The sequence below is a fragment of the Hyperoodon ampullatus genome, assembly GCF_949752795.1.
Source record: "Hyperoodon ampullatus genome assembly, chromosome: 12".
Classification (NCBI taxonomy): Eukaryota; Metazoa; Chordata; class Mammalia; order Artiodactyla; family Ziphiidae; genus Hyperoodon; species Hyperoodon ampullatus.
Genome location: NC_136925.1, coordinates 40,651,822 through 40,723,910, shown reverse-complemented (window position 1 = coordinate 40,723,910; position 72,089 = coordinate 40,651,822). Strand labels below are relative to the sequence as shown.

The following is a 72,089-nucleotide window of genomic DNA, read 5'->3' as shown; positions in this document are numbered from 1 at the left end:
CCATTCATCATATTTCTGCAATTCTCCTTTGCTTTTCTTATATCACTGGCCTTGTACTACCTTTGGTTATACAGGTCCAAAATTCCTTATCTGTAGTTCTAAAGTTCAAAAGACTCTGAAAACTAGAAGTTTCTTTAAAAAAAAAAAAAAAGACTAGATTGGTGGCTGTGGTAGGCAAAATAATGGCCCCCCAAAGATGTCCATGTCCTAATCCCTGGAACCTATGGACATATTACCTTATTTGGCAAAAGGGACTTTGCAGAGATGATTAAATTAAAGAACTTGCAATGGAACTTGTATAAAGGGCCAGAGAGTAAATGTTTTAGATTTGCCATATGATCTCTGTTGTATCTACTCAGCTCAGTCATTGTAGCCAAAAAGCAGCCACAGTAAAATATAAATAAAGGAGTATAACTGTTTCAGTAAAACATTATTTATAGACAAGGGAAAAAAAAAGGATCTTGCAATGGGGAGATTAGCCTGGATTACCTAGATGCACTCACTGTAATCACAGGAGTCCTTATGAGAGGAAGAGAGAAGCAAGGGAGTCAGAAGGAAATGTCATGGCAGAAGTAGAGGTTAGAGTAATGGGATTGCTGACTGTGAAGATGAAAGAAGGCCAGGAGCCAAGGAATGCAAACAGCGTCTAGAAGTCAGGCAAGGCAAAGAACAGATTCTCCCATTTATCCTCTAAAAAGAACCCAGCCCTGTAGAAACCTTGTCTTTAGCCCAGTGAGAGTTCTGACTTTTAGAAGTATAAGATAATAAATTTGTATTGTGTAAGCCACTACGTTTTGTGGTAATTTGCTACAGCATCAGTTGGAAGCTAATACAGTGATAAAACCTGACCTGAACTGATGGGAGGCTATTTATAGTCAATATTTGTACCAGTTAGTAAATATTTATACATTTCATTATAGAAATAACAATGTTGGATCATAGGGTGCTGACCTAGACCTTGCTGAGTGGTTTCTTAATATATAGTATATATACTGTATTACCTTTCTAAAATCTGGGAAATTCTAAATTCTGAAACACATTTTCCCCCAAAGGGTTTCAAAAAAAAGAGTTTGTGGACCTAAAGTCATTTACACTAAATAATGTCTCTTTCCCTCTAAAAGATTACTATAAGCTAAGTGAGGGCAGAAATTGAGATTTATCTTCGTGTCTCCATTTCAATGACTTACAGGTAATATGTGTGAAAAAAATATTATTGAATTGACCTTAAATATTTGTATACACTATGAGGAGTATAAAGTTGTAGGAGAACTGCCAAAATCATCTCAGATCCTAGTGAGGGAGATAAGACATGTATTGGCTCATGTTGAGGCATTCCAATGTAAGTGACATACAAATAGCATCAGAGAAGGACTGAAGTAATCTGTGAAAGTTCCACTAAAGAGGGGACTTTTTAGCCATAACAATGACTACCATTTGTATAGCACCTTCTGTACTAGGTTCTTAATGTGCATTACTAAATCCCCACAAAAATCTTATGATAAAACAGATGCTCAGAGATCTTAAATAACTCAATGTTAAAGGTGAGTAGATTGAGATTGGGTTCATTCTTTGAGGAGAGAATGGCATGAGCAGAAGTCTGGAAGTAGTTGGATAGAAGTCACAGAATAAGTTCAGAGAATTAGCTTCTTTCAAGAGTTTATCTACATAATACTGTAATTGATCTAAAATATAGTTATCTGTTAAATAAAATGTTAACTGTTAGTCTCTCTGGTTGCTGGGATTTGGGATAATTTTATTTTCATGTATGTGAATATTTTCTAAATTTTCTTCAAGAAACGTGTACTGATTATATAAGTGGCAGCAATAAACATTATTGCACATGATTAAAAGACAAGTATGTTGTTTCTGAATATAGTTGGGAAAACACTTCATTTGAAGCTAACTACGATTTGATATATTTTTTTTAAATTAGTGAGCTATCTAAACTTATTTAGTTTGTTATACTGTACTAATTTACATGCCACATAGATATGTTATTCCACTTTAAAGTAACTGACCTTAGAAATTCCCTCTTTCACCTGCCTGCAGAGAATCATTATTTAAAAATCTGTTTCAACATTAGTTATTGCTTTTATGCTGGAAACAGTGTAATTCTGTGTTTGGAAATACACTGTACTGTGTTTGAAATTAGTGTATAAATTCCATTTCTGTATATTTCAGCAACCTAGTATTTAACCTGAGAAGTGTTCCTATAGAGAAATAGAAGAGATGAGAAAAGCCTATTGTGAAAAGTCACACTAGCAGTAATATGATTATCCCTGTAGATACTCTAGGTGCATAGGAATTAGGTTTTATTTGTTGGACAATTAATAATCTAAGCTGATGGTAACAGGTACTTATTTTAGGCAATAAATTTTATTTTCATGTTGGGTGTTGACCCTGGAAATCTTTTCATTTTCATTCCCTGTGGTAAATTTAGTTTTGTCCATCCTTCTTTTATTATCTGCAGTTATTGGAGAATAAACCAATATGGTACCATACAAAAAATTAAATATTGATTATTTTTTAAAATATTTATTGAACACTTACTATGTAGCAAGCAGTATGCTAAGTATTTGTACAGTAATGAATGAAACATAGTTTGTACTCTCAGGGAACTTACAGCCAGGTAGGAAAGATATAACAAGTAGATAAACAAGTAAGTATGTATTTATAAATTGAAAACATGCTATGAAGGAAACAAATAGGGCACTATAATAGGACAAGAAGGGGACGTATGTGAGAGGAGTTAGGAAAGGCCTTTTTGAGCCTTGAGAAATGAAAAGAGGCCAGTGACGTCAAGAGGGAACAGTGCATACAAAGGCCCCACAGTGAAAAAAGCGTAGAAAGAAAAAGGGTGGTGTGACTGGAGCAACAAAGAGAAGGGTTAAAGGTGAGGATGGAAAGGTAAGCAGGGTCTTGTAGGCTACACTGAAGGGATTACATTTAGAATAGGGAAGCTCTTGTGAAAGGTTTTAAGCAGGAGAAATAATGTGATCAGACTTATATTTTAAGAATATGTTTAGCTCCTCTAAGAAGGCAAGAATGGACACAGGGAGACCAAATTGGTGTCAGTTATGGTTTGAGCAAAAGACAGTAGTAGCTTGATTCAAGGTAGTGTTAGTGGAAATGGAGAGTAGTAGATGGACTTGATATACATTTTGAAGGTAGAATCAACCAAGATGAGGGAGATGAATAGAGATAGGAGTCAGAATGATTAATAGGCTTCTAACTTGGGTAATTAAATGCATATTTGTGAATATCTGTTTATACATACAGGTGACACAATTTATTGAATTTGGTATTCCTATTAGCTATTGCAGGGTTTGACTGTAAAAAGGAATATATTTCCATTAAAATAGTATATCCCAGAAATTTCTCCGAAAATACATACTTCCCTTATTAATACTTCTTTCTTATTCATGATTCAAGGAAGGCATCATAATGTGGGAGAAACTTTTAATAAAGTTTATAAGAGCAGATTATCTTGCTGTACCTTCAGTATTTAGTACAGTGACTGACATAGGCAACAGGCATTCAGTAGAGATTCATTGAATGAATTCTGTTTGAAAGAAAAATAATGTGCCCAGAACCAAACCGAAACAAGATGATTCCTGTGCCATGTAAACAGGTTTTCATTAAAGTTGCCCACAGGTGTTTTGTTAGGTTAGGTAGACTGTGACAAAGAAATCAAGCAAATATGACTTAAACTAACATCTCAAATTGTAAAATATTTTGTTATGTGACATTATTTCGAGGCTCTTTTATAGAGGTGTTATAGGACCACTAGGATCTTGCAATCAATTTCTAGACAAATAGGATGATATAAGGGAAAAAACATTGAACTAGGTAGAACCTAGGAAACCTGATTTCCAATTTTGACTCTGCCATGTATAAGTAATAATATTTGGGGCTAGTTACTAGCTCCCTACACTTCAGTTGCTCCACATGGAAAAATAGGAGTAGTCTATATCTCTCTTGAGGACTTTTTGTAATGATTTAATGTAATGATTAAATACATAAAACATTCACAGCTACATATATATAGCATTTAAAAGACCTTAACAATACCCGATATATAGGTCTCTGGGTAAATTGCAAAAATGACCACAATAAGCAGCTCATTGACTTTGTTTCTCCATCCTTTTAAGTCTTGGCTTGCCTTGTGATATGCTTTGGCCAGTAAACTCAGTGGAAGTGATGTTTTGTGAGTTCTGAGCCTGGGCATTAAGAGGTCTTGAATGTTTCCACATGTAATCAAATCTAGGCTAGCCAGATAGATGACAAGAGATCATTTAGAACAGAGACAACCATACCAGCTGAGCCTTCTTAGACCAGCCAGTCTACCTGGCATCTGTCCACAGCACATGAGTGAGTCTGGCCAAGATCAACAGAACTGCCCAGCTGAGCATAGCCTAAATTGCTGGCTCAGAATTGGTTGTTATTTTAAGCTACAAGTTTTTGAGACTTTTTTTTATGTAACAGAAGCCAATTGATAAGATCAATGTCCTTAATAAATCTTACTAAATTATAGAAAAATAGAATGTGTTGAGGTGCTGTTATTTGCCAGATACTTTAAAATTTTTACATGAACTTTTCTTGTTTCTAATCCTTAAAACTGCTCGTAGTGATTTCTCGATTAGTATGATCGAACTTAGGTCTCCCTGACCCAAAGTCTGTGCTCTGTCCAATAAGCCATGTTGCCTTTCAAATGAGATTATTTAAAAATGTTTTATAAACTTAATAAAAAACACTATAAAATGTTACCATAGATGAAATTAATATAGTGTATTAGGTCCTTTCAGATTGTAAAGAAAAATGCTCAGATTTCCTTAGCCAATGGAGGCTCACTCCAGAGTAGGGTCACAAAGAGGCTGAGTAGACATACAGCCCCTTGGGTCCTAGTGCTTACAGTATAAGGATTTACATTATGTTTTTCAGGATGCAATAACAGCTTTAGTGATCAGTTTTTCAGTGTTTATATTGCATTCCTGTTACCTAATAAACTATGTGAATTTGTTTGTCACTACCTTCCACGGAATTGCCCACTAGGGCAGAGTTTTGTGCCATGTCATTTTATAGATGACTAGATTTTCCTATGTCTTGTAATATGTGGCTGCTTTTAGATCAAATACCAATCCAGTGGTTGTGATCATATTTTCAGGTTTGGTTTAATTGAAGGCAAAGTAGTACAACTCAGTTTTACTCTATGCAAAGGTAATTTCATTTATTTAGAAGGGAGTTGTGGGCTTGTATCTGTTATCTCTCACAGGATAATAAACTACTGCAAACCTTAATGGCTTAAAACAGCTATTTTATTTGTTCATGATTCTGTAGGCCAGTAATTTGGGCTGGGATCAGCTGAGCAATTCATCTGCTGATCTTGTCAAGGTTACTTACATGACTGCAGTTATCTGGTGGCCCAGTTTGGGTTGGAGAGTCTAAGAAGACCTCATTCACATGGCTGGCAGTTGGTTCTGGATATTGGCTGGGCCATATATCTCCAGGGGGCTCTCTGAGCTTATCTGTGAAAGAGTTCAAAGAGAGCATTTATAGGAGCTGTGAGGTCTCTTGAGGCCTAGACTTGGAAATCACACAGTGTCACTTCTACCACATGATATTGTCAAAACAAGTCACAAAACCAGCCCATATTCAAGGAGTATGGAAATAATGTAATAAAGAGTTGCAAAGAATTTGCAGTCATTTCTAATTTACCATAGGTCCTGAGGCACTTAAGGTTGCATGAACTGGACAATACCTATGGGTAATAATACACAATTATTAAAAAATTACCACACAAACTTGACCTGTGTTATTTGGTAGAATAAGCTAGGGAGTCAGGCCTGAGGGAATGTGGGAGGTGATAAGAAGACGGAGTCACAGGTAATTTCCTTAAGTGGCATGGAATAGCAAAGAGAAATGTTATTTGCAAGGAATGGATCCTCACAAAAAAAATAATTTCACAGTTTTTATCTTTTTTATAAGACAATTACATGTAGCTAGACTTTTAGAAATCTGAAAACTGGATCTCTTTTTTTCTATCCTTCATCCTTTGATATAAAAAGGAGGTGAAAATGTATTACTGCCTTCTGACTTAATAGCCTCTAAAGCAATTTAATTGAATGTACTTTTGGACTATTAGGAGTATAGACACAAGGATAAATGACTAAGATATACCTTCATTTTGATTTTAATTTATTTTTTATCTTTAAAATTTTTCTTTTAATCTTCATTTTTAACTGCAGAATTACTTCTTGTGATATTGTGATGTAATAAGAAGCATATAGTTGGTCTTTGTCCCTGGTTCCTCGCACAAGCTGCTAAAACCTTTGAGTGTCTTTTTGTATCCAGATGAGATGACTAGTGACAAGGGGCCCCCTAAATAGCCCCTAGATGGGGACCAGAAAGACCAAGGCTTGATTAAGAAGCTTGGGGGGCTTCCCTGGTGGCGCAGTGGTTGAGAGTCCACCTGCCGATGCAGGGGACACGGACGGGTTCGTGCCCCGGTCTGGGAAGATCCCACATGCCGTGGAGCGGCTGGGCCTGTGAGCCATGGCCGCTGAGCCTGCACGTCCAGAGCCTGTGCTCCGCTATGGGAGAGGCCCCAACAGTGAGAGGCCCGCGTAGCGCAAAAAAAAAAGAAGCTTGGAACTTTCAGGCTTACTCCCCAACCTCCAAAGAGGGAAGAGGGGCTAGAGATTAAGTTAATCACCAATGAACAATGATTTCATCAACCATGCCTATGTAATGAAACCTCTGTAAAAACTCTTAAATTACAGGGTTTGGAGAGCTTCCAGACTGGTGAACACATTGAGCTGCTGGGAGGGTGATGTGCGCAGACAGGGCATGGAAGCTCTGCATTGATTTCTCCCCACCCCCAATACCTTGCCCAGATGTATTTGTACATGGCTGTTCTTGAGTTGTATAACAAACCAGTAATAGTAAGTAAAGTGCCTTCCCGAGTTCCATGAGCTGTACTAGCAAATCATCAAATCTGAGGAGGGGGTCATGGGAACCCCTGATTTATAGCCTGTTGGTGAGAAGGATGGAAGGCCTACGACTTTTGACTGGCTTCTAAAGTTGCGGCAGTCTTACGGGAGTGAGCAACCTGTGGGGTTTCGCTGTCTCTGGGTAGTTAATGTCAGAATTGAATTGACGTGTAGGACACTCAGTTGATGTCCACAGAGAATTGGAGAACTCCTTGGTATGGAAAAATCTACACATCTGTTGTCAGAAGTGAGGTGTGCGTAAAAACAGATCACAGTACTCCTGTTCTTCTGAGTCTGTTAAAACTAACATTCAGATTTGATTATTGATTATGTTAAAGACCAGACCAGTCTGTCTGAAGATTCAACAAAGCACTTTTCTACAAGCATATACATAGTGGATTCTGTGGACATGCAAAATAATAGTTCATAAAAGGGAAGGTGGCAGAAATCCAGACTACTGCTGTTCTTTTCATTCAAATATTGTTCTTTAAAATGAAAGAAAGTCATTCCAATTATAATAAGATAGGGTAGCCCTTTATCCTTGGAAGATTTTTCTTTAAGAAATACTTATAGAATTTTTTCACAGAAATAATAATTAACATTTTTGAGTTCTTATTTGCTATGTACCAGGCCTTCTGCTAGTCATTTTAGCTTATTTAATCCTCACAAACAACCAAGTGAAGTAGGTAGTATTAATCCCAGAGGCACAGAGAGGTTAAAGTCTTTAGCACAATTTGTAAGTGGCAGAGCCATATTCAAACCCCATCTCCTCTGTTGTCAAACTCTGTATTCCTAAACATTATAGGAAACTGCCTTTAAATTTTACAATTAAGTTCAACTAGCAATATTTTTGCTAGAGGACAAAGTAAATAAAAATGTTTCATCTATTGCTGGAGTATAAAATGCCAATATTTGTTTATTGCTTTAATAATGTATGTAATACTAAAACTGAAATAGGTTTCATCTCATGTCGGCTTTCCTGGTGTCTCTGGTCATTCTTTGAGCCTTGCTTTCCATAAAATGAGGACGCTATTGTAATCTGAATATTCTCTATAAAGACTCTACTTTTGGTGTGTAAATGCAATCTGAGAATGACATTGGTATTTTAAAAACATTATAGTCTTAAATATGTTCAGGATAAAAGGGTTCAGAAATATTTTGGTCAAAATGAGAATTCAGAATAGGAGAATTGTTGTTGGGTATCATTTTTTTTTCTCATTATTATACCCTCTTCCTAGTCTTTCGCCCTAATTTCCTGGTCCATCGAACTGTTTCTTTTCACATGCATTCATCTGTTTCCCATTACCCTTAGTCCCTGATACTGACATTCCATTTTGGCTTGGTATACCACTGATTTTTCTCATAAATGTTTCTCTTTTCCCAGCTACACCCCTGGTACCCTTTTAAATTCAAGTTGACACTACTGCATCCCTACCCTTTCTCCTTTTATAAAAACTTTTAATTTTTGTTGTTCCTTGCTTCCTTTATTGCTAGAATTCATGCCTCTTACCACTAGTCTAAAGGAAGAGGTAAAAGGGGGTGTACACAAGAGCTAAGTCTTCTAGAACACTGTACTCAAACTTTAGTGTACATCCTAATTACCTGGGGATCTTGTTAAAAAAGTAGATTCTGATCAGAAGTTACAGGGTGGTATTAAAATTTTGCAGTTCTTACTTGTTCCCAGGTGATGCTGGTTTAAGGACCACACTTTGAATTAGTGCTGCTATGGAAAGTCTAAGCCAGGAGGAAGTAGTTAGGAAAAATATCTCCTTAAAGGAGACTCATTCTTAAATGATGATGTTATTATAAAAGTTCCCTTGCCCCTTTGGCCATGTGAGGGCACAGCAAGAAGACAGCCATCTGTGAACTAGGAAGCCGGCCCTCACCAGATATCTTGATCTTGGACTTCCCATCCTCTAGAACTGTAAGAAATGAATTTCTTTGTTTACAAGCCACCCAGTGTGTGTTATTCTGTTACAATAGTCTGAACAGTAAGGCAGTGGTTTGAGTAAGAAGAGATGGAGAAGACACAGACATCTGAATAGAACACCTTCTAAGTTCCTAATATTGCTAGAACTCTCTTAGGACTTTTTGAAAATTGTGGTAAAATATACATAACATCTTACCATTTTAAGCATTTTGAAAGTGTTCAGTTCTGTGGCATTCAGTACATTCACATGTTGTATGACTTTTTAAAATAGATTTTATTTTTATAGCAGTTTTAAGTTCACAGCAAAATTGAGTAGAAAGTACAGAGTTCCCACATACACACTCACTCTGCAAAGGTATGCCTACCCCAGTATCAACATTCTGCATCAGTGGTACATTTGTTACAATCAGTGAACCTGCACTGACACATCATTACTACTCAAAGTCCATAGTTTACATTGGTGTTCACATTTGGTGTTATATATTTTGTAGATTTTGATGAATGTCTGAAGGCATGTATCTACTGTTTTAGTATCATCCAAGAATGCCCTAAAAATCCTCTGAGCTCTGCCTATGCACCTCTTCCCTACTCTCAAACTGTGGCAAACACTGATTTCTTACTGTCTCTATAGTTTTGCCTTCTCCAGAATGTCATATAGTTGGAATCACACAATATATAGACTTTTCAGATTGGCTTTCTCTTAGTAATATGCAATTAAGGTTCCTCCATGTCTTTTCATGACTTGATAACTCATTTCTTTTTAGCACTGAAAAGCTTTCCATTGTTTGAATGTATGTACCATACTTTATCCTTTTACCTGCCAAAGGACATCTTGGTTGCTTGCAAGTTTTGGCAGTTATGAATAAAGCTGCTATAAACATCCATGTGCAGGTGTTTGTGTGGACATAGGGTTTCAACTATAGGGTTCCTTGAATAAATACCAAGGAACTTGATTGCTAGATCATATGGTAAGGTTTTATTTAGTTTTATAAGAAACTGCCAAACTGTCTTCCAAAGTGGCTATACAAATATTGCATCCTGATCAGCAATAGCAGTGAATGAGATTCCTGTTGCTCTACATCCTTGTCAGCGTTTGGTATTGTTGTCAGTATGGTCTAATAGGTATATAGCAGTATCTCGTTGTTTTTTATTTTATTTATTTATTTATTTATTTATGGCTGTGCAGCGCGGCTCGTGGGATCTTAGTTCTCCAACTAGGGATTGAACCTGCACCCTCGGCACTGAAAGCGCGGAGTTCTAACTACTGGAGTACCAGGGAATTCTCATTGTTTTGATTTGCAGTTCTCTAATGACAGATGATGTTGAACATCTTTTCATATGCTTATTTGCCATCTATATCTCTTTTTTGGTGAAGTCTCTGCTTAGATCTTTTGCCCAGTTTTTAATCAGATTGTTCCTTTTTTTTTTAAACTGTTTTTGAGAATTCTTTGTATATTTTGGATAACAGCCCTTTTTCAGTCTTTTGCAAATATTTTTTCACAGTCTGTGATGTGTCTTCTCATTCTCTTGATGATGTCTTTTGTAGAGCAGAAATTTTTAATTTTAATAAAGTCCAGCTTATCAATTCTTTTCGTGGATCTAAAAAGTCAGTGCCAAAACCAAGGTCATCTAGATTTTCTCCTATGTTATCTTCTAGAAGTTTTATAGTTTTTCATTTCACATTTAGGTCTTTGATTCATTTTGAGTTAGTTTTTGTGAAGGGTGTAAGGTCTGTGTCTATATTCACTTTTTTGCATGTAGATATCCAGTTGTTCCAACACCATTTGTTAAGAAGACTGTCTTTGCTCCATTGTACAGGCATACCTTGGACATGTTGTGGGTTTGGTTCCAGACCACTTCAATAAAGTGTATATCACAATCAAGCTAGTCACATGAATTTTGTTGTTTCTCAGTGCATATAAAAGTTATGTTTATACTATACTGTAGTCTATTACATGTGCAGTAGCACTATGTCTATAAAAAAGTATATATCTTAATTAAAAAATACTTTATTGCTAAAAAATGCTAACTGCCATTTGACAACACAGTGTTGCCACAAACCTTCAATTTGTAAGAAATGCTGTATCTGTGAAGCATAATACAACTGAGGTATGTCTATTATTACCTTTGCTTTTTTGTCAAAGATCAGTTGACTCTTTATATGGGTCTGTTTCTGGGCTCTCTGTTCTGTTCCATTGATCTGTTTGCCTGTGCTTTTTTTTTTTTTTTTTTTTTTTTTGCAGTACGCGGGCCTCTCACTGTTGTGGCCTCTCCCATTGCAGAGCACAGGCTCCGGATGCACAGGCTCAGCGGCCATGGCTCACGGGCCCAGCCGCTCCACGGCATGTGGGATCTTCCCAGACCGGGGCACGAACCCATGTCCCCTGCATCGGCAGGCGGGCTCTCAACCACTGCGCCACCAGGGAAGCCCTGTCTGTACTTTTGCCAATACTGCACTGTCTTGCTTACTGTAGCTTTGTACTAAGTCTTGAAGTCAGGTAGTGTCAGTTTCCAACTTTTTTTTTTTTTTCCTTCAGTACTGCATTGGCTGTTCTGGGTCTTTTGGCGTCCATATAAACTTGAGAATTAGTTTGTCAATAGCTACAAAATAAATTGATTGGGATTGCATTGAATTTTGATTGGGATTGCATTGAATCTATTGATCAAGTTGGGAAGAACTTACATCGTGACAATACTGAGTCTTCCTACCTGTGAACATGAAATATTGCTCCATTTATTTAGTTCTTCTTTGATTTTTTTAAATCAGAGTTTTATAGTATTCCTCATATAGCTCTCATACAAATTTTGTTAAATTTATACCTAAGTATTTTGGGTTTTTGGGGTGCTAATGTAAATTATGTGTTATTAATTTAAATTTCCAATTTTAATTGCTGGTATATAGAAGAACAGTTGAGTTTTATATATTAACCTTGTATCCTGCAGCCTTGCTATAATAACTTACTACTTCCTGGAGTTTTTTGTTGTTGTTGATTATTTTGGATTTTCTACATAGACAACCATGTTATCTGTGAATAATGACAGTTTTATTTCTTCCTTCTCAATCTGTATACTTTTTCCTTTTCTTGTCTTGTTGCATTAGCTAAGACTTTGAGTAGGATGTGGTGATATGGAACATCCTTGCCTTTTTTCTGATCTTGGCAGGAAAGCTTCTATTTTCTCACCATGAAGTATGATGTTAGCTGTAGGTAACAGCTTTAACTATTAGGTGTTCTTTATCAAGTTGAGGAAGTTACCCTCTATTCCTAGTTTGCTGGCCATTCTGAATTTATCATGAGTGGGTGTTGGTTTTTTGTCAAATGTTTTTTTCTATTCTATTAATATGATTGTGTGACTTTTCTTCTATAGCCTGTTGATATGCTGGATTAGTTTGATTGATTTTCGACTGTTGAACCAGTCTTCCATAACTAGAATGAATTCCACGTGGTCATGGTGTATAATTTTTTTATACCTTATTGGATTGATTTTGCTAATTTTTGTGGGGGATTTTTGCATCTGTATTCATGAGAGATGTTGATTTGTAGTTTTCTTTTCCTGATACTTCTTTGTCTGGCTTTTGTATTAGTGTAATGCCAACTTCATTGAGTAAGGAAGTATTCCTTCTACTTCTGTCTTTGTTTTATGACTTTTGAAGCAAGCAAGTGCTATCTGCCTGATATATCTTAGTTTATATTTTACCTGTTTTGAGAATACTATACAATGAAAAAGTGAAAATGTGATTAGGTCAGAGTAGACTCACAGGAGAGGAATCATGAAAAAAAAGGGGAGTTGGAGCAGATTTCATCTCTCTGTGTTCTAGGACCTGTCCCCCAAAAAGAAAATATTTTTCATAAGTAATCATTCTCAATAAATTCAAATTACTTTTACTCTTTAAAAACACTTGAATATATTTCCTAAAATATATTCACTGAAATGCCCAATAATCACTCAGATATGTCCATGAGAGCTAGAATGAATTTCACCGCTTACTTGTGCTCTTTCAAAATTGCTTATTAATCAACTTCAGATTTATTAATGTTAGTTGGTGGTAACAAGTCCACCATTATGTGTTTTGTTTTAGACCTCTTTTCTTTATTTGCTTATGTGTGTAATACTTCTTAATTGAAGACTACTCATAGAGGCTGAGTTCTTGCTGAACTGTTGTCCTTCCATAGAGGTCAGGTTAAGGCATGGTTCTTGTTGTCACATAGCCTGTTCATAGAGGACAAAGTAACATTGTTCATCATAGTAAATGAGGAATCTGGAAAGCAGGCATCTTTGTAGTAATGCACTGAAAATGCATTGTACATAATCTGTATGATATTGTATTTTATTAGGCATATAGACAACAAAATAAAACCATGGAAAGAAAGATACGTTGAAAAAAAAGTAGAATTTAGAAGAGACTTAGGTCTTTGCCTGTTAGCCCATTGTCCTTGTTATCATTCAAACTGTTTGTAGAATCCTAGTTCCTCCAAGGTTTTTTCCAGGTACAGAAGAGGAGACTTCACAGCTTCTCCTGAAATCTACTTTTGGAACTCAAAAGAGTCCCTCTCGTTTTTTGCAGCAAAGGTAACTCTTTGCCTGCCACTTATCCTCTCCCTGCCCCACCCCAGGCTCTCTAAACAAACTTATGTATGTTATTTATCAAGAAAAACAAAAACATATGTTCACACGCAGACTTGCACAAAATGTTCATAGTCATTTTATTTGTAATAGCCCCAAACTGAAAATAACCCAAATGTCCATCAACAGATGAATGGATAAATTAGGGTACATCCATACCATGAACAGGAAAATTCAATAATAATAATGAATGAATTGTTGATACATGCAACAACAGGGATGAATCTAAAAAAAATCATTAGGCTAATGGAAAGAAGACAGGCAAAATGTATAAATATGATTACATATATATAGAATTCTATAATAAGCAAACAAATCTATAGTGACAGAAAGCAAGTCAGTGGTTGATTGCAGGCATGAGTGGAGGAAAGGATTGCAAAGGGGCACAAAGAAAATGTAAGGAGTGACTGTAGTGATTTCACAGTGTTAAATTGTTAAAACTGCTTTAAAACTAATTAAATTGTACAGTTATAAATATGTACACTTAATTTTCTGTTGCTGCTTAACAAATTACCACAAATTTACCAGATTAAAACAGCATCTATTGATTATCTCACAGTTTTGTAGGTCAGAAGTTTGAGTGGGCTCAGCTGGTTTTCTGTTTAGAGTCTGATAAGGCTGAAATCAAGGTGTTAACTGGGCTACATTCATTTCCAGAGGCTTTGGGGGAAAAAATCAGCTTCCACACTTATTCAAATTGGCAGAATCGGTTCCTTACAGTTGTAGAACTGAAATTCTTGTTTTATTCCTGGCTGTCAGCCAAATGTTGCTCTTAGGTCTTAAAGACAACTCTCAGGTCCTTTCCAAGTGGCCTCTGTCTTCAAGCCAGCAATGATATGGTGAATCTCCCTCATGATTTGAATCTCTGACTTCCTCTTCTGCTATCAGCTGGAGAAGACACTCTGCTTTTAAAGGGCTCTTGTGATTAGGTTAAACCCATGCATATAATCTTTGTATATTAAGGTTGGCTGATTAGCAAACATAATTACATCTTCATAATCTCTTGTAACATGTAATATAATCACGGGAGTAGTAAGTAGTAGGAGGTGCTGGAGATCTGGGGGCTATCTTAGAATTCTGCCTATCACATAGGGCAGTATACTGTACTTCAATTATACCTCAATAAAGTTTGTATATGTATTTTTTTTCTAAAAATAAGACAAAAGACCTAATAATAATAATAATGGTTATAATAATAAATGCTTGCAGAGGGATGATTGTGAGACTTAGAAAAGATGTAGATTGATTATTCTCACTGATTCAGCACAGCATTTGCATAGCATTTCCATATCCAAGCCAGGGAATAGAACTAAAATGTTAATAATATGCCTAGCACCTTTTCAGTATTTGTATTTTTTTTTCACCTGTAATGAGAGGAAACTAGAATGTTGAGGATCTAACTATGAATCAAACATAATAGAAAAGAGGTGATTTTGAAAGTTTTACAAGTTCTTGACTCAAAATTGTGATTAATGAATATTATAATTTAATTGTATGTCTACCAATATAAATTTAATAAAGTCCTTATTCATTATTTAAACTTGTACGATAGATGAATTAATGTAGCTATGAATTTTGTTGATCTTGTTATTATTTAGACCAATCTTGGAATTCTTGAGTTTACAGAATTCTTATATTACAGAATGTAGGGAATACTGTTTCTATATCATGGAAGAGATTTTATGTATTCATCATTTACTTTCTAGCAAGGATTAAATCAAGAATAATATATTTAATATTTTATTATTATTTAATGGCCAAAGATTTTAGAAATTTAAAAAATATTGTAGACTAGAAGCTTTACAATAAAATGTGATTAGTCTTGGTTGGGTCATCAGATTATTAGTGTACAATACCAAGTGTTAGCAAGGATATCAAACAGCTGGAATGCTCATAAAGAGCTGGTGGGGTATAAATTGGTTCAAGCACTTCGGAAAACTATGTAGCAATATTTACTAAAGCTCTGCATATGTATGTGTATATACCCTATGGCCCAGCATTTTACTGCCTCCAGTCATTTCACATATACTCCATAATAAACAATAAGATCTCTTTAAAAGCAAATGTTTGTGGTCTTTTGCTCCTTAAGAAGACTCGTATGTTCTTATTGAATATCAAAGTTCAAATTTTTCAATTTGATTGCATTTTATCTTCTAGTTCTATTGATACCTTTGTGTTCCTTTCAGGCATGTTTCCTTATTTTTCCTCTCTTATTCTTGACTTAAAATATCCTATCTCCTTACTATTTTATCCATCACAGACATCAGTGTTGTCCAGTACAACTTTCTGCAGTTATGGTATAATGTTCTATAACTATGTTGTCCGGTATTGCAGCCACAAGCCACATGGGGCTACTGAGCATTTGAAATGTGGCTAGTGTGACTGAAAAACTGAACTTGAAATTATTTATTTATTTTTAATTTAGTTACATGGGGCTAACAGTTAATATATTGGATAGCACAGGTCTATATCAATATTGTCTTCCTTATCTCTTTACCTTGCTTTGATTTCATTCTCTCCATACTTAATAATTTGTCTTATCCTACTTTTAGACCATAGCCATATGTTAATTTTTATTGTTTTAAATTTTTTGGCATGCATCTTTGTTTCCTTATTATCTTATAAGCTTCTGGGTAGTGAAGGTATTTTATTTCATTTATATCTCTTTTACCACCTATGTTTTGATCATAATATATAATCTGAAAATATTTGTTGGAAGAGGTAGTCACCTGGGAATTGGGGAGCTTCAAAACACCATCAAAAATCTTCTAGGGCCTCCCTGGTGGCGCAGTGGTTGAGAGTCCGCCTGCCGATGCAGGGGATACGGGTTCGTGCCCCGGTCTGGGAGGATCCCATGTGCCGCGGAGCGGCTGGGCCCGTGAGCCATGGCTGCTGGGCCTGCGCATCCGGAGCCTGTGCTCCGCAACGGGAGAGGCCACAACGGTGAGAGGCCCGCGTACCACAAAAAAAAAAAAAAAAAAAAATCTTCTAGAGTATTGTGAAATTTGAAGGCTGATTTGTCAAGAACATAAAATGGAATTAAAAAATACTAACAGATTAAGAGTAGAGCAGGGGCTTCCCTGATGGCACAGTGGTTGAGAGTCCGCCTGCCGATGCGGGGGGCGCGGGTTCGTGCCCTGGTCCGGGAGGATCCCACGTGCCGCGGAGCGGCTGGGCCCGTGAGCCGTGGCTGCTGGGCCTGCGCGTCCGGAGCCTGTACTCCGCGGCAGGAGAGGCCACAGCAGTGAGAGGTCCGCGTACCGGGAAAAAAAAAAAAAAAAAAAAGAGTAGAGCAGTAGATTAAAAATCTGGAAACCTAAAATCTAGTATTAACTTTGATGTTAATTTTGTGAACTTGCATAAGTTTTAATATTTTCTCAGGTAAGTTTGTTCATCTAAAAAAGAGATTAAATGGTTTTTAATATCTCTTCCAGCTTAAGATTCTTTAAAGAGGTCTATTTTGAATTGAAAACTGTTAACAGTAGGGATTAATGTTGATACTGGTTTTATATGTTTAAAATGTTCAAGAGGAGAAAGCACACGTTGAAATGCCAGTACATCCCTTTGTGTAGTGAAAAATTATGTGAAGATCTAATGAGATAATGAGTGCACAAGAAAATAACAAATGAGCTTCTTTGTAGCAAACTGAATACAACTAAGGAAAAATAAAACTATGTTTAAATGATTATGTATTCCAAGTAATTAGCTACAAATCCAGGAATAAGATTTAGGAGAAAGTGTCAACTTGTTCTGATGAAGGAAACACTGAATTGGAAGCCAGAACTGAAATTATTATCCCTGCAATGCCGATAGTTAGCTGTATGACAACATGTGGTAAAGTTGAAAGGGTATTTACTTTTGCATGCCATAGCATCCTCTTTTGACATCTTCAGGACCATAGCATAAACCAGAGAGTGTGCCCATACTCTTTCAAAAGACCTAGGAATAATTTGACTATGCCTCATATCACTGTTTACCTGTGTCAACTGGCAGAAATACAGGCCTTGTTTTCTGTTATCTTCTGAACTCACATCTTCATACTGCTTTGAATAGCTCCTCGTTTGACCCATTTCTCCATCTTTCTCAAATCTTCCCATTGTGCTCCAGAGAGCTTCTGTCTGTGTGACCTGCAAACTTTTCTATGTATAGTCATTTTCATTCTCTTCTCCCAACTTTAACCTTCCACCTCTATCAATTCTATCTTCTAACCATTAATGTTGGTGAGAAATTCAAATAAATTAGTATCCATTGTGCACTTACTGTGTGCCAGGGCCTTTTTCCCACCAGCTTCACTGAGATATAATTGACATAGAACATTGTATAAATTTAAGGTGTACAATGTGATAATATGATACAAGTATGTATTGTGAAATGATTACCACAATAAGATTAGTTAACTGCATCCATCACTTCACATAGTTACCTTTTTTGTTATTGTGAGAACACTTAAGATCCACTCTTAGCAGCTTCCAAGTGTATAATACAGTATTGTTAAATATAGTCACTATGCTATTCATTGGATCCCCCAAATTTATTCATCTTATACCTGGAGATTTTGTACCCACTTCCCTCAATCCCCATTCCCTGGCAACCACAATTCTACTTTCTGTTTCTGAGTTTAGCTTTTTTAGATTCCATGTATAAGTGAGATTATACATTGTTCATCTCTATCTGGCTTATTTCACTTAGCATAATACCGTCAAGGTTGTCTCAAATGGCAGGATTTCCTTTATTTTTATGACTGAATATTATTTCATTATAAATACTGTAAATAGTACATTTTCTTTATCTCTTCATCCATCAGTGGACATTTAGGTTGTTTCCATGTCTTGCCTATTGTGAATAATGCTGCAATGAACATGGGATTGCAGATACCCTTCAAAATAATGATTTCATTTCCTTCAGATATATACCCAGAAGGGGGATTGCTGGATCACGTGGTAATTCTATTTTTAATTTTTTTGAGGAGCCTCCATACCATTTCCATAGTAGCTGTGCCAATTTACATTCCAACCAACAGTATACAGTGGTTCCCTTTTCTCCACTTTATTTATTTTTGGCTATGTTGGGTCTTCATTGCTGCGTGCGGGCCTTTTCTAGTTGCGGCATGTGGGGACTTCTCTTTGTTGCGGTGCACGGACTTCTCATTGCGGTGGCTTCTCTTGTTGCGGAGCACAGGCTCTAGGCACACAGGCTTCAGTAGTTGCAGCACATGGGCTCAGTAGTTGCAGCACGCGGGCCCTAGAGCACATGGGCTTCAGTAGTTGCGGCACGCAGGCTTCTGTGGTTGTGGCGTGCTGGCTCAGTAGTTGTGGTTCGCAGGCTCTAGAGCACAGGCTCAGTAGTTGTGGTTCACGGGCTTAGTTGCTCTGTGGCATGTGGGATCTTCTCAGACCATGGATCGAACCCATGTCCCCTGCATTGGCAGGTGGATTCTTAACCACTGAGCCACCAGGGAAGTCCCTGTTATCTCTTGTCTTTTTGAGAATAGCCATTATAACAGTTGTGAGGTGATATCTCATTGTGGTTTTAAACTGCATGGTATCACTTATATTTGGAGTCTAAAAAATACAACAAACTAGTGAGTGCAACAAAAAAGAAGCAGACTCACCAATATAGAGAACAAACTAGTGATTACCAGTGGGGAAGGGGAGGGGCAATAAAAGGATGGGGAAGTGGGAGGTACAAACTATTGGGTGTAAGATAGGCTCAAGGATGTATTGTATAACATGGGAAATATAGCCAGTATTTTGTAATAACTGTAAATGGAAAATAACCTTTAAAATTGTATAAAAATTTTTTTAAAAAAGAAAAAAATTGCATTTCCCTGATAATTAAAGATGTTGATCATCTTTTTATTTACTTGTTGACCATTTGTATGTCATCTTGGAAAAATATCTGTTCACTCCTCTGCCCAATTTTTAATTGGATTATTTGGGGTTTTTTTGCTGTTGGGTTGTGTGGGTTCCTTATATATTTTGGATATTAACCCCTTATTAAATAAATGGTTTGCAAATATTTTTCCCCATTCTGGAGGTTGTATCTTCATTTGTTGATTGTTTCTTTTGCTGTGCAGAAGCTTTTTAGTTTGATGCCATCCCTCTTTTTTTTTTTTTGCTTTTGTTACTTGTGCTTTTGGTCTTGTATCCAAAAAAATCATTGCTAAGACCAATGTCAAGGAGCTTTTCCCCTTTGTTTTCTTCTAGGAGTTTTACCTTTCAAGTCTTACATATAAATCTTTAATTCATTTCAAGTTAATTTTTGTGAGTGAAGTCAGATAGGGGTCCAATTTCATTCTTTTGCATGCGAATATGTACTTTTCCCAATACCATTTATTGAAAAGACTATCTTTTCCACATTGAGTATTCTTCTCTCCCTTGTCAAATATTAGTTCACCATTTATACATGCATGTATCTCTGGACTATTGATTCTGTTCCATTGGTCTGTATATCTTATTTTTCTGTCAGTACCATAATGTTTTAATTTCTATTGCCTTTTAGTATAAAATCAGGAAGTATGTTGCTTCCAGCTTTGTTCTTCTTTCTCAAGATCGATTTGGCAATTTGGGTTTTTTTTGTGTTTCCATATGAATTTTTAGAGTTGCTTTTTCTATTTCCATGAAAAATGAAATTGGAATTTTGATAGGAATTCAGTGCATTCAAAATGCATTGAATCTGTAAATGGGTGGGTAATATGGACATTTTAACAATATTAATTCTTCTAGTCCATGAACATGAGACATCTTTCCATTATTTGTGTCTTCAATTTCTTTCATCAGTGTCTTATAGTTTTCAGTGTACATATCTTTTACCTCCTGGGTTAACTTTATTCTTAAGTATTTTGTTGTTTTTGATGCTATTGTAAATGGGATTATTTTCTTTATTTCTTTTCTGGATAGTTCATTGTTAGTGTATAGAAATATAGTTGATTTTTTTATGTTGATTTTGTATTCTGAAACTTTACTGAATTTTTTTTCTTTCTTTTTTTTTTTTTTGTGGTATGCGGGCCTCTCACCATTGTGGCCTCTCCTGTTGCGGAGCACAGGCTCTGTACGCACAGGCTCAGCGGCCATGGCTTACGGGCCCAGCTGCTCCGCAGCATATGGGATCTTCCCGGACCGGGGCACGAACCCGTGTCCCCTGCATCGGCAGGCGGACTCTCAACCACTGCGCCACCAGGGAAGCCCCAACTTTACTGAATTTATCAGTTCTAACAAATTTTTTTGGTAGTCTTTAGGGTTTTCTAGATATACTATGTCATCTGCAAACAGACATAATTTTACTTCCTTTTTACCAATTTGGATGCCTTTATTTCTTTTCTTTTCTTTTTTTTTTTCTTTTGCCTAATTGGACTTCCAGTACTGTTGAATAAAAGTTGTAAGAGTGGACATCCTTGTCTTGTTCCTGACCTTAGAAAAAAGCTTTAGCTTTTCACTGTTGAGTATGATGTTAGATGTCAGCTTTTTATATATGACCTTTACTATGTGAGATATGTTCATTCTATACCAAATTTGTTGAAAGCTTTTATCATGAAAGAGTGTTGAATTTTGTCAAATGCTTTTTCTGCATCTATTGAGATGATCATATGATTTTTATCTTTCATTTTATTAATGTGATGTATCACACTTATTGACTTGCATATATTGAACCATCCTTGCTTCCCAGGGATAAATCCCACTTTATCATGATACATGATTCTTCTAGTGTGCTGTTGAATTGGTTTGCTAGTATTTGGTTAAGAATTTTTGCATCTGTATTCATCAGGGATATTGGTGTACACTACTAAGTGTAGTGTAATGTCCTTATCTGGCTTTGGTGTCAGGGTAAAGCTAGCCTCATAAAATGAGTTTGGGAGTGTTCCCTTCTCTTCAGTTTTTTGGAAGAGTTTGAGAAGGATTGGCTTTAATTTTTCTGTAAATGTTTGATAGAAATCACCAATGAAACCATCTGGTCCTGGGCTCTTCTTGGTTGCGAAGTTTTCGATTATTGATTTAATTTCCTTACTTGTTACTGATTTGTTCAGATTTTCTGTTTCTTCATAAATTAGTCTCGGTAGTTTGTATATTTCTAGGAATTCATTCATTTTTTCTAGGTTATCTAATTTGTTCATGTATAATTGTTCATAATAGCTATAGATGAACGTTTGTATTTCTCTGGTATCATTTGTAATGTTTTTTTTTAACTTCTGATTTTGTTTGAGTCCTCTCTCTTTTTTTCTTGGTTAGTCTAGCTAAAAGGTTGTCAATTTTATCTTTTCAAAAACCAATTCTCAGTTTTATTGACTTTTTCCTGTTGTCTTTCTAGTCTTTATTTCATTTATATCTTCTCTAAGCTTTATTATTTTCTTCCTTCTGCAAACTTTGGGCTTAGTTTGTTCTTTTTCTCATTTCTTGAGGTGTAAAATTAGTTTTTTTATTTCAGATCTTTCTTTTTTCTTAATGTAAACATCATTTTAAGCCTCGCTCTTAGAACTGCTTTTGCTGCATTCCTTAAGTTTGGGTATGTTTTGTTTTTCTTTTTGTTTGCTCAAGATATTTTCTCATTTCTTCTTTGACCCATTGGTGGTTCAGGAGTGCCAAGGACTTTTCTAAAAGCTCAATGTGTAATAACCAACTTCATAAACAACCCTTGAGGTAGGTGTTGTTATTATCTCCATTTTAAAGATGAGAAAATTGAAATACAAGTGGTCTCAGACAGTAAATAATGGGGCTGAGAAAGTAGTAAAATACCCTCGTGTGATGAAAATGGAAATGGCATAATTTTATTAGAGGAAATTTGGAAATAAATACTTCAAAGGCATTGAATTTTTCATATTCTAAGAAAATAACCTGAAACTTGCATTAAGATTTATATAATGAAAATTTTTCCAGTAGTATGTATTATAGTACTTTTAAAGTCACCAAAATGTCCAGCATTAGGGGAATCCAAATAAATTATGATAAATCTTATAGACTATAATGTGGACATTAGAAAGCATTTTTCCCTGGTGTTTGCGAGGATATGGAAATATAATTCGTAGAAAATTTTTAGAAGGTTATTGGTCAATATTCCAAAAAATTAAGGAATATACCAACAGTTTGATGTCAACAGGTCTTCTGCTAGGAATTTAATGGATATTCTTGTACAGGTTGGATATGGTGAGACTGGAAGGAGTCAAAGAAAAATCTGTTTCTAACTTTCTACTCTTCAATGGAACTGTTAATTAAAATAAGAAAGAGATAGGGTTTTTTGCTGGGGAAAAATAACAGCTTTGGTTTGGGACTTGTTGATTTTGAGGTTTATCCATAGGGAGTAAACAGTATCTGAAAATACATATCTGAAGATAAGAGAAACACTGGCCTGAGAATGAGAGAAAGACAGTGGGAAGGGGGAATAAAATTTTCCATATCTTGGCATAAATCACATGCAGGAGGCTGGGTGGGCTTATTCTCATCCAAGGTACATACTGATGTATGTTTATACTTTTTTAAAAAAATGTGTTAATCTGTTTCGGTTGGTGAAAGAATCATTTTGTTTCTCCTCTTAAGTGAAATTTTGCTCAGTTGCTGAATAGTGAACTGTTAGAATGGTTTTATAAAGTGTATGTTATATAAATTCATCTTAATATAATAGAAGCAATAGAGTATGATAAGACACACACGCATACAGATAGGTTCTGTTCCTGGCCCTGACTCTTGAGCCACTCATTCCACCTCTTTGAGTCATGTCTTTGGCTTGGCCTATGGTTCTCAGCCTGAATATTTTTGGATGTTTGTGAGTTTTCTATGAGAATTCAATTTTTTATTTTTATTTTAAAAAGGACTTAGTGAGTCCTGTCAAGTAATTTTAGTATCTCTGCTTATGATTATGTTTAGCATAATTTTGGTGCCAAATAGTACAGCTTTAATTATTTCAATCTAATAATGATATTACAGGGGCACACTTGCTACATAAATGTTGTGTTTGTAAATAGTAAAGCCTAAATAGTGTCAATCAGGTCATGAATGAATAAAATTTCACAGCAGTTTAAATAGAGAAAAGACTCTTGTACATAGTAGGATAGGCATAAACAAAATAAAGGAGGTTTTTGGAGCAGTCAGTTCAAGATTCATATAGCAAGCAGGATGGAATTAAAGCAAAATGGTTTCATTGTATTTAATACTGTTATTTTGAATTTTATTGGTTTTTGTTGAATTTATTTTAAATCTATTTTGGTTTCATAGATTTATATATATATTTGGCATAAGAGTTATAAGCATAAGGATTTTACATCTGATTGTACATCCATATACTGCTAAGTAACATTACATTAAAAATAATTTAAGCTAATATCAAGGGTCTGAAAGATTTTTTTCTCTTCCAAAAAAGTGCTAATGTGGTACTTCCCTGGTGGTCTAGTGGTAAAGACTCTGCACTCCCAGTGCGGGGGGCATGGGTTCGATCCCTGGTCAGGGAACTAAGATCCCGTATGCTGCACATCACGGCCAAAAAAAAAAAAAAGGCTAATACATTATTCAGTTTTTGATGTGTAAACGTTAAAATTTTCCCTATACTATATATCACTTCACTGTTAACTTTAAGATATTTAAGGAGGTCTTTTAAACTCTTGTTTGGTAAATTTCAACAAAACAGAGAAATGAAATTTTTCCCATTATGGATATACAGTTCCACAGAATAGTATGGCTGTTGTTATTGTCAGTGGTCATCATCCATTCTGTTTCATAGTACACATGAAGAGAAAGGTACAATTCAACATTGGAGAAATTAAATTGTTAACAATGCAGAGACCCATGTTTTGCTGTGCTGTTCCCTACAGAAAGAAGATGGCTGGAAATTTCATATGAGTGGGGAAACTGGAAGGTGAAATGCTAGGAATATTGTTTTACCCAGGCTCTCTACTCTAGAAGTCAAGTGAACTCAAGTTACAGGGTACGGAGATGGGAACAGTGTAGGGAAAAAAAGGAGTTAAGTGTATCTAAGATTTCTCCTTTGGGGCTGAAAGAGATAAAAGTAGATATATGGAGAATAATGAAATATAAAGAAATAAAAAGGGAAAAAGAAAGTCACTAAATGCTCCTTTACCCTCTCACTTAGTTTTGGTTTTAAAAGCCATCATTCCCCCATAACCCTATGCCGCAAATACCATGAAATTACTCTCTCTGTGATCCCATTTACCTGGTTATATTTATTACTAGTATTGGTCATAAATCTCTTCCTAATCTCGTATACTTTGTAGGTAGGGAATAATATATCATATAATTGATGTGATTTAGAAATAATTTTCAGTTTTGGCTGACATAGGAATTTTCTTAAGCCAAGAATTTGGGTCTCACCCCTACATCTAATCCATCATCAGTCCTGTTGATTCTACTTTCAGGATATATCTTGAATTGACATGCTTCTATGTCACCATCATCTAGTCCAAATGACTACTATCTCTGTTATCTGGACAACTTCTGTCATCTTGTACCTGGGTTTTCTAACTGGGTTTTCTAGCATTTATTCTGCTATCACTCACCCCCCTCCCCCAAGTCTCCATGCAGCAATTAGAATGAACAGCAATTCCTGATCTTGGCACTTCTTTGCTTAAAATTCTTAAGTGACTTCCCATTAGGATACATTGAAAATCTTTGACATTACCTTCAAGGTCCTACTTGATCTGACCCCCTACTGACTCTCAGTCTATGCTCACTGTACTCTTATCCACCGTCCTGCTCTCATAGCTGCCAGTACATTAAACCCCTTCGCAGTTAAGGGCCTTTGCATGTGATGCACCTTCTAAGTTAGAATGAAAACATACACACACATGCTCCAACTCCCCCAACCTAGCTAGCTAATTCCTAATAATCCTCTGGTGCCAACTTAAATGTCATTTTCTTGAGGAAATAGATCTCTTTATAATACCTAGTACTTTTTACTTCATTGCACTTATCATAAGTATAATTAGATACTAAATTCTAGCTAATCCCTGGGAGATTGTTTTTGCTTACTGTTTTATCTTCAGCAGTTAGCATAGTGCTTGAGCCATTGGTGTTCAGTAATTGAATGTCTAGATGAATGGATGGATGGCAGTGTGTCAATATTGCCATTTTCATATAAAGTACAACATATTTATAGGTAATTATTGCTTTTAGAGGTATTACTTTCCAATAGAATAAAGAACACCTGATCTCGTTTTTCAGATAATTTAATCTGCATTTGTGGTTTACATACCTCAAATTTCAAATTAACATCTCTTAAAACACTAAAAATAACCTTGGAGCGATTTTATGCCTGTATGATTTATCCAAGTGAGTTTCAGTAGTGGTTGTATTAATTTAAAAGAAATACATATTTTCTTTGAGAGTAACATGGAATCAAATTTGACCACACTGAATCTCATTTCCACTCTAGAGGTGTTTAACAATATTAATTATTTCATTAGCATCCATTTTTCTTTTTGAATCTAACAGTAACATCAGTAATGAATTGCAGTGTGTAGCTTATTTCTTCATTTCTTTTTTGCTTTAGTTCATATAGCAGTGTATTCTTTTCAACCAAAATTTAATACTTTGCTATTGTGACTTGAGGTGAAAAATATAATTTCTTTTTCGTACAGATAGCACTCTTCTTAGGGCAGATTCTTTAAGCAAGGGCCAGAGCACCTCAAAACAGTCAAATAACTGTAGATGTTCTGCATGATCAATAGTTCTTTAATCCTGTGAGTGCCTAGTTTGGCTTTGTCATCTCTTCGTGTGTAGAATTTTAGAGATTCATGAGTAGTGAGTAGTTTTAAAGCTTACTGCTCATAACAAAGGGGAAATTTGTTATTTTTATATATTCCCAAGGAATATGTAAATTTATTTAATTCTTGTGTTATGCATAATTAAGTGGCTTCTACTCTTAAGGAGGTAGGAAATTTCTTAAAAAGTATTTGCACCCTCAGAAATTCTTAAAGTATTTAAAATACTGAAATTTGTTTTTATTAGAATAATCATTTTATTCTAACCTGTTCCCTTAGGTTACATAATACAATATAATCCTTTAGTTTGAATCCTTATAAAATTTGAAAATTATATTTCCATGATTTAACATAAAGTTTTTCTTATTTAATATTAATGTCATTTAAAAAAATCAGAAATACCCTTAAACAATCATAGATTAGTTGTTTCATTAGCATATTAGTGAATATAAGGAATTAATACCTGTCATTGATGACATAATAAAATACTTTTAATTCTTAATTCTTATGCTTTTTCTATAACCTGCAAAGCAATTATTAACTGTAATTACTTTATGGCAGTCTTTTAAAAAGCAGGTATTTTATTTTCCTTGGAATTGCTAACTAAAGGAGTCCTTTAAATATTTAAAATAAATTTTATGGGCTATTTTTGAGTTCTGAAAATGATAATTTATTTTTCGAATACTTAAAGCCATAAAATTGCTATGATACCTGATCTTGGGTTATTTTGAACACTTTACATATTACTTTATACTTTTTTGTATATGTATGTGTGTATGTGCATGTCTGTGTGTGTATATTATATATATATATATATATAAAATATATAACTGGTCTATGTGGTCCATGCTTTCTCTTGGGAGGGTGAAACAAGTAAGCCTGTGATTCCACAATACAAATAGAATAGAAAGATATTATTTTTCTCAAATGTATTTTCCATGCACATAGAAAAGAGCAACTCCTTAGAATCATAATTAGTTGCTTTAGAAAGGGGTGTGTGTGTGTGTGTGTGTGTCCTCTCCACTCAGTAACCTAAAGAATTTTTTTTGCCTCCTTACAGTTAACAGTTTTCTTCTTTTTCCCTTTATTTATCATCAACTATTGAACATCTTCCATTTCTTAGATCTTGGAAACACAAGCTGAGTAAGGCAAGATTTTTTTGTCCTCTAGGAGTTCTTATTCAAGCATAGACATGTAAACATATAAGTGTAATACAGAAGAGTGTAATTGATAGTATTTGGATAGACGCATATGTGGGTCAGAGTTGAGGGCGCCAAAGAGTAGATAGCTACATCTGCCTGGGGCTTAAATCATGCTTCAGAAAAGAGGTAATGCTTGAGTCTAGTCTTGAACAGCTATTTTCTGTGAGGATAAAAGAAGGAAAAGCATTCTAGACAGAGAACAGCATGAGAAAAGGCAGGACTGTAAAGCAGCAAGGTGTGTTAGAGCATAAGGTAGAAGGAGTGTAGCATGAATGAAGCTAGGAGACATTGGGAGGGACTAAATCCTGAAGAACTTCGTATATTATGTTTGGACTTTATCCTGGCAGCAATGAACCATTGAAGAGTTTGTTTTTGTAGGACAGTGACGTTACCAGATTCAAAATTTTGACAATATTCTTAACGCTGAGATAGGAGTGCTGATATAGATGGCATGGCAGGAAAAAGCTGTAAGCCTCAAGACAGAAAGTCTAGTTCAACCAAGTGAGAGATGACCAGGGCTTGAATTAAAGCAGCAGAAGTTAGAATAGAAAAGGAACAATAGAATATGAGAGATGTTTATGAGATAGAATTAGTAAGGCTTTATTTCCTATTGGATATAGTTGGGAACTGTGGTGGTGGGACAGAATTAAAGGTGATGTCTAGATTTGAAGAGGAAATATAATGAGTTAACTTTTGGACATATTGAATTTGAGGGATGTTACAGTACTTCCAAGTACAGATGTCCGGGAGATAGTTGCATAAAGGCATTTACAGGTTAGGAGAGAGATTTGAGTTGGAGTTAAGAATTGTTGAGCTTTTCGATAAATATATATTGAATTATTTTTATGTGCCAGTGATGTACCCAGTATTCAGCATGCTATGAGGAACAAACTACACGATATCTGCTTTAAAACTAATAAAGGAGGGCTTCCCTGGTGGCGCAGTGGTTGAGAGTCCGCCTGCCGATGCAGGGGACACGGGTTCATGCCCCGGTTCGGGAAGATCCCACATGTCGCGGAGCTGCTGGGCCCGTGAGCCATGGCCGCTGAGCCTGGGCGTCCGGAGCCTGTGCTCCGCAACGGGAGAGGCCACAACGGTGAGAGGCCCACGTACCGCAAAAAAAAAAAAAAAACCTAATAAAGGAGAGAAACAGAAATCAGTCATGAAGATATGTCATTACAAACTGAGACAAATACTATAAGGAAACATTATAAGGTCCTATGAGAAAATTTTAACAGAAGGACCTGATCTAGTCTGGGGCTGGGGCATCAGGGAATGCCCTTATTTGAGTTGAAATCTGAAGAACTAGTAGGAATAGGGAAGAGAGGGAATGTGGGCAAGAAGAGTATCCCAGGCAGAGGGAACATCAGCATCATACTAATAAGGTTGTCAAACTGAGTTAAAAAAATAATGAATGAAAAAGAAACACCTAACTGTATGCTATGAAATGACATGTATAAACCATAGAGATAAGGATACAAGAAAGTTGAAAGGAAAAGGATGGGAAAAGCTATATCATGCAAGAAAAAGCCATATTACTAGAGATAAAGAGAACTTTATAGTGATAAATGTACTTGATAACATAGTCTCAAAATGTGTAAATCATATGGAGAATTTGATAAATCTGTAATAATAGTGGAAGATCTTAACACATCTCTCTGATAGAACCAGAAGACAAAAAAATAACTAAGACTATAGAAGATTTGAGCACAATTAGCAAATCTAACTAATGGACATATGTAGAACACTGTAACCACCAACAACAAAATATACATTCTTTATGTATAATTGACTATATGCTGGGCAATAAAGTAAACACAAATACATTTTAAAGGATTGAAATAATACAAATATGCTGTCTGACTATAATGCCATTAAGCTAGAAATTAGTAACAAAAAGATAATTGGAAAATCTCCATATGTTTGTTAATCAAAATAATATACTTCTAGATAACCCATGGAGCAAAAATAAATCACAGTGCAAATTAGAAAATATTTTGCAGTAAACCCTAACAAAATTATTACATATCAAAATTTGAGGGATAGGGGCTTTCCTGGTGGCGCAGTAGTTAAGAATCCGCCTGCCAATGCAGGGGACATGGGTTCGAGCCCTGGTCCAAGAAGATCCCACAGGCCGCAGAGCAACTAAGCCCGTGCACCACAACTACTGAACCTGCGCTCTAGAGCCCATGAACCACAACTACTGAAGCCCACATGCCTAGAGCCCATGCTCTGCAACAAGAGAAGCCACCACAATGAGAAGCCCGTGCACTGCAACAAAGCATAGCCCCCGCTCGCTGCAACTAGAGAAAGCCAGCGTGCAGCAACAAAGACCCAACGGAGCCAAAAATAAATAAATAAATTTAATTTTAAAAAATTTGAGGGATACAGTTAAATATATGCTTAGAGGATAATTTATAGCTTTAAAACCATATGTCTGAAATGAAGCTGAATATCAATAAGCACCTATATCAAGAAATTTTTTTAAAGAGCATCATATTAAACCCACTGAAAGCAGGAGAGAAATAATAAATCAGCAATAATGAAATTCAGTAAAGCCAAAAATTGGTTCTCTAGAAAAATTAATAAAATCGATAAACCCTTTGTGATTTAAAAAAAAGAGCATGCAAAATTAATATAGTAAACGAAAGCGAGGATATTTTACAATCTTATAATCATAGGAAAGTCATAAGAATAATCTGATGTCAATAAATTTGAAAATTTAAATGAAGTAGATAAGTTTCTAGAAAATGCAGCTTACCAAAAATTAACAAAAGAAATAGAGAATGTCAAAAATTCTATGACAATTAAAGAAAGAATTCATAATATTTTAGAATAATTTTTATTGGGATATAGTTGATTTACAATGTTGTGTTAATTTCAGGTGTACAGCAAAGTGAATCTGTTATACATACATATCCACTCTTTTTTAGATTCTTTTCCCATATAGGCCATTACAGAATATTGAGTTCCTTGTGCTATAGTAGGTTCTTATTAGGTATTTATTTTATATGTAGTAGTGTATATGTATCAATCCCTATCTTCCAATTTATCCCTCCACTCCTTTACCTGCCAGTAACCATAAGATTATTTTCTACATCTGTAACTCTTTTTCTGTTTTGTAGCCTTTTAAAATTTTTTATTATTTATTTACTTTGGCTGCGTTGGGTCTTCATTGCTGCACATGGGCTTCCTCTAGTTGCAGTGAGTGGGGGCTACTCTTCATTGCAGTGCACTGGCTTCTCATTGAGGTGGCTTCTCTTGTTGAGGAGCACAGGCTCTAGGTGCACGGGCTTCCATAGTTGTAGCACCCAGGCTCAGTAGTTGTGGCTCACGGGCTCTAGAGCGCAGGCTCAGTAGTTGTGGCACATGGGCTTAGTTGCTCTGCAGCATGTGGGATCTTCCTGGACCAGGGCTCGAACCCATGTCCATGCATTGGCAGGCAGATTCTTAACCACTGTGCCACCAGGGAAGTCCCATAGCCTTTTTTAAGATTCCACATATAAGTGATATCATATATTTGTCTTTCTCTCTCTGACTTACTTTACTCAGTATGACAATCTCTAGGTCTATCCAAGTTGCTGCAAATGGCATTATTTCGTTCTTTTTAATGTCTGAGTAATATTTCATTCTATATATGTGCCACATCTTCTTTATCCGTTCCTCTGTTGATGGACATTTAGGTTGCTTCCATGTCCTGGCTATTGTAAATAGTGCTGCAGTGAACATTGGAGCACATGTGTCTTTTCAAAGTGTGGTTTTCTCCAGATATATGCTCAGGAGTGGGATTGCTGGATCATATGGTAGCTCTATTTTCAGTTTTTTAAGGAACCTCCATACTGTTCTCCATAGTGGCTGTACCAGTTTACATTCCCACCAACAGTGTAGGAGAGTTCCCTTAAGAATTCATAATATTAAACCTTCCCACAAAGGAAACTTGAGGCTAAATGGCTTCATAATTGAACTATACCAAACTTTTAAGAAAAAAATTATGCATATCTTATACAAATTCTTCCAAAGAATAGTTGAAAGAGGGAACATATCCCAACTTGTTTTATTAGACCAGCATGACCTTAATACAAAAGACTTCTCAAGGACAATACATGAAAGGAAGATAATAGACCAATTTCTTTCATGGACATAAATGCAAAAATTAATAAACTTAGTAACAAACCAGAACCAAATCCAGCAATACAATAAAAATGATATAATCTTCCTATTTTGAGGTCAGCTGATTAGCAACCTTCATTCCAACTGCTATTTTAATTTCCCTTTGCCATGTACTACAGTCACAAATTCTGGGGAATTGAACATAGATTGCTTTGGAGGGCCATAATTTTGCCCTGCCGCATACATCTCAACCAGGCTGTGTTTATTCCAAGGATGCAAAGCTGTTTAACATTAAAAAAATCAATCAATGTAGTTCACCACATTAACAATAAAAGAAGAAAGTCACATAATTATAATAGATGTAGGAAAAAATTATAGAATCAACATTATTTTTTAAAAATCTTAGCAAATTAGTAATATATAGGAACATCCTTAATCTATTAAAAGGTGTCTACAATGGAGAACAGATTTGTGGTTGCCAAAGGGGAGGGAGATGGGGGAGAAAGGGACTGGGTGTTTGGGGTTAGCACATGTTAACTATTATATATAGAATAGATAAACAGCAGAGTCCTACTGTATAGCACAGGGAACTGTCTTCAATATTCTGTGATAAACCATAATGGAAAAGAATTTTTAAAAGAATGTATATATAATATAATAATATAAATAACTGAATCACTGTGCTGTCTAGCAGAAATTAACACAACATTTTAAATTAACTATACTTCAAGGAAAAAAAAAGTGTCTACAAGGCAAAGCAACAATAACAACAAAAACCCTATATCAGGCATCTTGTGAAATATTGAAGGCTCTCCCTTTTGGTTTAGGAAAAAGACAATAATACTCTATTTCACATTGTATTAAAGGTTCTATAGGCTTCCCTGGTGGCGCAGTGGTTGAGAGTCCACCTGCCGATGCGGGGGACACGGGTTCGTGCCCTGGTCTGGGAGGATCCCACATGCCGCGGAGCGGCTGGGCCCGTGGGCCATGGCCGCTGGGCCTGCGTGTCCAGAGCCTGTGCTCCAAAATGGGAGAGGCCACAGCAGTGAGAGGCCCACGTACCGCAAAAAAAAAAAAAAAAAAAAAAAGGTTCTAGCTAATGCAATATGGGAAAAAAAGGAAGAAAAAAATAAAATTAAAAATAATGAACATTAGAAAGGAGGAAATAATCATTAATCATATAGATTGTATACATTTTAAAAATTCAAAATAATTTTAGGTAGGTTAGTGGAGATTAGGAAAGTCTCTGGATATGCAGTCAATATTCAAAAATTAACTTTTTTTCTATATATACAATAAAGAGAAAACAAAATATGCCATTTCTAGTATTGTAAAAAAAATCGTATACATACAAATGAATCTAACAAAGGATGTATGACTTCTATTCTGAAAATTATAAAACATTATTAAGAAACATTCTAAAAACCTGAAATAATTGGAGGGATACACTATATTCATGGATAGGAATATGCAGTGTTGTACAGATATCCCTACTTCCCAATACGATCTATAAATTTAGTATAGTTCTGGTCACATTCCCAATAGGTGTGTTTGTGTTTGTGTGTATAACCTGATAATCTGATTCTAAAATTCACATGGAAGTACAAAGGGCCAAGAATAAACAGCATTTTTGAAGAACAAGGTAGGAGGACTTACCCTATTCGATATCAAGACTTACTGTAAAGCTCCACTAAGATTAGCTCTAGACTCAAAATGGATTTAAAAATACATAGAAACTTGGTTTATGACAAAAGCGCCACTGTAGAGCAATAGGGAAAGAACAGTCTTTTCAGTGAATGGTGTTGAAATAATATGTAAGAAACTTGACTGCTACCTAACACCATTCACAAAAATTAATTCCATGTCAATTATAGATTAAAAGTGCAAGGCAAAACAGCAAAGCTAAGAGATAATATCATACTTATGATCTTAGTGTATAAAATTATTTAAAAACCTATGCTTTCATACTAAACCTAAAACAAAAAGATTGATAAATTCCATCACTTTTTCATAAAAGACATCAAGAGAATGAAATAGCAAGTGACACAAGAGAAGATGTTTTCATCATATATAACCTTTAAATGACTCATATCCAGTGTTCCTACAAATCAACCCTAACACAACAAATGGTAAATAGAAGGTGGGCAAGAGCATTGACTAGGCACTTCTCAGATGAGAAAAATCCAAAAGATAAACACATGAAAAGGTGCATAAACTCTCAGTAACTGGGGAAAACATAAAACTGCAGTAAGTTATCACAATTTACCTACAAGAATTGCTAGATTTTGAAAAACTGACAGTACTGAGTGTTGTGAGGATGTGGAGCAGCAGCAGCCTCTTACACTACTGAAAGGAGTATACATTGGTACAGTCGCTCTTGAAACAGTTTGACATCATCTTCTAAAGTTCAAGCTGTGCATATCCTTAACCAAGCTATTCTCTTAAGTATATTTCCAACAGAAATGTGTAGAGTAAGACACATTTGTAAGACTTGTACATGAATGTTCATGGTACTGTTATTCATAATAGCCTCAAACTGGAAACACTCATGTATATAATAGCAACATTAAATGTGTAAATAAATTGTGGTGTAGTTATACAGTGGAATATCTTACAGCATTGAAAATGAACATCCTACGGTTACACAAAGCAACATGGATGAATGTTACTAATATGTTGACTGTAAAGGGTAAGACACAAAATAATAATACATATCATATGGTTCTATTCACATAAACTTCAAAAAGCAATAAAAACAAAACTACAGTGTTTAGAGTTATCTGCTTAAGGTGTAAAAGTATAAAGAAAAACAAGGAAATGTGTATTGTAAGAGTCAGAGTAATGGTTGCCTTTGGGGAGAAAGGAAGCGAGGGTGACTGGGGAGGAGACCAAAGTGGGACGGTTCTGGGGTTTTTATTTCTTATGTTAGCTTGCTAGGTGCTTAAATCATTGAGCTGTACAATTTTGTATACTTTTTTTCATCTTTCATGTTGTACAATTGTAAAAAGGTTTAAAATTATAGAGAGAATGCTGAGCAAACAGATCGGAGAGGACAGATTTCATGTAAAAGTTTGTTTTTAAAGAATGGTGATGAGTAACACTTAAATGCAATGAGATTTATCCAAAACTTTCCATTTGGTAGTGATTAAAGCTCAGTAAATACTAAATGCCTTCCTTCAGTAAACATTGTTTACCAGTAGGTAAGTACAGGCAGTCCTCACTTTGTATGGTAGTGTGGGACCAAAAAGAAAAAAAGATGACCATACAAGATAAAACTGTACAAAATGATCTTAATAATCAGTGGGAAAAAATAACAGTTGTTCCATAATCTTTAAAAATTTTTGTCAAAACATTAAAAATTCTTCTATGTTGGTTATAAATATATAGGGAAATGAAAAAATAGTAAAGCTAATATTAATTTAGTACAATGTAATATGAAACATTAGGAACAATTAGAATTATAGTACTTTATTTCTTTGTAAAAAACTTAACCAAGAGTAGTTTGAACAGTGCTTTGCCTTCTCCTTGTATAACTTAGAAAAACAGAGCTAGTAGAGTAAGCATCTTTTCTGTGCCATGGCAAATTTTCTTACTCTGTTCTGCTAAATTTGGATCAGCTTCCAGCACTTTATCCTTTGCACTTTCAGTGTCATGAAATATCTCCAAGAATTCCTTTATTGTGAAGTTTTTTGCTGTTGTCACTTCTTCTGGGACATCTTCCTTTTTGTCACAACTACTTTCCTCATTTACATCAATAATTTCACCTTCACTAAATTCCTCTGACTGCATATCTGTGTCTCTCAAACAGTGGCAGTGACAACATTCCTGCAATCAGCTGTTTTTTCTGTTACTCCACTTATATTCAATTTGAATTTCACTCCAGTGTCATCATTTTTCCTTTCTGTGCCACACTTTTATCTTTGTTGGCCAGTTCCCTCTTTCAGTTACCATTTTGTAAAATTTCGTATGAGTTCATCACTGGGAGGCAAGAAGGTAAACCAGCTACATGCTTTGCTATCTGTAGGCGAACTGAGTAACAGATGAGAAGTGACCTATCACCAACAAACTTTGAAAAGAAGTGATGCAATTGGTCACTGAAATGACGTGCATCTCTTATTAACATAGTGACCTGTGAACTGAAGTGCCAGCAAAGAAGTTCATATTTATGTAGTTACTCACACTTAGTATACTGTGGTAAGTGAAGTTGGAACCATGTTGTTGGGGGACTGGTATTTAACTAAATTGTGGAAGCTGAAATTTGTGCATATGGGAAGCCTGGGAAGTGAGGACTGACTGTAATTCAAAGAAGGTTGAACCATTTGATCAATTAAATAAATATTTGGTTAGTTTTGATTAGATTGAGGATGTAAGGCTACTTGGACTATCTGATTTCTGAGCTATTGAATGCCTGATACATTTTATGTGGAAGTGTAATTTTGATACTACTCTTGCAGTTTCTTTAATCCTTTTAGGTACTTCCTTACAGAGGACCTTTCATACTAACTCTCTAGAACAAAACCCCTAGTTGTAGTAAGTAAAATCAGTGGTTTTAAGAGAATAATAGTGATGATGATTATGAATTCACCATGAAGCAATTGACATTGAAAGTAAGTTTTTAAAAAAAATATTTTACATAATGCTGACATTCTAATAATTGAAGATAAAAATGGTTAACAAATCAACTTTGATTCATGTAGTCCGGTGACTCCATTTTCACCATCTTCATACTAGCAAATATTTTATTATTAAATGAAAAAGATAAGGTCTCATTCTGTGTTGGTCGAAACTGATAAGTGTTAATTTATTGTTTGATTTCCTACAGGTGAACTGGCTTAGAGGTTGATCTCAAGATGCCATTAGTGAAAAGAAACATCGATCCTAGGCACTTGTGCCACACAGCACTGCCTAGAGGAATTAAGAATGAACTGGAATGTGTAACCAATATTTCCTTGGCAAATATAATTAGACAACTAAGTAGCCTAAGTAAGTATTTTTACATCAATTAAAAATATTACTCGCGGGCTTCCCTGGTGGTGCAGTGGTTGAGAGTCCGCCTGCCGATGCAGGGGACATGGGTTCATGCCCCGGTCCAGGAGGATCCCACATGCCGCGGAGCGGCTGGGCCCGTGAGCCATGGCCGCTGAGCCTGCGCGTCTGGAGCCTGTGCTCCGCAACAGGAGAGGCCACAGCACTGAGAGGCCTGCGTACCACAAAAAAATATTACTCGCAAACCAGAATGTTATGCTTTAGGGTATTAAGACGATATTCTTGTGATTAATTGGGGGGGGGGATAGTTGATGAGAAGAGTACAGAGTTATCTTGAAAAATGTAGTCATTTTAAGTAAAATTAATGCGTTTTAGAATCATTTCTTCTTCCCCTGCATGTTTCCTCTGGGAAAGGGAAATAAGGATAGAATCTTTAGGAACAGAATCACATGATGGTTAAGAAAGAATGAGATTGTTTTTAAAATATAATTCAGTCTGTAAAAGGTGGTGCTCAAGTTGTACTTTTGCTTGCTTGTTATCGCTATTTACTTTTTTAGAGGCTTAAACTATTTGTGTTTTGGGATGCTAGTATCTCTCTCTTTATATACATACATACATACATATATATATATATATATCTTATTAGCATAGGAAAATATTTTTATGTTACAAATATCTAAAAGTGAAAGATGTGGAATAGTAACTAACTAGTCAGAGGATTAGGTTAGTCAGGTGACTAACCTTTCTTTTTATAATTGACTACTTAGCACAAGGTAAAAAGATGTTGTTAATCTGATTTGTTTCAAGTGAGAGCATTTGGACATACACATGTAGTCAGAGCAACATAGAAAGTTATATTTGAATATTCTTGGTTAGAGCACTAAATTTCTACATTGCCTATGAAATAGTTGTAAGAGTAAATTAAAAGACTGTTTCTTTGAATTTAAGTGTATTCGTTGTCCCATTTGGTGGGTTTTTTTTTTCAGGTTAGTTATCAGCAGTGAATCACTAACATATTGTTTACTTGTTTCTTCCTTGAGAAATTCAATATAAAGTGTACTTTTGAAACAAGTCAAAAGAAAAGGCCTAGAAAGTACATTAATATATGATTATCCATATTGTTTAAAGTCATTTGCTAGCACTAATCGGTTTTATGATCTGTCAGATTCTATTAACATAACATAACTTCATATAAAATGTATATATTCTATATGTATATGGGTACATCAGCTTGTTAATATTAAAATAACATGTTAAGAGCATAGAAATGACATTAATAAATTTGGTTAAAATATTTCTTTAAATTAAAATGAATATTAGATCTAATATAAACAACTTGTTTTAGGTATATTTTCAATATAGAATTTAGAACTAATGTGTGTCAGTTTTGCAGTACTAACCTGTTTCTAACATAACCTGAAGGTGAAAATTTAAGGAATTTTCAAGTTTGATACAGAAAGTCCATATAAGCAACATCTGTCAGCAAGCACATGGTCTTGTTGTAGCCAGACTGAAAATAGAAATACATTGTAAAGATATAACTAAATTAGGTTTTGGGTACTTCAAACTTGGAATCAGAGACTATAGAGGCATTTTCTAAGCAGTTTGTAGAGATTCAAAAAAAGAAAAAAGAGAAAAAGCATAAAATATTGTAGCAAGGTGTAACAATAGTTTACCACTCCAGAATTAAGCTCTCTGGCAGCTTTCCCATGTGACATAGTTGAGAACCTGGAATTAAATTTAAAAGGCCTCTAGATAGCCAGAATAAACAAGCCCAAGCACTAAAGACCATGCACATAAAATAACCAGTTGATCCCTCTCCCAACTTGTTTACTGTTACTTTGATAATTCAGACAGGGTTTATGATGTGGTTTCCAAACATTAATGTTTCAGAGCATTAAAAGAGGAGATACGGGGGGCGGGGGGAGATAATAGAAGCAGGCAGTACTGAAGCCAACCAAAAGATGTAGTTTATAGCAAAGGAAGCAGTGACATAAGGGAAAAAGCAACAAAAACTGGAAAGAGGCCATTTAATGTAAAAGCAAATATTCTTATACATTTCAAAGCTGTTGTTTCTCATAATCAATTCATGACTATAAGTCCTCAATAAAAGGATAAATTATGTTTAATTTTTATTTAAGAAGATAGGGAAGCTTAGAGTAGATTTTACATTAGTTTCCATCCAAAATAGTTAAAATAATAATTAATGCATTAAATAATTTCTGAATTACTTAGAAAACTAGGCTATTCAGAATGGTTCTAGGTAATTCCAATTTTCACTTTGGTACAATTCCTAGCACCAAAAATGCTATTGCACACAGCAGTGAAGGTCAACTCCAGAGCTCAGCATTGCTTGGGGTTGCACATCGTCCTGACCTCTTCCTTGCAAAAATATGCATCTGGTTCAGTTGTTTTTCCTAGCGGAACACAATTCTGTTTTATAATAGATAATTACTGAACACATAGAATTCACTTTATTTAAATTTCTTCTGCTATACCAAAAGTTTCCCCATTTTATTGCCATCTTATTTAACAACCATTGGGACTCTAATTACCTGAGAGATCTTTTACATTTTCTCTTCCCAAGGCCTTTCTCTTATTGAATATGGTCATTTCATACTACCAAGATGAGCAGATAGAGCCTACTTCTTGTTCTCAATCATAGAAAATTTGACAGATAGATAAGAAAGTAGATGGGTAAGAGGGTGGATAAATAGATTGGCTCTATAAGACTAATTAGATAATAGATAGACAATGGACAGATAACATTGAATATTTTGCTGTGTGATAAAGGTACATGTTTCTTGTCCGTAAAGAACATACCCCATTTAGTTGAAGAGTCTAATATTATGAATTCTGTGAGTTTCAAACAGTGGGAGAATGTATATAATTAAAATCAGGAGTTTTAGATTATAGGAACTGAGAAAAGAGATAGGCATAGGAGAAGTCATTAGAGGAGGCTTGCTGAATGAAATATGAATTGAATTGGGCCTTTAAGGAACAAAAGAATTTGGAAACTGGAGATGAATGAAGAAGGAAGGCATTTCAACTTGTATGTAGAAGTAGGCAGATGAATGGAGGCAAAAATAAATATATGAGGGGGATTAAAGGGACAAATGATATTAGACATGTAAGGTGGAACTTGATTATGGAGGACAGTGTTAGCTGAGAGGATTTAGATTTTAACATGAGAGGTAATGAGACCTCATAGATTCTTGAGTAGAGACATAGTATAATAAATGTAAGGTTAGTTGAAATTCAGATCATACACAATTAGTTTTACGTTGTGAACTTTATTCCTTTCACCTGTCTCTGGGAGGGAAGGAGGAGGTAGATGTGGAAAGTAAGAAGGAATATGAAAAGAGAACAGATGGGGGTGTTTATCTTATCCACTGCAGTGCTTTGGCACTTAAACCTGAGGTGGGGAAAATGTAAACGCTTTTTTAAAAATCTGTTTAAAAAAAAAATCTGTGGGCCCTCTTTCCAGAAAAATGCAAATGCATTAAAAATCTGCATATAATTTCAGGTGGTATACAGACTATAACTTAAAGATCCGTGTATTAAACTAAGTTCTTTTAGGTTTAAAATTGTCTCTTCCATCTCTGTATCCCTAACATTTGATGAATAAATGTATGGGATGCTTCCCTTATCTGCCAGAGAAACTCTGTGTCTCTGGAAGTGTCTCTAATACCATCCCACACCCAAACGTTTAGATGCTTCTTTCTCTGTGCTCTGTGACTTTTACGTCGTTTTATAGTAAGAGCTGCCTGTTGTTGAGCCCCTATCCTGTATCAGTTACTCTACAATTGCGCCCCATCCTCTCCTTCTTTTTCCTCCTTTTCTTATAACTTCTTTGAAGGAGATATTTTTATTCCTATTTTATGGGTGAGGAAATTGATCCCAAGGCCTCAAAGTGAACGGAACAAAGATTTGGACTTATTTATTAAATTGGTTTTCATGTTTATTTAAATGTCTGTTTCTCCCTCTGTTCAAAACCCGTCAGTGGCAGAGAACTTCTTCCAGTCATTTTTATATCTCCAGGATCTGGTACACTGTCTGGCACATAAGACATTCCCAGTCATTTTGGTTTAAAGAATATATGTGAGTGAATGAATATATATAAAATTATCCTTTTTCTCTTAATTTATTATAGAGAGATTAAAGTTATGATTTTTTTCCTAAAGATTATAATATCTTCTAGGACAGGTATTTTATGTTTTATTTCTTGGTGTCTTCAGTAAGAAATACACCTACCAGGCACAGGGTGAGCCCTCAGTAAACCTTTGTTGATTTAACTGATAATATATTGAAGTGCTTTGGAAAAAAGACAGCCATTGTTCAAATGTAAACTGGTGAGATTAATGAATTCATTCTATAAGTATTTAGTACCCTGTTACAGGACTCTATAGAGTTTACTGTTGAGCTACATTTAACCTAGACAGTACGCTTGGGTCTAAAATATCTTGATTTAGGAAGACCATCAATTTTTTTTATTCAAAGGTACAGATAGTGATTGACTTATCTTTATATTGTGAGCATTTATTTATATGTTCTAAATACACTTGAACATTTTAAAATTATAGGTCATCTAAAACTTCTCCCTGGCTTATTTACTAGATAGAAATTTTTATTTCTCCTTTTAGAATGGGATTATTTTGGCTTATTCTTTACAGTAATGGAAATTTACATGACTAGAGGAATTCAGTGATTTTAGATTTATGATTTTTTAAGAAACTAGAATGAGAGAAAATGTAAAATATCTCTCATAAATTTTCAGAATCTGTATTTTGGGTGTACCTGAGATTAGGTCATCTACTAGGTTTATGAAATATCTTGGATTCTGCCACTTGGCCTGAAATTCAGTTCTAGTGTAGAGTCTCTTTATGACTGCTGAATTGGGATTAAGAGATGTATTATTTATGTGTACTTTACATTATAACCTCTCTAACCCTCAACGGGTGTGTAGATAGAGATAAAGCAGGAGAGTATTTCCTTAGCCACAAGTCACCTACCAGGAAGTGGTAGAGCTAGTATCTAAAACTGTATTTCCCAGGGTTTGTGTTTTCTTCTCACTCTGTCACAGTTGGATTACTTTAGGCTAGGGTTTAAAATTTAAACTACTTTCAAGTAAATACCAAATTCATTGGGGCAGCGTTTTTGTTTTGTTTTTTTTTTTTGCGGTACGCGGGCCTCTCACTGTTGTGGCCTCTCCCATTGCGGAGCACAGACTCCTGACGCACAGGCCCAGCGGCCATGGCTCACGGGCCCAGCCACTCCGCAGCATGTGGGATCTTCCCGGACCGGGGCATGAACCCGCATCCCCTGCATCGGCAGGTGGACTCTCAACCACTGTGCCACCAGTGAAGCCCGGGGCAGCGTTTTTAAATGTTAAATTGTTTGATATTTATCTCGGATAACATTAAATTTTATGGTATATGCTTCATTTTTGCTTAGGTAAATATGCTGAAGATATATTTGGAGAATTATTCAATGAGGCACATAGTTTTTCCTTCAGAGTTAACTCATTACAAGAACGTGTGGACCGTTTATCTGTTAGTGTTACACAGCTTGATCCTAAAGAAGAAGAATGTAAGTTTATTCATATTATATTTTCTTTCACATGTATGTTTTTGGTTAGGTGGGATGAGTGATATATTTAAGAACACTATTATACATGAATTTATTTTAAAAAAACTGGGAGAAATGTGCTTCAATTAATCAAAGAAACATACACACACATACACACAAACACACAAAACATGAATTTACTACACCTTGGGGGGAGGGGGGAGACCCTCAAGATGGCAGAGGAGTAAGACGTGGAGATCACCTTCTTCTCCACAAATACATCGGAAATACATCTACATGTGGAACAATTCCTACAGAACACCTACTGAACGCTGGCAGAAGACCTCAGACCTCCCAAAAGGCAAGAAACTCCCCACGTACCTGGGTAGGGCAAAAGAAAAAAGAAAAAACAGACAAAAGAATAGGGATGGGATCTGCCCCTCTGGGAGGGAGCTGTGAAGGAGGCAAAGTTTCCACACACTAGGAAGCCCCTTCTCTGAAGGAGATGGGGGGGACGGGGCGGGTGAAGCTTCGGAGCCACGGAGGAGAGCGCAGCAACAGGGGTGCAGAGGGCAAAGCGGAGAGATTCCTGTACAGAGGATCGGTGCCAACCAGCACTCACCAGCCTGAGAGGCTTGTCTGCTCATCCGCCGGGACAGGCGGGGGCTGGGAGCTGAGGTTCAGGCTTTGGAAGTCAGATCCGAGTGAGAGGACTGGGGTCGGCTGTGTGAACACAGCCTGAAGGGGCTAGTGCGCCACGTCCAGCCAGGAGGGAGTCCGGGAAAAAGTCTGGAGCTGCCAAAGAGGCAAGAGACCATTGTTTCGGGTTGTGCGAGGAGAGGGGATTCAGAGCACCGCCTAAACGAGCTCCAGAGAGGGGCGCGAGCTGAGGCTATCAGTATGGACACCAGAGATGGGCATGAGACACTAAGGCTGCTGCTGCAGCCACCAAGAAGCCTGCGTACAAGCACAGGTCACTATCCACACCTCCCCTCCCAGGAGCCTCTGCAGCCTGCCACTGCCAGGGTCCCGTGATCCAGGGACAACTTCCCTGGGAGAACACACAGCATGCTCAAGCTGTTGCAATGTCATGCTACCCTCTGCTGCCGCAGGCTCGCCCTGCATTCCGTAGCCCTCCCTCCCAACGGCCTGAGTGAGCCACAGTCCCTTAATCAGCTGCTCTTTTAACCCCATGCTGTCTGTGTGGGGAACAGATGCCCTCAGGTGACCTACACGCAGAGGCAGGTCCAAATCCAAAGCTAAACCCCAGGAGCTGTGCAAACAAAGAAGAGAAAGGGAAATCTCTCCCAGCAGCCTCAGGAGCAGCAGATTAAATCTCCACACTCAACTTGACATACCCTGAATCTGTGGAATACTGGAACAGACAACGAATCATCCCAAAATTGAGGCAGTGGACTTTGGGAGGAACTATAGACTTGGGGTTTGCTTTCTGCATCTAATTTGTTTCTGGTTTTATGTTTATCTCAGTTTAGTATTTAGAGCTTATTAACATTGGTAGATTTGTTTATTGATTTGGTTGCTCTCTTCCTCTTTTTTTCTAATATATATATATTTTTTTCCTTTTTTTCTGAGTGTGTATGTCTATGCTTCTTTGTGTGATTTTGTCTGTATAGCTTTGCTTTTACCATTTGTCCTAGGGTTCTGTCCATTTTTTGTTTGTTTTTGTCATATAGTTTTTAGCACTTATCATTGGTAGATTTGTTTTTTGGTTTGGTTGCTCTGTTTTTCTTTCTATTTTGTTTTTTCTTTTTTTATTACTTTTTTTGTTTTGTTTTGTTTTTGCGGTACACGGGCCTCTCACTGCTGTGGCCTCTCCCGTTGCAGAGCACAGGCTCCAGACGTGCAGGCTCAGCGGCCATGGCTCACGGGCCCAGCCGCTTCGCAGCATGTAGGATCTTCCCAGACCAGGGCACAAACCCGCATCCCCTGCATTGGCAGGCGGACTCTCAACCACTGCGCCACCAGGGAAACCCTACATTTTTATTTTTAATAATAATTTTTTAATTTTAATAACTTTATTTTATTTTTATTTTTTCTTTATTTCTTTTTTTTTTCTCCCTTTTATTCTGAGCCGTGTGGCTGACAGGATCTTGATGCTCCAGCTGGGTGTCAGGCTTGAGCCTCTGAGGTGGGAGAGTCGAGTACAGGACATTGGTCCACCAGAGACCTCCCAGCCCCATGTAATATCAGTGAAAGTTCTCCCAGAGATCTCCATCTCAATGCTAAGACCCAGCTCCACTCAACAATCAGCAGGCTACAGTGCTGGGCACCCTACGCCAAACAACTAGCAAGACAGGAACGCAACCCCACCCATTAGCAGAGAGGCTGCCTAAAATCATAATAAGGCCACAGACACCCCAAAACACACCAACGGACTCAGTCCTGCCCACCAGAAAGGCAAGATCCAGCCTCATCCACCAGAACACAGGCACCAGTCCTCCCCCACCAAGAAGCCTACACAGCCCACTAAACCCACCTTACCCACTGGGGGCAGACACCAAAAATAACAGGAACTACGAACCTGCAGTCTGTGAAAAGGAGACCCCAAACACAGTAAGTTAAGCAAAATGGGAAGGCAGACAAATACACAGCAGATGAAGGAGCAAAGTAAAAAGTCACCAGACCAAACAAATGAAGAGGAAATAGGCAGTCTACCTGAAAAAGAATGCACAGTAATGAGAGTAAAGATGATCAAAAATCTTGGAAATAGAATGGAGAAAATGCAAGAAACGTTTAACAAGGACCTGGAAGAACTAAAGAGCAAACAAACAATGATGAGCAACACAATAAATGAATTAAAAATTCTCTAGAAGGAATCAATAGCAGAATAACTGAGGCAGAAGAACGGATAAGTGACCTGGAAGACAAAATAGTGGAAATAACTACCACAGAGCAGAATAAAGAAAAAGAATGAAAAGAATTGAGGACAGTCTCAGAGACCTCTGGGACAACATTAAACGCACCAAGATTCGAATTATAAGGGTCCCAGAAGAAGAAGAGAAAAAGAGACTGAGAAAATATTTGAAGAGATTATAGTTGCAAACTTCCCTGACATGGGAAAGGTAATAGTCAAGTCCAGGAAGTGCAGAGAGTCCCATACAGGATAAATCCAAGGAGAAACATGCCAAGACACATATTAATCAAACTATTAAAAATTAAATACAAAGAAAAAATATTAAAAGCAGCAAAGGAGAAGCAACAAGTAACATATAAGGGAATCCCCATAAGGTTAACAGCTGATCTTTCAGCAGGAACTCTACAAGCCAGAAGGGAGTGACAGGACATATTTAAAGTGATGAAAGGGAAAAACCTACAATGAAGATTACCCATCAAGGATCTCATTCAGATTCGACAGAGAAATTAAAACCATTACAGACAAGCAAAATCTAAGAGAATTCAGCACGACCAAACCACCTTTACAACAAATGCTAAAGGAGCTTCTTTAGGCAATAAACACAAGAGAAGGAAAAGACCAACAATACAAACCCAAAACAATTAACAAAATGGTAATAGGAACATAGATATAGATAACTATATTAAATGTAAATGGATTTAATGCTCCAACCAAAAGACATAGACTGGCTGAGTGGATATAAAAACAAGACCCATATTTATGCTGTCTACAAGAAGCCTACTTCAGACCTAGGGACACATACAGACTGAAAGTGAGGGGATGGAAAAAGATATTCTATGCAAATGGAAATCAAAAGAAAGCTGGAGTAGCAATTCTCATATCAGACAAAATAGACTTTAAAACATAAACTATTACAAGAGACAAAGAAGGACACTACATAATGATCAAGGGATCAATCCAAGAAGATATAACAATTGTAAATATTTATGCACCCAACATAGGAGCACCTCAATACATAAGGCAAATACTAACAGCCATAAAAGGGGAAATCGACACTAACACAATAAAAGTGGGAGACTTTAACACCCCACTTTCACCAATGGACAGGTCATCCAAAATGAAAATAAATAAGGAAACCCAAGCCTTAAATGACACACTAGACCAGTAGGACTTAACTGATATTTATAGGACATTCCATCCAAAAACAACAAAATACACTTTCTTCTCAAGTACTCATGGAACATTCTCCAGGATAGATCATATCTTGGGTCACAAATCAAGCCTTGGTAAATTTAAGAAAATTGAAATCAAGTATCTTTTACAACCACAATGCTATGAAACTAGATATCAATTACAGGAAAAAAAACTGTAAAACATACAAACACATGGAGGCTAAACAATATGCTGCTAAATAACCAAGAGATCTCTGAAAAATCAAAGAGGAAATCAAAAAATACCTAGAAACAAATGACAGTGAAAACACGATGACCCAAAACCTATGGGATGCAGAAAAAGCAGTTTTAAGAGGGAAGTTTATAGCAATACAGTCCTATCTCAAGAAACAAGAAAAATCTCAAATGAACAACCTAACCTTACACCTAAAGCAATCAGAAAAAGAAGAGCAGAAAAACCCCAAAGTTAGCAGAAGGAAAGAAATCATAAAGATCAGATCAGAAATAAATGAAAAAGAAATGAAGGAAACAATAGCAAAGATCAATAAAACTAAAAGCTGGTTCTTTGAGAAGGTAAAGAAAATTGATAAACCATTAGCCAGACTCATCAAGAAAAAAAGGGAGAAGACTCAGATCAACAGAATTAGAAATGAAAAAGGAGAAGTAACAACTGACACTACAGAAATACAAGGGATCATGAGAGATTACTACAAGCAACTATATGTCAAGAAAATGGACAACCTGAAAGAAATGGACAAATTCTTAGAAATGCACAACTTGCCTAGACTGAACCAGGAAGAAATAGAAAATATGAACAGATCAATCACAAGCACTGAAATTGAAACTGTGATTAAAAATCTTCCAACAAACAGAGCTACCCTGGTGGCGCAGTGGTTGAGAGTTCGCCTGCCGATGCAGGGGAAACGGGTTCGTGCCCTGGTCCGGGAAGATCCCACATGCCGCGGAGGGGCTCGGCCTGTGAGCCATGGCCGCTGAGCCTGTGCGTCCAGAGCCTGTGCTCCTCAACGGGAGAGGCCGCAACAGTGAGACACCCGCATACCGCAAAAAAAAAAAAAAAAAAAATCTTCCAACAAACAAAAGCCCAGGACCAGATGGCTTCACAGGCGAATTCTATCAAACATTTAGAGAAGAGCTAACACCTATCCTTCTCAAACCCTTCCAAAATATAGCAGAGGGAGGAACACTCCCAAACTCAATCTATGAGGCCACAATCACCCTGATACCAAAACCAGACAAAGATGGCACAAAAAAAGAAAACTACAGGCCAATATCACTGATGAACATAGATTCAAAAATTCTCAACAAAATACCAGCAAACAGAATCCAACAGCACATTAAAAGGATCTTACACCATGATCAAGTGGGGTTTATCCCAGGAATGCAAGGATTCTTCAATATACGCAAATCAATCAATGTGATACGCCATAGTAACAAATTGAAGGAGAAAAACCATATGATCATCTCAATAGCTGCAGAAAAAGCTTTTGACAAAGTTGAACACCCATTTATGATAAAACTCCAGGAAGTATGCATAGAGGGAACTTACCTCAACATAATCAAGGCCATATATGACAAACCCAAAGCCAACATCGTTCTCAGTGGTGAAAAACTGAAACCATTTTCTCTAAGATCAGGAACAATGCAAAGGTTGCCCACTCTCACCACTGTTATTCACCATAGTTTTGGAAGTTTTAGCCACAGCAATCAGAGAAGAAAAAGAAATAAAAGGAATCCAATTCGGAAAAGAAGAAGTAAAGCTGTCACTGTTTGCAGATGACATGATTCTATACATAGAGAATCCTAAAGATGCTACCAGAAAACCACTAGAACTAATCAATAAATTTGGGAAAGTAGCAGGATACAAAATTAATGCACAGAAATCTCTGTCATTCCTATACACTAATGATGAAAAGTCTGAAAGAGAAATTAAGGAAACACTCCCATTTACCATTGCAATAAAAAGAAGAAAATACCTAGGAATAAACCTACCTAAGGAGACAAAAGACCTGTATGCAGAAAACTATAAGACACTGATGAAAGAAATTAAAGAAGATACAAACAGATTGAGAGATATACCATGTTCTTAGATTGGAAGAATCAACATTGTGAAAATGACTATAATACCCAAAGCAATCTACAGATTCAGTGCAATCCCTATCGAACTACCACTGGCATTTTTCACAGAACTGGAACAAAAAATTTCACAATTTGTATGGAAACACGAAAGACCCCGAACAGCTAAAGCAATCTTGAGAAAGAAAAACGGAGCTGGGGGAATCAGGCTCCCTTACTTCAAACTATACTACAAAGCTGCAGTAATGAAGACAGTATGGTACTGGCACAAAAACAGAATTATAGATCAGTGGAATAGGATAGAAAGCCCAGAGATAAACCCATGCACATATAATCACCTTATGTTTGATAAAGGAGGCTAGACTATACAATGGAGAAAGACAGTCTCTTCAATAAGTGGTACTGGGAAAACTGGACAGCTACATGTAAAAGAATGAAATTAGAATGCTCCCTAACACCATACACAAAAATAAACTCAAAATGGTTAAAGACCTAAATGTAAGGCCAGACACTATAAAACTCTTAGGGGAAAACATAGGCAAAACACTCTATGACATAAATCACAGCAAGATTCTTTTGACCCACCTCCTAAAGAAATGGAAATAAAAACAAAAATAAACAAATGAGACCTAATGAAACTTCAAAGCTTTTGCACAGCAAAGGAAACCATAAACAAGGCGAAAAGACAACCTTCAGAATGGGAGAAAATATTTGCAAATGAAGCAACTGGCACAGGATTAATCTCCAATATATACAAGTAGCTCATGCAACTCAATATCAAAAAAATAACCGAATCCAAAAATGGGCAGAAGACCTAAATAGACATTTCTCCAAAGAAGATATAGATTGCCAACAAACACATGAAAGTATGCTCAACATCACTAATCATTAAAGAAATGCAAATCAAAACTACAACGAGGTATAACCTCACACCAGTCAAAATGGCCATCATCAAAAAATCTAGAAACAATAAATGCTGGAGAGGGAGGGTGTGGAGAAAAGGGAACCCTCTTGCACTCTTGGTGGGAATGTAAAGTGATACAGCTGCTATGGAAAACAGTATGGAGGTTCCTTAGAAAACTAAAAGTAGAACTACCATACGACCCAGCAATCCCAATACTGGGCACATACCCTGAGAAAACCATAATTGAAAAAGAGTCATGTACCACAGTGTTCATTGCAGCTCTATTTACAGTAGCCAGGACATGGAATCAACCTAAGTGTCCATCAACAGATGAATGGATAAAGAAGATGTGGCACATATATACAATGGAATATTACTCAGCCATAAAAAGAAACGAAACTGAGTTATTTGTAGTGAGGTGAATGGACATAAAGACTGTTACACAGAGTGAAGTAATTCAGAAAGAGAAAAATACCATATGCTTACACATATATATGGAATCCTAAAAAAAAAAAAATGGTTCTGAAGAACCTAGGGGCATGACAGGAATAATGACACAGATGTAGAGAATGGGCATGAGGACATGGGGAGGCTGAAGGGTAACCTGGGATGAAATGAGAGAGTGGCATGGACATATATACACTACCAAATGTAAAACAGATAGCTAGTGGGAAGCAGCCGCATAGCACAGGGAGATCAGCTCAGTGCTTTGTGTCCACCTAGAGGGGTGGGATAGGGAGGGTGGGAGGGAGATGCAAGAGGGAGGAGATATGGGGATATTTGTATATGTATAGCTGATTCACTTTGTTATACAGCAGAAACTAACACACCACTGTAAAGCAATTATACTCCAATAGTGATGTTAAAAAAAAAAAAAGGAATTTACTACACAACTTTTTTACCCACAACCTTTGTTTTACATGTTGTAATAGATTGGTGGCTTATGTATAAATGCCATTAGCTTGAGTCTCCTGGGTTTTCTACTCTTTTTTTCCTTTTTTATCTCTTCTTTTTGTATATTAAATAGCTCTTCATTTTTTGACATAAGATTTTTTTGGCCAGACTCTTCCTCTATTTTCTTTGTCTTTTCTCCCTTATAATTTGTTTGTATACATTTGTCTTAGAAATAAAAATTATTTGAAAATTACCTGAAATTCTTAGGTTTGATTGTTTAAGAATGCAATTCCTTGTAATATGCTTTTGTGTGTGCATGTTGCTAAACTGCTAGAATCTGATCTCGTTCTTTAAATGTTACTTCCCAATTTAAATGAACGTTTCCAAAAAAAAAAAGTTCCCAAATTGCCAGTATATAGGACAAAAGTGTTCTATGCTGAGATAGGGATATTATGTTAAGAAAACCATATTACAGGCTAAAATAATGGTAGAAAGTTTAGTGGTAAAACATTTCATGCCTTGATAGAATACATTGAATGGTGATGTTTCTCAAATGCTTCTTTCTGTTCTGTTTGTTTATTTTTTAAGAAAGAGAAGTGAAACTACTAAAAACATAATTTTCACTTATCTACCCTAGAGTATTATTTAATGTGAATCTCTTACAACCCTCTGTTCAAAATATTTTTTGTGGAATAACATTTTTATTATAAATGTAAGTTATATAATAGATCTAAACTTGAACAATAAAAATATTAAAGGATATCACTGGAAAAAGCAAAAGGTAGAATATAATGATGGCTGTTTTAGTGATTGAACCAACTTCTGACATAATTTAATGCCTGAATACGGAGAGGTGAGTACTTACTATGCTAAGTTTCCTCTACATGCAAAGATATAAATTCATAGGTCTGGATATGAGAAAAAACCAAGACAGTACTTTAAAAAAAAAACAGCTTTATTGAAATATATTTCATACACCCTACAATTAACTCATCTAAAGTTAAAGTGTATGATTCAGTGGTTTTTAGTATTCTCACAGAGTTATGCAACTATCACCACAGTCAGTTTTAGAACTTTTTCCTCACCCCAAAAAGAAATCCTATATCCAATAGTAGTTACTTCCCATCTCCCCCTCTCCGTAGCCTCCAGCAATCACTAATCTACTTTCTGTCTCTATGGATTTGCCTGTTCTGGACATTTCATATAGATGGAATCATACAATATATGGTCTTTTGTGACTGGCTTCTTTCATTTCTAAGCATAATGTTTTCAATATTGGTTCATTTTGTAGAATGTATTGGCATTTGCCTGATGACTAATGATGTTGAGCATCTTCTCATGGCTTATAAGCCACTTAGAATCAAGTCTCCAAGCAGGAAGGTGGTGGAGCTAGGACTTAAAACCAGGATTTACACCCAGGTTACTCTGAGTGAAGTGGACCAAGTGCACGATTTTGAGACTGTTTACAAAACAGGGAGCAGATTGTTGGCATGTGGGTGACATGAAATGAGGTAAAGTCAGTCTAGTCATGCCAGATCTTTCTTTTGTCCAAGAAGCCAGGTATCTAGATTTTTATCTCATACCTTTTGTTTTTAAATGTTGACAACTGCAACTAGTTCAGTTAAAAGCAACTAAGACAAAAATGATTCTATTTTTGTGCAAAGGGCTGGATCTATAACCTGACTTTACATTGTACCAAAAATCTAACAGAAATAGATAGTTAAAATGTGTTTCTTCCTTTAATAAAGCTACAGTCAAGTGTAATTCACAGTGATGTATAAATGTAAAAAAAACACAAATTAATAAAAAGAATAATAATCCAACTTAAAAAAAAAAGAAAAAAAACGAAACAGGGTTTAAATGACTTACTGGCCATTTGTGTATCTTCTTTGGAGAAATATCTGTTCAGATCCTTTTCCCATTTTTAATTCGGATTATTTTTCTTTTGATTGTTGAGTTACGCAAATTCTATATATATTCTGGATCCAAGTCCCAAATCTTATGATTTGCAAAGATATTCTCTCATTCTGTGGGTTGCTTTTTCCTGGTGGTATCCCTTGAAACATGTTTGTGTATATTATAATGTATACAATGTATATTGTTATACGTCATGAAATTCTTGAGATAAAAATCATTGCTAATATTAAAAAAAATTTTATGGCCATACTTTCAAATATGTCATTTATATCCAAAATTTCTTTTTTAAATAATTTAAACATGTAACTTACAAGTACATTTCATCTAAAAATATAGAAATATACAGGCAGTTCTTTTATGTAACAGAAATAAAAATTAATATTTAGTTTGAAAATACTGTTAAATTTTAACAGATATTTTAGCATTCCCGTTAAAATTGAAAATGAAAATACAGATACTAGTAAATAACTTAAGATGTGTTTAAGTGTTCTAAAAAATTCTTAATGTGCCAACAACTATTAGAATTATTCAGTTTCCTTTAAAATTATATGGAGCATTGGGGAAGAATTCAGAATCTAAAAGTTGAACTACTTAATTTGAAATTGTCATGGGGATGTTGAATAGAGGAATTTTCAAAGTTATTTAACCTAGATTTTTTAACTCAGTTAAAGTTCACATAAAATAACATTATGAGTAGAATAATAAATTACAGAATGTAATATCAATATTTTGAGGTTTTTAATTACCATTAAATAGTAAGTAACAGTAATTTAGAAAGGGTAAAAAACTGAGTCTTTAAACAAAGATCTGTACCATTATCTTTAATTCAGTTATGTTTACAAACATATTGTGCTGACTTACTGTGTTATATAACACTAAGTAATATCAGATGTCATTGTTGGCAACTGGAAGGGGCTTTGTCACATTGGTCTGTTAACAAATGAGAGATGATAAATGAGAGGAGCTGAAGATAGAAAAATGCTTATTACTTTACATGTTCTTTATATCCTTTACTAAGACAGTTTTGGGAAATCAAACACTAGGTTTCATACTTACGGTTAATAAGTGGGGTAGGAGGGTGGCAAAAGTTGATCCATTTTGATTGCAGAAACCAGAGGCCACTTCTGATAGGAGCCAGAGGAACAGCGTGTGGTATTGTGCCAGAGAGATTAGCCTCAAAGGCAGACAGATCTGCGTTTTCTGTTCTGGCTCTACTGCTTATTAACCATTTTACCTTGGGCCAGTTATATAATATTTTCTATTTTCTTATGTTTAAAAATGGAATAATAATTCCTATTCCATTAAATTGTTATAAAGCTTAAGTAAAAATTAGTGAAAGCATCTAACACTATAGTTTATACTTATTAAGTATCTCTCATACTACTCTTTAGTGATAGTGGGAAAAAAACTTTTTTCCTTCTCTGAATTTTATTTTGGTGTTTTTAAGTCAGGTAGAAGTGGAATTGCTGGGAATGCAGTCATGTTGTGACTTTTGCATAGCCAGCGTCATTGCTCCACTTATTTCATAGACCCAAACATTCATGTTGAGTGAATTTTATTTGTAAGGATGAAAGAGATACTATTTTAGGGACAAAAATAATTTAAGAATTGTTATGATTATTTAGTACCGACCTTTCTATGGTGTAAGGCATTTGTGCTAAAAGCCATATTAAATACATTAAAAAATCACCTAATTTTTTAATATCAAGAAATCACTCTAAGAGTTAAAAATCTAGTATTTTGGTAAATTTTTTATTTTAACATGCTGCACAGTCCAAAAGAAACTGAGCAAATGAAGTTATTTTAAATCCTCATATGTATGATGGGGCTGTGTTAACTTACTGGAGAAACTAATGTACAAGATAGCCTCAGTCTTCAAGAACTTGTAGTTAATTGGAGACCCTTATAGAACAAGATAAAAGATAAGTGAAATAGACAACAGTACAGATTGCCCAGTACTTGAAAACTTAATTTTCTTTATAATAAGTTTGTTTTAACTTTATAGTCCATGTATCATACTTATAGTCTCTAAAGCATAGAGGGCAATAGTGCATTTAGCCCAGAATGCCACTGATAACTAAGTAATTCCTTCAGTGTTACTGGTATAAGCTAAATAAAAGTAATAAAGGGAGATGGAAAAAAGATTATAGAAAAAAAGAGGAAAATGTAGGTTGCTGGGGGCTGGGAATGGCAAGGAGAGAAAAGGAAAAGGTGCATTTGATGGGAAATGTAGCATATGCTTCAGGTGTCATTAGAGCCTTAGAAATCAGAGGTTGCATTAAAACCCATCTAATTAGTAAAATAAAGCACAAAATGATGTAGCATATAGTGATAGAACATTTAAAATATGGTTCCTGATTCATAAACCACTAACAGTCATGACCTTCTGACTTTTAAACAAATATGGTATATGAATTTGTCCTTATGTTAAATCATCTTAGTAAAATAAAACAATACATTTTTGATTTTTGTTTTAGTGTCTTTGCAAGACATAACCATGAGAAAAGCTTTCCGAAGTTCTACAGTTCAAGATCAGCAGCTTTTCGACCGCAGGACTTTGCCTGTTCCATTACAGGAGACGTACGATGTTTGTGAACAGCCTCCACCTCTCAATATACTCACTCCTTACAGGTCAGTACGCTAATAAGTAAGAAGGCCGGTTATTTATTTCAGACTTCAAGTTCAGATATGTAGCAGTCTACCTTTAAATGCTAAATCCCCAAACATTTTTTATTTCACTGGTCTCCTGACCAATGCAGAGAACCCTCCTTATCCACCACCTTTAGAAAACCTCTGCTTTATTCACTAGGTGAGTTCCCAAGGTTTGGGCATACAAAAAACAAGACTTACTCAAAGGAGTTGTTTTGACAACTGTTTTTAAGAAAAGCCAATGGCAAACATGAATATGAAGAAACAAGGAGTTGTTATTGTCTTTTTAATTTAATTTCTAATTAGATGGAAAAGAAAAAATAAAGAGTTCAAAATCCCACCACATTAATAAAATAAATATTGTTTTTTTCTGGTTCTTGTCTACTCTTGATCTTTGCATTAAATTTCTGTGTATTGAATATGTAGTATCTGTTTTTAAATTTTTTTTACCATTTAAAAAACTCTGGACTTATTCAGCCTTTCTTTGGAGTCTTTCACATGAATTGTTAAATGGGTGATTTAAGAGGCACAACACGTGTCCTGAATAAAATGGTATTTGGATAGTTATTTGAAACTATTTGTCAGTATGCAAGGCATTGGATATAACTATTACTATTAGAATGACTATTTGGTGATATTTTTTGGATTTGGTAAGATGATAAGTAAATTAGAGTATTGGCAGAAACCCTGTATAGTTTCTCTGTCCTGTTGTCCTTTCAGGCTTTTCTCTTTGGCAGAATCATTTGTAATTACTGGAATTTCCCACAGGACTTATAGAAAACTTGACATTCAGCAGAAGTTAGGGATGAAAATTGTCCAGTTGTACCTTTAAATTATTAATACCAACTCTGAAAAACTTCTGGTTTTCCATTTTCCTTAGTTTCCTGTCTGATTTGTGTGAAATGTTCTATTGGTGCATATTCTCATTTATTTTGCCAATATTTTTACACATGCTATATTTTGTTAATGTAAGAGGAAACAATTTTAGTAAAATTACTTCTATTCCTATTGCCTAAGTATTTTTTAATTGATATTTTATACTTCAGAGATGATGGTAAAGAAGGTTTGAAGTTTTATACCAATCCTTCATATTTCTTTGATCTATGGAAAGAAAAAATGTTACAAGATACGGAGGATAAGAGGAAGGAAAAGAGGAAGCAGAAGGTATTTCAAAAAATTGAAGTTAGTTTTCATGTATTTGTGATTTGTTGCATATGTGGAACTTTATTAATTCTGTACTTTGACAGTTTTATTTTATTTGGTCCATATGGTCAAATACTGAAGTCTTTATAACCACACAGAAAGATCACAGTCTAATGGGGAGCAAATGAACAATTAGGTTATTATAATATGGTGTGATAAGTGCCCACCTAACAGAGAGGTATGCATGGAGGGTTTGAGTAGCACAAAATAGCACCTGCTTTAGGGAGGACGGGGCTGATAAACACTTCAACAAAGCTTATAATGAATCTTGAAGAACAAATAAGAATTAAGTGGACCAGGGAAGAGAAAGGCATTCTGCTAAAGCAGAGCAAAGGAATATTGTACAGATATTGGTAAAGTAGATTAAGTTAATATTTTCTTACTACAGAGCATATCCTAAATGGAAAGCTTATAACAGTCTCACTAAATTCCTATTACCTGTCTGATGTATTATCAGTTTCTGCTTTCTAATAAAGTTCACTTGGATCTGTTTTATTCCATGTTAATGATAACTCAAAATATAGAAGGAGGAAGCAAAGTTGGATTTAGGCAGAATTATGAAGGTGGCAAAGTTTGTCTTTATCATCCCTCTGTTTCTCGTATAGCTATCTCTGCTCTCCCCGCTCTTCCCCTACATGTTATTATTTTCTGCACTAGACAGTGTACCAGTGTTCTAGCCAGAGTTTGCAGACTGGTGACTGGTAGCCCAGACTGTGCTTGCAAGCAGTTTTGTTTGACAAACACAGTGGTTTTTAAATTTTTGAACTGGAATGGCTTAGATGGACATACCCATCTAGTTCAATACAGGCCTCATCTTATATCTTACTCTTTTTATTCACGTATGTTACCTGCTTGGCCCCTTTGGTTTCTTTCTATACTTTTTCTCCCACAGTTGGAATCACTTTTTGTTTTATTTTTCAAATACCCTATTTTCTGTTGAGTGGCAGTTATTATGGTTTAATTGGGTAATTGGATTTTTTTCTAATGTATTGGCTAGCTAATTAGTCATTTCTCAGATAACATAACCTTAGTATATTTTCAGGTTTTGGCTAGAGGTAGGCAGTGCCATTAATTGTAGAAATTTCACTCATTAAAGCAAAAACTAATAATGTAGGAGCAGAGTTGATGAATCTTTTTTCATCTGAAAGGACTTTCTGACCTCAAGTTTTATTATGTAGACATACTATTTTTATCTGATACATCAATTTCATTTAAAGGTTAAAAAAGCATTTGAAAGTGGGATTACAAGCAAACAAGCTAAGATTTAACTCTGAATGCACAAATGAACTGTATCTGTGTTACTTTTACTGTATTATGATGACATTGTCTTTTTCAATACTGATGTTAGAATTCTATTTTCATTGTTATAACCTCTTTTTAAAAACGTGGTACTTCAGCATTTGGCTTTGTTTCAATACATCTGTTATAGCAGAAAAATCTAGATCGTCCTCATGAACCAGAAAAAGTGCCAAGAGCACCTCATGACAGGCGGAGAGAATGGCAGAAGCTGGCCCAAGGTCCAGAGCTGGCTGAAGATGATGCTAATCTCTTACATAAGCATATTGAAGTTGCTAATGGCCCAGCCTCTCATTTTGAAACAAGGTTTATTTTCTTTTGTTTGTTTTTTAAACAAAATTAATGGTAAAACACTGGCTTTATTTCTAATATCTATATGTCTAAGTCTTAGGTCCTGAACTGTTGAATTGACAGACCCTGTTCTATAAGTATTGAGTTGATTGTGAAACCCTGACCATTGTGAGCCTACTGAAGTCTGATCTTGGGCAGGTCATTTTTGTACCCGGACTTCAGTTTTCTCATCTGTAGAAAGAAGTGGTTGGAGTGATGATCTTCGGTGTTGTTTTAACTTTCATATGAGGTCTCAACTCCCTCTCAGTAGTTCAGGCAGAGTCTGTTAGAATTTCATAATAGAGTAATGGGGTCTGGATTTTTTTTTAATATTATTGATTCACTGCATATAAAATAGGAGTTGGAAGGGGGTTATATTTTGTTCCTTTTTCTTTCCCCTGACTTCCTTTCTATGCCACATCTTCCACCTCAGGTATATCAGGACTTTCAAAACAAAATTACTCGTCCCCTTTTGCAGAAATATGCAATAGGTCCTTTTCCTATCTCAGTGGCCAGGGGCCCTATCTAACTAATATGCAGCCCTAACAAACATTATACTAGCATCTCTCTGTGAAGAGATTTGTGTACAGTTGATTTATAGTTATTATTATATGTTTTATAGTTATTGATTTTTGAATGGAAAAGAACTTAAGACTTTCTTTCGAATAATACATGTAAATTATTGGGTCATAAGTGTAAATTATTTTGGCCTATTTTAAGAGTAATATACATATAAGGTACTATCTATATGTAGTACTGAAAGAAAGAGACTGAAAGGATTGATTTTTTTAAAAATTAATAATCTGTAGACAGACATTTATTTCTAATCACTGTTAAGTGATTGAGGTATTGAGCTGACCCAGTTGTATAAATATAATAATTTCTAACTTGCTTTGTACACATCTTTTAAATCCAGCTTTGTCTCCAGCATGCACTACAGTCAGTAAATATTTATAAGTCTTCACATGCTCAAGGTATCTAAAACTTTGCTTAAATCTGACTTAAGTCACATGTTATTATGTTACTCAGCTATTTTCTGAGTACCTTAGCGCCTTTGAAAACAGCAAAAAGACAAAAACAATGTAGTTGGCCATGTCTGTGCTACTAGTATCAGGGAGACCTATCTCCCTTGGGCACCAGACACTTGGAAGTCATTTAGGTTTAAAAGAACAGCAGGATATTCTGGTGGTAGAAAATTCCAGTTTTCATATTCTAGCTTGTTGTCATTGGCATCTTATTGTAAAGAAAAAAATTAAATAGAGGCAGATAGCTTTGAACACAATTGGCTGAAAGTTATTTTCTTTTCTTGTTTATCAGATTATGAAAGTAATACTTTTCACCCTTGTGAATTGAATTAGTATTATATTATAAAATAATAAAATAACTGAAGGTCATCATAATAACCTGAATCAGCAAGGAAAGTTTGCATTGTGAGCAGCATTCTGTGTTTTAAAAGCAGGATGAATGTAATAAATTTCTGAAAGAAGTTTCTTAAAGTAGTTAAAATATTGACATTCAAGGGATAAACCTTCAATATCTCATGTAGAACATTTTACTTCACCAATAATTCAAGAAAAATACACTGATACTATATGTATTTTTTTAGACCGCAGACATATGTAGATCATATGGATGGATCTTACTCGCTTTCTGCCTTGCCGTTTAGTCAGATGAGTGAGCTTCTGACGAGAGCTGAGGAAAGGGTCTTAGTCAGACCACATGAACCACCTCCACCTCCACCAGTGCATGGAGCAGGAGATGCAAAACCCATACCCACCTGTATCAGGTATGTCAGAACAAGCACATGATGTTTCATCTCAGATGTTGGTAACCTTTTTCTTTAAAGGCCCATATAATAAATGTTTTCAGCTTTAAGACATATGGCTTCTGTCACAACTACTCAACTCTGCCATTGTTGAATGAAAGCAGCCATGGACTATACATAAACAAATGAATACGTTTGTGTTTCAACAAAACTTTATTTATAAGAACAGGGATTGGGTCAGATTTGGCCCGTAATTTGCCAGCCTCTCATAAGAGCTGACACATTCTCTTGGGAAATTTTAGCTAATGATAATTTAAAGATTAAAGTGTATTTCATTTTATTATAGCTTTGTTATCAAGCACATGATCTGCAATATATTAATAAAAATTAAGAATTTTTGGTATGTGGTTAGGGACAAAGAAATGGGAACCAAAGACTTGATTATAAATGTTAATTTGATATTAGGGGAAATACTCTAAGAATTTGAGAGAGAATAAGCAATTGCTCATAATAATCTTTTAGTAAAGCTTTTTGAAGTTTCATTTTTTCCACTGTTATCCACATTATACATTTTTTTCATAGAGAAATAGAGATCAGCTTTACAACTTTCAGTTAAAAAGATCAATCTTTTATATCACTGACTCATTTGATGTTCCATCCTCAGCAAGGAAGAGGGCCATAAATTTCCTTTTGTGGTTTGTAATTAGTTGTCATTGATTTAACTGAAATGACATATAATGAGTCTTAATAGCTTCAATACAAATACAGTATTGTTTTGGCCACAGGTATAGCAATACAAATGTTGTAATATGATAAATTTTGAGTCATTATGAAGACTCATATCACAGTGTAAAATTGAGCATTTTATCAAAGGAAGGATAAAATGCTCAAGTGGATATGAAAGTTACATGAGAGGATGAGATCATTTAGAATATTATAAATCAAAGCACCACATATTGATTTTCTTGTTAGTGTACTTTTAGTTCTCATTTCATTCTAAATATTGCTGAAGAATTTTTAATTTTTATAGGAACATGTTAATGCCTCTACCTTGATAGAATTACTGGTAGCCATTTATGTTTTGTGTGGTTAGTTTTTTCTCTTTAAATAACTTGCTGGGATCTCTTTATCATTTCAGTTCTGCTACAGGTTTGATAGAAAATCGTCCTCAGTCACCAGCTACAGGCAGGACACCTGTGTTTGTGAGCGCCACCCCCCCACCTCCTCCACCACCTCTTCCATCTGCCTTGTCAACTTCTTCATTAAGAGCTTCAATGACTTCGACTCCCCCGCCACCAGTACCTCCCCCACCTCCACCTCCAACCACTGCTTTGCAAGCTCCAGCAGTACCACCGCCTCCAGCTCCTCTTCAGATTGCCCCTGGAGTTCTTCACCCAGCTCCTCCTCCAATTGCACCTCCTCTAGTACAGCCCTCTCCACCGGTAGCTAGAGCTGCCCCAGTGTGCGAGACTGTACCAGTTCACCCACTCCCACAAGGAGAAGTCCAGGGGCTGCCTCCGCCCCCACCACCGCCTCCTCTGCCTCCACCTGGCATTCGACCATCATCACCTGTCTCAGTTGCAGCTCTTGCTCATCCTCCCTCTGGGCTACATCCAACTCCATCTACTGCCCCAGGTCCCCATGTTCCACTAATGCCTCCATCTCCTCCATCACAAATTATACCTGCTTCTGAGCCAAAGCGTCATCCATCCACCCTACCTGTAATCAGTGATGCCAGAAGTGTACTTCTGGAAGCAATACGAAAAGGTAATTTTCTCAAGAGCCGTTAAAAGCATTGCAATGGTAGCATTAGAACCTTTCTAAATATTGGAGACAATAATGTTTTCTTCATTTATAAAAGTTTAGATGCTCATGTTTTTGTACAAGTGGTCTTTAGAAAGTAAAGCTATGTTCAGTTTATATTTTAAGTCTTTTTCAAGAAAATATGTCACATTAATCATTTTATTTTCATACTTAGTAGGTATTCTTAAAATGTTTATTGAATGAATGAGAAATTAAAAGTATCAGACTTAAATGTTATAGAAAATTTAGTTAAAACCCTTTGTAAATATTACATTCAATATATATATTAACTCCTTTTAAAATAGTATTTTCTTCAGTGTTAAGGCTGTCCGTTTTGTATGTAAGTGACACTTGCTTTACCAATACCTTTAAAGGATTAAAGTTCCTACCTTAGTAACAAAGGAACAACCTGTCACATTCATTTATTTATTCAGCCAACATTTCCTACTATATGCCAGGCACTAACAGTATAGAATGAATAATAGTGCCTTTCCCTCAAGTACTGGGGAGAACAAAGACAGAAAATACGCTCAATGATGTTTAATTTATTTGACTGTAGAGGTAACAAACAAAAGAAATGTATCACCTGGTTAACTTTAGGAGGTGGTGAGTAGGGAAGCACAATAGACCATAATGGCTAAATAAACTATAGACATCCACTGGGGTATGTGGTAAGTTTCATCAAATCTTCAAATTCTTTTTAATAGATCTTGCTTTTTATTTTCCTGTTAGTATTTCTCATGTGTATTTGAATTTATTAGATTAATAATATCTAATAATATCTAGTATTTTGGTTTACAATGAATGGTTTGGATTTACTATATCAGGTATTCAGCTACGAAAAGTCGAAGAGCAGCGTGAACAGGAAGCTAAACACGAACGCATTGAAAATGATGTTGCCACCATCCTGTCCCGCCGTATTGCTGTGGAATACAGTGATTCAGAAGATGATTCAGAATTTGATGAAGTAGATTGGTTGGAGTAAGAAAAAATGCATTGATAAATATTACAAAACCGAATGCAAATGTCCTTTGTGGTGCTTGTTCTTTGAAAATGTTTGGTCATTCCAGTGTTTTGCTTTCTTTTCCTTAAGGTAAATAACCCTTTTCCTCCATAATTTTTGATTTCTAAGACAAATATTAGCATACATTTCAAACTAAATGTTTTACAGTGGCTTATCTTTTTTTATTTTTCCCTGAAAAGGCATCATTTGGTCAAATAAACCACTAAGTATTAAGCATGGACAGCTGTTGTTAGAGTAGCTGATTCCGTTTTTTGATATATCTTAATTGTGCACTTTGTGAATTTTAATTTAAAAAGAGCAACTGAGATTAAAAATCTTGAGGGCAGCTGTATCTGTTAATGAGCCTTATTCCATTTCCTGACGTTTTAAAAGAAGAAACACTACCTTTATATGAATACACTCAGAAAGTACATTTAGCTTGTAGTATTGAATTCTCTTAAAGGAATGCTTGAATTTTTAATTATTGTTTTATTGTTTTAAAATACTTGCCTTATTTGAATGTTTAGCAGTATCCCCTTCCTACTTATATATTGTGTGGTACAATTTTGCTTGCCTATAAGAGTTTAAAAAATTTCCATGTGAAATACTCTGACATAAACCATGTAACTTACATAACTGTTAAGAATAACAGTCTGATTTAATAAATGGTTCATTTTAAAGGTTCATGGGTGTTACCTCTTTGAATAAAACTTTCTGATAGTTGATCAAATAATATAAAGTAGGCTCTAAATAGTCAATGAAAAATTTAAAAACTACTTAAGCTGTATAATTTCCTCTTAATTGTACAGACTCATATTGTCTAGTGTATAAGGTAGCTTTTATGTCATTTTTTTCCTAAAGTAAAAAGTCAGTATTTTTCAACTCCTTAAGCTCTTAAATTAAAATCTCAACTTGCTCTCTAATTTCAGCACATCTTGACTTCAGTTTAACAGCATTCTTGAAATTATGTTTTGCAATGATAAAATTAACTGTTAATGTTTACACAGTCCAGATTCAGGGATGGACGAGAAGCAGCATCAATATCAGATTATTTAGTATGAAGAAAAGACTAAATGAGGCTTTGGTAGTTTGACTATAAAAGTGACTGTAGAGCCTCCCTGGTGGCGCTGTGGTTGAGAGTCTGCCTGCCGATGCAGGGGACATGGGTTCGTGCCCCGGTCCAGGAAGATCCCACATGCTGCGGAGCAGCTGGGCCCGTGAGCCATGGCCGCTGAGCCTGTGCTTCCGGAGCCTGTGCTCCGCAACGGGAGAGGCCACAACAGTGAGAGGCCCGCGTACCGAAAAAAAAAAAAAAAAGTGACTGTAATCTTCATCCTTGCTTCTATCCCATCAATAGAGGGATCCCTCTATCCCAGCTACTCCTATCAAAAGATGGGTTCTGTTACCACCCCCTTTGAATCTGAGTGTCCTGAGACTTGTTTTAGCCAAAAACGTGGAAAAAGTAAGCTCAGCCTAGCCTGCTAGAAGTTCAGAAACCTTATGCAGAGAACTATCCCAAGTGAGGCCAACTTAGACAAGCCAATTGCAAGCTCACCTGCTGGCTGACTGTAGACAGATGAGCAAGCCTAGCTAAAATTAGCCCAGCCCAGAAGAACTGTTCAGCTGACATATAAATTCATGAGTAAAAATAAATGTTTATTGTCTTACACCTAAGTTTTGAGGTGGATTATTTCACATAGCATTGTGGCAATAGATAGCTGAAACATGAGGTCATTGGTAACCTGCTAATTTGAGGGGGTTTTAGGTAGCTAACTAATGATCTGTAATCCTTGTAGAAGAGGAATGATGAACTAAGTCTTCCAATAGCAATACGGTTTGGACATAAAAAACATTTCCCAATGGCTTTAAAAAAAGATTTGCTTTTGCTATTTTAGGTAGATTTACCTAGACCTAGAACAAGAGATTAGATAGCCATTTGAGTTTCCTTCCCACCTTACAAAACTGTATATTGTTGAACTTAACTCAAGAAAATATGCCACAATTTAAAGTTTGTCTTTCCAAAGGTGCTTATGATCAAAAGGCAGTAGCTAGTAGATAGTTTTTGTAAAGCTCAATTGTGGCCAGGTAACTAAAAAGGGAATGATACTGGTATTGGTGCGGTTAAGGGAGATACAAAAGGAAATGGTTGAAGATTTCTTTTTGTCTTTTTTTTTTTTATATTGGAGCATAGTTGATTAACAATGTTGTGTTAGTTTCAGATGTACAGCAAAGTGATTCAGTTATACACATACATATATCTATTCTTTTTCAAATTCTTTTCCCATTTAGGTTATTGCAGACTATCTAGCAGCGTTCCCTGTGCTATACAGTAGGTCCTTGCTGGTTATCTATTTTAAATGTAGCAGTGTGTACATGTCAGTCCCAAACTTAATAATAGAAGTGGATCTGTTGTAAAGCCTGGCATTGTATATCCTAAACAGTTTATGATAGTTTTTTTTGTTTGTTTTTCAGAACATTCCTAGAAGATAAGAAAGTGCCCACAAGCTGAAGAGGCCATACATGTAGTATTTATTTTTAAATCAAAATAACTTTTCAGTCTAGTATTCAACTTACCTTGATGAGAGACTTTTGGAGCAAATCATTCAGTAGTTAATTTTAGTACCCTAAGAAGGATGAAAGTTACTGGGTAATGACTATTTTCTTTCTTATTGAATTATGTTACTGTTCCACAAGGTCGTGCATAAGCATAGAGTCAGAAAAAATTAATTACATATTGTGGAGAAATAATTGGCTTCACTTGTTGTGGTTGAAATCACCCATTTACCTCCATATTACCAAATCCAACAAACACTCTTTAGTTCTTAATATATTTGATCTTTATTTTCTGCATATACTCTACCTCCTTGAAACTGTCAATCCCTCTGACGTTCTTTTTTTTTTTGTAACACTGTTCCTTCCCCTTCCCAATATTGGTGGGACAAAAGAAGGGGAGGAAAATACTTAGCAGCAGTGGAATTTGGGATGAAATTCAGTCATTATGGAGGGAAAGGAAGTGTGTCTATAACTTTTCCTAAGTAAGGGATATTTGTAAGCTGCAGATTTATAAGGTGTTTTAAGCTATAACTACTACTTTTCATAATTTATAGCCTATTTGGGCAGATGAGATGACTTCTGAAGCATTTTCGTATTATAAATATGTATTAAAGATAAATAAGAAAAATGTTCATTTCAGTTGTGTTCTATAAATTATGAGACACTACCCTTTATTTCCACTTTTAAAAAGCCCTACCCTTTTTCTTCAACAACAATCTCACATCCATATTTTCATGAAGTCTTCTCAGATCACCACAACTACAGTTCATATTCCTTTTCAGTTTCTCTAATTCTTTTTTTTTTTTTTTTTTTTTTTTTTTTTTTGTGGTATGCGGGCCTCTCACTGTTGTGGCCTTTCCCGCTGCAGAGCACAGGCTCCGTCCGGACGCGCAGGCTCAGCGGCCATGGCTCACAGGCCCAGCCACTCCGCGGTACGCGGGATCCTCCCGGGGCAAGAACCCGCGTCCCCTGCATCAGCAGGCAGACTCTCAACCACTGCGCCACCAGGGAAGCCCCTCTAATTCTTTTATAGGCTTTCTTCAAGTGATACTTAAGCCATTTTGCATCACAGTTATTAACTACTCGAGCTTGCCAAATTGGTTACTCACAAGACAGCAGCAGCCTTGTCTTAAACAGGCAACTCACAATATCTCTTCTTGTAAACGGGTTCGGAAATATCTTTTTTGTTCTGTCCACTAAGGCTCTTAAAATCATATCTTCCTAGACACTGCTCCTGCTTAAAAAAATTTCCCCTGCTGATCTCAGTAATAGAGTCGACATAAAACTAGTCCTAGCTTCATAAAAACTCTGTGTGTGCATGCACACGTGCATGTGTGTGTGTGTGTGTGTAATTTAAGAAATGGAAAGCATAGAATCGCCCCTTCTGGCCAAAAGGTAAAAGTTATTAATATTTCTGAAGTAATTTATTAACGCAGGGAGCAAAATTGATCAAATGTTTTAATTTAATGGGAATTCTCATGAATGACATTCAAAACATAGCTTTGACTTTGACTTTAGTAAACATACCGCTACTGGGTTTTTTGTTGGTTTTCACTCTACTACATTTATCTTGACCCCATCTTTTATTTTTTCTGAAAACTACCTCCCTAAACTGAAGTAAGCATAAATTATTTAAAGCTCCTAAATAGTCCAATAAATTCCTTTTGGGATTCATGATCTCTATGTTAACTACTTAATAAATAAGTGTAAATAAACCAATACAGGATATTAATCATGCAATATCAGGATTTAAAGGTGGCTTTGCTGCATTGAACTAATGAAAATGAAATATCAAATTATGGTATTTCTAAATTGTGTCATATAACTGTAATTAATAGAAATCATCTTACTGAAGCCAAACAGAAGGCATAGAACCCTTGTAATACAAAGAATAAGTCTTTTCCTCCCTTTATTCATTGCTGTACTAAGAACAAATTTATTTATGTTCTCCATGACTTGGCTGTAGAATGCATCAGTAATCTCTGTTGCTTTTCAAGTCTGACAGCCAGGCTCTGAATAAAGAATGAATACCAGCCTTGAATGAACATTTCAGGCACTTTTTTTTTTTTTTACAGACTAGTTATCAGTATCTTTTCTCATTATTGTAAGGCCAGCTGCCCTGACTTTTTTTCTTTAGAAAAAAAAATTTTTAAGACAACTGAGCATGTATTGAAGTCATTTTTCTCAGGATATTTTTGCTATAATTCTTTTTGCTATAATAGATAAATTTGTTTAGTGATAATGATTTTGAATATTTTATAGTCTATATAAATATGTTCCTTGTGTATGTGTCTGTGTAATACTCAAAGGCTTCTTGATAAATTTCTTATTTATCCATCCTGCCTTTAGGCTAGCTGTTTCAATACTACTCTCTTGATATAGGACATTGATGTCTCCAGGAGTAATAAAATTACAGCTTTCTGGCCTGGAAGCAACACAAAAGACACAAGAGTCATCAAATCACAGTCTGTCTTCTATTGTAACAGCTTCCAATCATACTTAAAAGTATCTATTTCATTCTTACCTCTGAAAGCCATGAAATGTTATACTTGACTTTAAAGAAAACCTATAGCAACTTTTTATCTAGACCACACCAGATAAAGGAGCACATCTATTATTAATGATTTGTTTTTCTTTTTCTTTTTACATTTATTATATTTCTATTTATTCAGCAAAAATGTTTGATGCCTGCAGTTACTCTGCTGGGTATTGGGGATACAACAGTGAATAGACAGAGTCCTACTTTCTGAGCATACAGATAAATTAACAAAGAACAATGAATGTTATGTTAGGGAAGCTCCTAGCACAGACACCAAACCTAGTCTAGGAAGTCAGGAAAGGCCTTCAAAAGGAAATAATATTTACAGTTTGAGGTGGCCTAGGCAGGCGAATGTTGAAGTGAGGGTGGACAGTCTCCCAGGCAAAGGAAATAGGTGCGTGCATGTCTGGAAATGCTTGATGCAAAGCATACAAGGAGTGGAGTAACTAGAAATAAATTAGAAAGGTAAGCAAGAGCAAACCATGAGAAGGTCTTAGGAGCTAAGAAGGTAATAGGTAATATTACCTTGAGAAGGTAATAGGAGCTCCTGTTAAGGAGCTTGCATTATATTCTGTGGGCAGTAAAATTGAGGAAGTGACATCAGAGTAGCATTTTGGAAAGATGATTGGCAGCTGCAAAGTGGTAAATAAGTTAGAAGTACACTTGGAGGTCGAGACCAGTTAGGCAGGTACAGTAGATGACAGATAATAATTGGGGATGATGGTGACAGAGGAGATAGTTAATGAAATAGGTTCAGGAGATATTTAGGATGTGGAATACACTGGACTTGGTAATTGGAGAGGAAGGAGTCAAGGATAATTTCCAGAGTCCTAGCTTACTGATATAAGGGCCATTAAGAGGAAGAGCAGGGCCTCCCTGGTGGCGCAGTGGTTGAGAGTCCGCCTGCCGATGCAGGGGATACGGGTTCGTGCCCCGGTCTGGGAGGATCCCATATGCCGCGGAGCGGCTGGGCCCGTGAGCCATGGCTGCTGAGCCTGCGCATCCGGAGCCTGTGCTCCGCAACGGGAGAGGCCACAACAGTGAGAGGCCCGCATACCACAAAAAAAAAAAAAAAAAAAAAAAAAAAAAAAAAAGAGGAAGAGCAGGTCTGGGAGGATGAGTAATGCAGTTTGGGACATAAAGCAGGGAAGGGATTACTGACATGATTGGAGGGAGGGATTAATCTTACATTCGTAAAAGGAAACCTTGCCTGCAGGAAGGAGAAAAGGATGAATGTGTAAAAAAGATTTGAAGTTCTGGTGCCAAAAAAGTTGAGAAAGTTTCCTTCTAACGGCATCTGTTTTCTCTTTGAAGTAGATGACAACACTGCTCAGGGTAAATGGGGAGCAGGAGAAGTGACGGCAGTTTTAAGAAAAGTAGAGAAGGTTTGAAGTAGTCATGTGAAAAATGGGAGAGAGCTTTCCAGGGAAATAGGAAATTGTCATGCAATATTGAAAACATTGTTGAGATTGGTGACCATGAATTTATAGTGGTTCCAGTCTGCAATATGTGATTTTTTTCCCCAGCAGTCTGAAGACAATTGTCAAAAAGAGACAGTTGGATTTATCTAGAGTTGGGTTTTGACTGTATTGTGAGATGGAAGAACCATCTCCTTAGTATCTTAATCCCATGCTTAAACTTCCATGTTGAAGTTCTTCTCATCTAATTTACCATAATACTAGTTTGATCTCCTTTTCTCATTAAGTATACTCTAGTAGGCTCTCCTGGATTGTCAAATCATGCAGACGGATCTTCTGTCTTTAAGACTTTACATTCCACCACCCTTAGACTCAACACCATCTTGGTTTTCTTTCTACCTCAGTTTATTATGCAGTTTCTCCTTTTTATCCTGTTATATCTGCAGAATCTCTGCTCTATTCCCATTTTAACATGCTCAGCTGCCCTTTATTCTGTTATCTTTCAGATCTAGAAATCTTCTCAGGATTTTGTCAAAGATAATTCTGCCGTGGAGGTTCTAATTCAAAACAAAGCAGCAACAAGGGGGAAGGCTTTGGGAAATTTGACTTTTTATCTGCCCCTTTCATGTCTATATTATCTCTTCCGCCTCATTTACTTTGTTGGTAAGAATCCGTTTTCTTTTGAAGACACTCAGCTCAAAAAATAAGTACTATGTGTGATGTGATTCTATTAATTTTGTTTTTTAGAGCGTATTAAGATGAGGCCATATTTTTAGATTTGATTCCTGGGTTGGTTAATTTTCCACAACTCTTTGGCAATAAATTGGTTTTTTACCCTTAGCCAAACATCTTAGAAATGTCTGGCATAGGGTCTCGGTAAAAGAGTCTGAATAATTCAATGTGAACTACTTACCATTGTCAATAAAATAACTCAAAGATAAGGGCATACTAAGCAAGTACTAATCCTTTCATCTTGATATCAAAGACCAGACCATTCCTTTTGTTTGTTTTTTTTTAATCTTTTTTATTGAAAAACATGCATACAGGAAAGTGCATAAAATTTTCAGCTCAGTAATCTTTCTGCAGTGTGAATACAAATGTAACCATCATCCAGGTCAAGAAATAGAATATTGTCATTACTTCCGAAAGCCTCTCTCATGCCCTTCCTAATTGCCACCCCTTCCCTCAAGGGTAGCCACTATCCTAATTTATGGTAATCATTTCCTTGCTTCTATATAGACTTATACCCCCTAAGCATGTGGTTTCTGAATGTAATAATTTAATTTTGCCTATATTTTGAACTTTATATAAGTGGAATTTTTCAGTGTCTGGCTTCTCTTACTTAAAGTTTTATTTGTGAAATTCAACTATATTATTATATGTAAACTGCTTTGTTTATTTGCATTGCAAATAGTGATCCGTGGTATAAATATACCACAATTTATCTACTCTACTGTTGATGGATATTTTAGTTTGCAGTTTGGGGCTTTTAGAAGTAATGCTGGTATGAACATTTTTGCATATATTTCTTATTCATGTGCAGGCATTTCTGTTAAGTATATACCTATGAGTGGAATTGCTAAATCGCAGGATATGATATCTTCAGCTTTAGTAGTAATGCCAAACGATTTTCCAAAGTTGTACCAACTTATTCTCCTACCAGCAGTCTGAGAATTCCTGTTGCTCTTTGTCTTTGCCAGCTTCTGATATTACTGTTTAATTTTAGCTATTCTAGTGGGTTTGTGGCAGTGTCTCATGGTTTAAGTTTTCTTTTCCCTGATTATTAATGTTGAGCATCTTTCCATGTTTTTATTAGATATATCTTCTCCTTATCTGTGGATTGTCTTCTCACTTTAATGGTGCTCTTTGAAAATAAGTTACTAATTTTAATATAGTTCATTTTATCAATCTTTCTATGGTTAGTGCTTTTTGTGCCGTATTTAAGGAATATTTCCCTATGCCAAGGTTATATGATTTTCCTATATTGTTTTCTAGAGGCTTTGTTATTTTACCTTTCACAGTTAGATCTGTAATCCGTCTGGAATTGATCTTTGTGAGCCATATGAGGTGAGGTTAATTTCATTTTGTTTTCATATGGATATGGAATCAACTTAGCACCATTTATTGAAAAGACTGTCCTCTCCCCACTGCTCTACAGGGCCAATTTATTAAAAATACATAAACATAGACAAAAAATAAATATACATATGTATTTATATTGATATATGATTTATGATATGACTGTGTAATGATGACAGTATAGGTACAAATAAATGAGTCTATTTATAGACTTTATTCTTTTCTACTGGTCTATTCTTATACCAGTATCACAGTTTTTTCTAATGGTTTTAGCCTTATAGAAGGTGTTGATAGCCAGGAAATCAAACCCTTTCACCTTATTGTTTTTCTTTAAGATAACCTTTACTATTCTGGGCCCTTTGTATTTCTATATAAATTTTAGAATCAGATTGGCTGCTAACATGTTGGCCATTCAGAGCCAGAAGTGGCTTAATTGGCCTTGGTAAGTGGAAGCCCATCACATGGTTTTCATTTCTGCCACCATGGCCACTCTGCTCATGTGCCCTAATGCCACTCTTCCTGGTCTTGGCATAGCAGACCTCCATCTGAGCATTTAAATGTTTCTAGAACTCTGTGGCTCTAATGAACAGATCTTCAGTCAACCACTCAGTTGTATCTGTTCTTCTACAGCTAGAAATAAGGGCCTTTTTATAAGCTACCAAACTAATATCTCACCCATAGACTTTTAACTGCTCATTAACAGCCCTCATTTCTCATCCTCCCTCTGTAGAGCATCATAGCAACTTGGCAGTAATCAGCCAATTCCCCTGTCTTTTTAGACATTGTTCTCCCCATTTCATTGAGATGCCTGAATCGATACACAGGCAAGGGCAATCACCTCCCCAGCATGTTTTCCCAAGTCACCATTGGTGAAATCTTTAACTGTTTGGCTACTACCCTGTGCCAGGGACTATCCATGCCCCACATACCACTCAGAATGACATTCCTCTTTGCCTACCAGGTGATTAATAAGCCAGTCTACAACTCCATCCTACCACTTGTGTTCTTAGGTCACTCCCATTACCACCTGTGTTAGTTTAGGGTCCTCTGAGGTGCGTATGCCAAGACAAGATTAGATGTACTAGATATTTACTGAGGGTAATGCCTATGAAAGAGAAAGGGGAGGAAGGCCAGAGAAGGCCTTTGGGTGGTGAAAAGAGAGGAGGGGAAAGGATGATTGGTTGAAAAGTATCTTGAACTGCAGTGCTGTTCTAGGAAAGTTTTGGCCAGGCCTATGGGGACTCCTCACACCAAAGTTGCCTTGTTAGAGGAATGGACCAGTATTACTAACCCTGCTGTGCTAAATCATTGGCTAGGGTTAGTGAAAGGTAAACTTGGCCTTTGCCTGAGCATAATAGTAGATCCAGAAGGGCAGCAGCTGGGGCCTTACCTTAGTCAAGTATGCTTTCTCCAGCAGGAGATCTGAATGGTGCATTTTTATGGCCACCAGAGATTGCTTTATTGCCTTTGTCAAAATCCAAAGAGTG

At 35.9% G+C, this 72,089-nt stretch overlaps 1 protein-coding gene across 2 annotated transcripts; it reads left to right on the top strand.

Moving 5' to 3' along the window:
• Positions 1-36,404: 36,404 nt before the first annotated feature.
• Positions 36,405-61,995, top strand: WASF1 (WASP family member 1; the record flags this gene model as incomplete). Of its 2 annotated transcripts, none has more annotated exons than XM_079716153.1 (8): positions 36,405-36,537; positions 41,995-42,129; positions 54,442-54,595; positions 55,660-55,777; positions 57,249-57,418; positions 59,049-59,228; positions 60,346-60,974; positions 61,838-61,995. In XM_079716153.1, the coding sequence occupies 8 exons, from the start codon at positions 36,405-36,407 to the stop codon at positions 61,993-61,995; spliced, it is 1,677 nt and encodes a 558-aa protein (XP_079572279.1). The 2 variants fall into 2 exon arrangements, with proteins under 2 accessions (XP_079572279.1, XP_079572278.1); XM_079716152.1 differs by having other exon boundaries at positions 57,246-57,418.
• Between the last annotated feature and the right edge of the window lie 10,094 nt (positions 61,996-72,089).